Here is a 72,089-nt window from a genome sequence, read left to right as displayed (position 1 = left end):
TAGCCCCGAGTTGGGTCTGGGGCCGAGGTCACTTTTAATTCGTTTTAATTTGTTATGTACATCTCGACTCCAGGATCGTTCCCATTCCTTTCGGACATGTTTTTTAATATTGATCTTTAAATCCGCGTGTGGGATTTTACTGCCCTCTTGTAATTCTTGGCTCACCGCCTCTTTTGCCAGTCGATCCGCTTCTTCGTTCCCCTGGATACCCACATGACTAGGTACCCAGAGAAAACAAACTTTCTTTTTTTTTAATAAATAATTTTATTTCACCTTCCAAGATACTTATGAGTCTTGGATCGGTGCAATAAAAATTTGAGATCCCCTTTAGTACGGACAGCGAGTCAGACAAGATCAAGAATTTATTTTTATTCGATCTCTCAGCCAAACGGAGAGCATTTAGGATTGCTCTCGATTCCGCTGTAAAGATCGAAACATTTCTATCCAGGCGAAGTGATCCTGTGCCTTCCGATGAGTGATAGGCACATCCTACTGCATCTGCGCTCTTTGAACCATCCGTAAATATGTGAGTATGGTTTTTGTATGTTTGTAATATTGCTTTTAGTGTCTGTTTGTAAATATGTGGGTCTGTTTGTGATTTTTCCAGTTTTGTTAGGTCCAAATTTATGTTTGGTCTATGTATGGACCATGGTGGTGTCTTTGCCTGGACGTATGGGTGTATCCTGTCTAGACTGATGTTCATGTCTGCGATGTCTTTTTTTATTCTGTAACCTAATGGTGGTGTCATTTTTGGGTGCTTGCGAAATTTTTCTTCTAGTGTCCTATCCGTGTAGTGTACATGTTTGTGTGCTGGGTTGTCGTGCAGCGATGTGACCTTAGTAACATACTGGAGAGCCAGTTTTTTTCACCTGAGATGGAGAGGTGGCTCATCTGCCTCAGCATAAAGGCTTGCCACTGGAGAAGTGCGGAAAGCCCCGAGTGCCAAGCGCAGTCCCTGATGATGAATTGGGTCCAGCATGCCTAAGTAGGATGGTTTTGCAGAGCCGTATACAAAAGATGCGTAGTCCAGTTTTGATCGAATAAGGGTTCGGTATATCTTTAGAAGAGTGTTTGTGTCCGAACCCCATTCCATGCTCGACAGAACTCTCATTATTCTCATTGCTTTCATGCATCGCAGTCTGAGATCTTTGATATGGGCGAGGAAATTTAGTTTCCTATCAAAGATCAAACCCAGGAATCGGGCTTCCTCCTTTACCTCAATTCTGGAATTGTTGAGATAAAGGTCAGGCTGTCTAATGCAGGTGCGTTTTCGGCAGAAGTGGACAGCTACTGTTTTTGATGGGGAGAAGGAGAAACCATTGAGATTTGCCCACTCCGACAGTTTGTTTAGTTGGAGTTGTAACTGTCTCTCAATGGTGTCCATACTCGATTTACTTCGATAGCATACAAGAAAGTCATCAACATATAAGGAACAGTCAACATTCTGTCTCATTGCATTCACTATTGAGTTTATTTTAATCTCAAACAGAATGGGAGACAGAATGCTACCCTGTGGAACTCCCTCTTCCTGATCAAATGGATCAGAAAAGGTGGATCCTGCTTTGACCTGAAAGGATCTGTTGTTTAAAAATGCTCTGACAAATATTGGAAGGTTTCCTCGTAGACCAAGATTGTGCAGATCTTTGAGGATTCCGAATTTCCAAGTTGTGTCAAAGGCCTTCTCAAGGTCAAAGAAGATTGCTACCAAGTGCTCACCTTTGGCAAAGGCCTCACGAATGAAGCTCTCTAGTCGAACAAGGTGATCAACAGTTGATCTGTTCTTTCGAAAGCCACATTGGAGGTCGGAGAGGGAGTTGTTGTGTTCAAAGTAGAACATCAGACGCTTGTTGACCATTTTCTCCATCAGCTTGCATAGGCAGCTGGTGAGGGAGATTGGTCGGTAGTTTGAAGCGTCCGAATGGTCTTTCCCAGGTTTTGGGATTGGAATCACGGTGGCCAGATTCCAACTAGGTGGGAAAGTCTGTGTTGTCCATATCTTGTTATAGATATTCAAAAGGACAACCAGACTATCTTGTGGAAGATGTCGGAGTATTTCATAACTGATGTTGTCAGGACCCGGTGCTGTGACATTTGTGTCACGGAGGCAGGCACCCAACTCCTCAAGTGTAAATGGTTTGTTGTAGTCTTCAGTGTTTGTAGATGTAAAGTTTATTGGTGTGTTTTCTGCGTTTTGTTTATGGCGCAGAAATTGTGGTGTGTGGTGTGCAGACGAGGAGTTGTGCGCCAGCCTCTCGGCCAGAGTGTTGGCAATTTCTTGTTCTGTTTCAGCCACGGATCCATCGGGACGTGTCAAGTGATTTAGTGAATCACTATCGGATCCTTTCAGTTTCCGTAACATCTTCCACACCCTATTCAGGGGTGTCTGGCTATTTATTTTTGAGACAAAGTTTTGGAAGGATCTCCATTTGTTTTCTCGGAAGATCTTCCTACACTTTGCTCGTAGTTTCCTAAATGTTGCGAAATTCTCAGGGATTGGGAATCTCATCGCTTTCCTGTATGCTTTTTTCTTCTCCCGTAGGGCCGCTCGACATTCCTCTGAAAACCAGGGATTGTGTTTTCTCGGTCTACCAGAGGTTGTTGGTATTGTCGAGCTGCAGATATTTGTTAAAATATTTTTGAATTTGTCATAGCTGTCCACCTCTGTAGTAAGGAGTCTGCGACACTCCTGTGAGAAAGTTTCCCAATCTGCTCGCCGAACACTCCAACGTTTGGGCTGTGGGGCCCTTGAAGTCGGGGTGATGTCGAGGCAGACTGGAAAATGGTCAGAACCGTGATCGTCATCGATCACAGTCCAGGAGAGCTCTGGAGCTAGTGTAGGATCACAGAAAGTGAGATCAATGGCAGACGTGGTAAGATTGTGAATATTTACCCGTGTTGCCTCGAGACCGTTTGCCAAGTATACATCCATTTTCATTATGAAAGCCTCCACTGCCTTTCCCTCTGGTTTGTGTCTGTGTTTCCCCAGAGAGGACTGTGAGCATTGAAATCTCCCATTATCACATAGGGAGGGGGAGTTGGTTTAGAACTCCCTCTAGCTCGGCAGACTGGAGGCGATGATCTGGTGGGATGTACACAGAGCAGATGGTGATTGGTCTGTGCAATGTCACTCTCACTGCTATTGCCTGTAGATTTGTTTTCATTGGTATCAAGCGGTGGGGGGTGCTCTTCTTCGTGAGAATTGAAACTCCCCCACACGCTATCTGGCCATCAGAGTTCAGATGATTGGCCGTATATCCTTTTACTGTGTAGTCGTCTGCTGGTAATTTTGTTTCCTGCAGACAGACTACATCAGGATTCCTCTGGAGGAGGAGGTCCAATTCTGTTCTATTTGATCTGATCCCTCTGATGTTCCAGGAAATTAATCTTGTCTGACTAGGTATCCTAATTTTTTGTGGGGAGGTTAGGCAGTATGCCTGCCTTCAACCCTTTTACTTTTATTCTCCTAGGAGGAGAGACTTCCATAGGAGAAGGAGGCCCTGTGGAGGGCCTCTCGTTTTTTTAGGGCTGAGTTTTTTTGAACCCTTGGGATTTTTAGGTCCCTCTGGGTTCTTAGATTTTTTGGGGCTTTGAGGCCCCTCAGGGGGATTTGTGGATCCCCCGACTGGTGTTGGTGGCTCCATATTCTGGGAAGGGGTGGAGTTTTGTTTTTGGGGGGATAGAGAGGGCTCAAGGGAGTGGAGATGGGGGGTGGGTCCAACATCCACGCCCATGAGGGGGAGAATTTTTTTGTTTGGGGAAGGAGGGGGGGTGGAGGTCGCCTTGGAGGTGGATGTGGAGGGGGCTGCAGGTTCCACATCTTGAACCTCCAATGTGTCAAAAAGATTTTTTGACACATTTGCGACCTTGTTTTTAGGTCTTGATGGCTTTTTCTTTTGAGGACTGTCTTTTCTAGTCTGTGCGATTTTGCCATGGCTGTTTTGGTTATTACCAGCAGCCCTGGCAACTTCTGCATAACTCTTGGCAGAAGCAGCGACCTACCGAGGGGGGCAGATCACTGCTTTTGCTTGAGCAAACGTGCCGCCGTAAGTGGCTCTGTATGTCAAGATTGCCTTTTCTTCTTGCCACTTAGGACAATCTTTCGAATGTGCTGCATGCTTGCCTTGGCAGTTCAGACAACAAGGGTCCACTTTGCAGTTTTCCTCATTGTGGTCTTCTTTGCCGCAGCGGGGGCATGTAGCTTTACGGCGGCAGTTTGTTTTAGTATGGCCGTACCGGTGGCAGTTAAAACATCTCATGGGGTTCGGGACGTAAGGCCGAACCTCTAAGTCGAGGTATTCAATTCTTATTCTCGACGGGGGTCTCGGGCTGTCAAAAGTCAGGATCCAGGTGTTGGTCTGGATTGTGCCGTCGCCGCGGCGGATGCTAACCCGCCGAGCTTCGACAACACCCTCCAGTTCCTCAACCATCTCCTGCTCCGAACAGCCTACCAGATTTCTGCTTCTTATGACACCTTTTGACCTATTGAGGCTCCTGTGAGCCTCAACGGTGACTGGGATGTCAGAGAATCTGGTACATTTCAAGAGGTTCTCACTCTCTTGTCGACCCTGCACTTGTATCATTAAAGTGCCAGAGTTGTTCCTGTTCACTGCCTTTGGTGTACCGGCGCCATTTGCTTTGAGTGCCTTGCTGATGGTGAAGATACTCAAAGTGTTCAGTTTGGTGTTTTCCTCATTCGGTTGAATTACCAGGAACGGCGAGAATTTTGGGGTTGTCATTCCTGGTAAGTCATCAAGAGTCATCGGGGCAGTTATCTTTCTTTTTTTACCTGTCTGGGGTGGGGCTTTAAGGGGAGAGTTTTTCATATTTTTGGCCATGATATATATAAATTTTTATTCAACCCGGCTATATTGTGCCCACTAGCACGGCTCAGTCCCACACTTGGGGGTAAGGCACTCACCGAAGCTATACTCCTCAAGTCTGGCCTCCTCTTGTCCTTCCATGGTCCTTGGGAAAAAAAAAACAAAAACAAAAAAAAAACAAGGACTCGAGGGGTGGAGTTGGGGGACGTCCCGCCTCCAGGCCTTTCTCTCGGATTGACCCTAATCTTTGCGTTGCACAAAGACTGACTGCTGATTCAGAGATGACAAACCATGATTAAAAAGAAATTTCATGGGGACAGGAACTAGATATGGTTTTAAATGTAGTCCTTCCAATCTCTTTGCCTAAATGGAGGGGAGTGCCAAAAAATAGATTTGGCATCTCTGCGTTGGGTAGCTCGGGCCATCTACAAGGTAGGCTACCCACCCGTCTTTAGAGAAGCGTCAAGCCAAAGAGGAGTGTTGGGGTAGAAACACCTCGCAAGGTGAACCCCCCTCAACCTCCAGGATCAATAGCTCCTCCTTATCGGGTCCTCTCGGAACTGCGCACCCTCAGCAGAAAGGTGCCTGCTGTGCAGGATTTGGAAAGGAATATCTCCTCGTTGAACCTATTTCAACGGTACAGGGTATAGAGATACTGGGGGATAGAAGACAGTTAAGAAGGCTTGTTTTCCTCCGTTCTTTTTCTCTCTCTGTCCTGGCAACTCAATTTTGGTAAGGAAGGGAAATTTGGAATCATTGGGGAAATGGGGTATGGAATGGAAATCATAGCTCAAATATGGTAAAAGGGGTGGGATTTGTGCTATGCCATCGCCTTCCCTTGCTCTCTTTAAACTGAAACCGTCATTCCTCAAAACATCTTTTATATACTACGTTCTTGGGATTTGGGGGAGAAAAAGTTTGGGGATGATTGCCAGGACAAGAAAAATAGCAAAATGGGTGAATGAAGCCATTCTCATAAAAAGGGCTGGGGTGTGGGGGTCTGTGGAGCCACTGTGTCTCTCCATTTTTCTCTCACCAGTCGGGTGGTTTTTCGTTGGTTACCACCAAACCAGAATGGTTCTTTTAGTCGCCTTCTACGACACGCATGAGCTTACGGTGGCTCAATTCTTTTCCCTCTCAGTTGAGGGACCCCGGAGACCACACGGGGATTGACCGTTTCATTCTGACCTTTAAAAATGGCGTGAATCAAGACCGTTTCATTCTGTCTGCCTTTAAATATGAAGTGAATCAAGAGTTCCTTGGACTGTTTCATTCGTCTTTAAAAGGAGACGTAAATCAAAAGATTAAAATGCGTGAATCAAAAGTTCCTTAGACCGTTTCACTCTGTCCTTTAAAATGGCGTGAATCAATAAATGTTTCTTGGACTTATCCATTCGTTCTTTAAAATTACGTTAATCATGAGCCCATGGGACCGTTTCATTCTGGCCTTTAAAATGGCGTAAACCAGGAGTTCTTTGAACTGTAACGTTTCATTAAATCCTTAAAACCAGGAATTCCCCGGACCGTTTCATTCCGGCCTTAAAAGAGGCGTGAATCAGGATTTTCTTGGACCGTTTCATTCTGCTCTTTAAAATGGCCTTAATCAAGAGTTCCTTGGACCATTTCTCGCATTCCTTTAAAAATCAAGAGACCTTTGGATGTATGTTCAAACAACAGGCAGAGAATTACTGGGCTCTGTCGGCCCTTTGGTTCTTTGTACTGAGAGAACCCTGTAATTTTCGGCCTGTACTGTTTTCCCTGTCACGACCGGATGCTGTGTCCGAAACGGATGGAATATCATTGTAAGAAATTTCTCTCTCTCTCTCTCTCTCTCTCTCTCTCTCTCTCTCTCTCTCTCTCTCTCTCTATCTCTATCTATCTATCTATCTATCTATCTATCTATCTATCTATCTATCTATCTATCTATCTATCTATATCTTTTTTTTTTTGTTTGGTCATTTTTTTTGGAAAGTTTGTAAACAATCACTGAGACTGACACAATTTAATATTATTTATCAATATTATTCAACTTATCCATGATCCGTTTAACTGAGTTTCATTGTTGCGCTTTTATTGAGAATGAATTCAATTTACCATAAAATATAGTTAGCGAGACTTTGTAGTCTGTTGGTTTTGTATTCGGATTGTGACATGGGGGTCCCGGGTTCGTGTCCCGCTATGGGCGGTGCTAAGTTGAGTCCTTGGAAAAAACAAGTGTTTACTCACGAGTTCTCTCCATTCTCAAGTCCTAAAATGAGTATGTAATATAACAACAACTTGGGCTTTTATATAGCGCAATATCCAATGAATTTGCTCAAAGCGCTTTACAAAGGTTCCCTGACCAACAGCAACACGTAATATGTAGAACGAAACATGACGCCTGCTGTTGACGGCCAGGTACATATTTTACACCTGAGTACGGTGAGAGACTGTGAGTAAAGAGTCTTTTCCAAGGACTCAATTATGCACCGAGCGAGGTTCGAACCCAGGACCTTCCGATCCGAAAGCACGCGTCATACCACTAGACCACATAGCCGCACAAATGTAATATAAATTATATAAAGTGGGTTGAGAATTGCCAGAAGACAATAGAGAATAAAAACATTTTGCAGTGGTGGGAATTAATGTACACTCGCAAAGACTTGGAGTGGAGGATTATCATCTCTAAAGATGTTGCTGAGCGGAGGATGACGTTGACTGCAGGGCATTCCATCCTCTCAGAGCAAGCGGAGGGTGCATGCTGCGTGGTTTACAATGACTGTTGTTAGACCATAGGCTGAGGTCACCGTGCCCTCCATGTTGGGCCTAGCTTGGTCAAGCAACTTTGAAATAATTTTCTTTCTTGCGTTGGATCGTAGCCATCGTTAACATAATAATATAGCCTGACACTAAAATCCTCTAAGACATAGTTTGACGTCATTTTAAAAAGGTTTTTGCATCGTCTCGTGAAATGTCGTTAGTAGAGCTCAGGAAAACGAGTGATTCCATTGATTGAACTATTGAATACAACTCACGATTTGTTTTCATTTGTGGCCATGGCCAAAGACTTGTCTTTTGACGTAATTTTTTGTTTCAGTGTCAGGCTATAAGTGAACGATGGTTACGGTTGGATTAATATGTATCAATGAAGAAGCTGGTTTCTGTAGATGCACGAAAGACAGTGCCAGCCACGACCCACAATTGCCCGTTGCCGGTCTACATACCGGCTTCTCACAAAGCTGTGATGTTTTTTCACAAGGGCAGGCTATGAGTGTGGCCTCCATGCCACTATTCGTTTTACAACATGGCTTGTTGATTCAGCATTATTGTTCATCCAGTTTCCTTATAGAAAGCCTTTCCATTTTAACTCAATGACATAGTGGAGGATCTGCTCTCTGGAACTTTGTCTTCTAAAGCTTGGTGTTGGAGTGACATGTTAAATTAAATTACGCCAAGAACAGTTCTTCCTGTGCAGCAGAACCGTTTCGTGTCAGAGATCTGTTCTTGCATGTGGAGGATGGCAAAGAATGACACGGACATGCCTGTAGCTTTAAGATTGATGTCCCTTACAAATGTCCCTAAAGATTTATGCCATTGCATTCACATCACGGGCTAAATTTCCTGACCCAAAAGAATGTCTATCTGCAACTCGCTGTTCCTTTTTCTTCTTCTTCTCAAATGTCGTTCTGTGTCTTGGTACCGATCCATGCTGCCTGGTACCTCAAAAAGGAGTTAGTTGTATACCTACTGCCATAAGTTGCTAATGACGGTGCTCCACCATCTTTCTTTTAATTATTGATATTGTTGTGTTCTATGTTGTCACTAGCAATGGTCCTCTCAGCTGATCGGAATTAATAATTAATAATTAAAAGTGTTAAATTGTGTTTGCATCCCTTGTTTACTGTTGGTTGATACTTGACATGGCGTGGTCATAGTCCGACCCAGTTAAGGTCGTAGACGGAGAGCTCAGTTTTGTGAACTGTACTCCCCCCCCCCCCCCCCCCCCTCTACGGCAGTCACCCACTTTGTGACTTGCCTAAATTAATGAGCTTATAGGAAGGAGAGAAAAATAAAGTAAGTGAATTCACTGACAACTTCATCGATGACATGCGTTAAGTTAAATACTGACGAGTTCACGGAAAACTATGTGTAACATTTAACGTTTATAGTCTAATTGAACAAATCTAATGAGAACTAATCGCATAACTAGCTGTCTAAAAACTATAACAAAGAGCAGAATGATGTCAACTTCCTTCATTCTATTGATGCTGTGAACTTAGCTAAAAAAATATAACACCCGCCAGCCGGTTATAATTTACAAACACACAAAATAATGTAGAACATCTAACGTTTATAGTCTGAATAATATAATTCACTGACTACTCATAAATACAATAACAGATTGAGAAACTAGGAGGCAGGCACCGGTGTAAGATAAAGATCTGAACAGGTGTGTACGAAAGGTGCCAGACAAAGCAAGAAAAAAAAATCCTCCCAAAAAATCAATCGACCTCGACTGGGCAGGTTGACTGATTTTTTTCGGATGTTTTTTTTTTTTTTCTTGTATTTTTCTTTCTTGCTTTGTCTGGTACCTTTCAAACACAGTTGTTCAGATCTTTATAAAAATAGCAACAAAGAGTTGCGTGCCGTCAATTTCGTTCTATCTATTATTTGTAAACAACCAGCGATTTTGATCCGAGAGGCTTTGGCGTGTGACAAATCCCGCGTTTTGATTGGTTAATCCTCTAGTTAATTAATAGCGGGACACGAATAGCGTCGGAACTGGACGAGATTAGCTTGGTAGGCATCATCAGAGTGTCCGATTGGGTCCGATTTTGGGTGTTCTTACCGACCGATATGGAACATAATATGTAGATTCCAAGAGCATATTAATGATTATATCAATGTGTTTAGTTTGAGATCACCTAAAAGTCTAACCCAGACACAAGTACAGGATCCCACTGAGACAAACACACTCAAATGCGTACATTATACATTTTAAGAACAACAAATATAACAATACATAACAAAAAGATGATTTACAGGGGAAAAATATCCCCTCCCAAAATCAACACTGACTGTCTAAGCCAATGACTCAGACAAGGGCCATGACAAAACCGTGTAATCCAATTCCACGACAAAGACAGATGAAAGAATCAGAAAACATATAGGGGGATATAGGGAAACAATGCCTACCATGAGAGATCAAAGGAGAGGGCTCTTTAATCGCATTCTCTGACGTGACTCAACTCTATAATGACCTATCTCGCCGGCGGGGAAATGAGATTAAAGAGCCCTCTCCGTGGATTCAACTTGCACCACCACATACTTAGATATTCAGTTCAAGGACAGAAGCCGAAGTGGGATAAGTCACAAGAGTACTAACCCCCCCCCCCCCCACACACACACACACCCCTAAACAAAACAAAACAAAACAAACAAACAAAAAATCAAAACAAAAACGCTCACACACGACTGTCTTTCTCAAGATGGTTGATTCAGCCAGGGTCTGGTCAAAACTGAGCCGTTTCCAACAAGATATACGGGTCAACGGATGTAGATGGATAAATAAGACTTGCCAGTAGACCTAAGAAATATCCTCAGGAAAACTGAGATTTATATCTTATTATTGCCCTCAACTATCTTGGGTCATATGCGTCTCCACTCTGACACTGCTACAAGATCTCCACCAGCATGAAAAAAGCTGATATGAAAAAAGCATGACATTTATTTAAACAGAAAATCCACCATTACGGCCCTATTCTCACGAGGACAAATTATGAGAATATAAGTAAGTCAATAAATCTATCAATGGTGGGTGGAGTCTCCCATGGACGGCAGAGTTCACTTTTGCTGCGTGTTATAACCTCGATATAAACATATGTTTCATGTTGTATTGCCTTTTTCTTGTCTTGGTTCTGATGGGGGAACTAACAGTCAACCGTATTAGAGTATCTTTGGGAGGTGATGTTTCTTGGTTTTTTTTTCACGTACCGTTATGTTTTTTTTGTTTTGAGTATATTTATAAAAATTTGAGTATTCCTTTGAGTGGGATCCTGTGCTTGTGTCTGCTTTCATGTAATCTCAAACTATGTACACTGATAGTATGCTCTTTGAATCTTTTTCTGTTCCTTTTGTCTTACTTTTCCTTGGGAGTTTTTAAAATTAATTTAGAATTCTTTTACCATCCAAATTTCTTCCTTTTTACTGGCGCTGATATAACCAAAATGTATTGTAAGTGCCGCAAAAGCCTTAAAAACAAGCCTATCAACGGCATAATCTTTCATAAGGTGATAATTTTAAGGGGAAAATATTCTCCCCCAGCAAAAGATAAATTGTTCCGTTTCCCTCAACAAAGTCAAAGTGAAGCTCTGGCAGAATCAATACTGCCGTCCTCTAAAAAACACGTAGGCCTACATATTTAAATTTTTTGGCCAGAAAACTCGTGTCCTTCATATATCGATCGATTAACATTAAATGACACTCATTTGGCAAAAACTTTCAAACCTGAGACTCGCAACGTCCAAGGTCCCAGGCAAAACCCGTCGGATGTTGGAAAAATTCGAATCCCGTATTATATTATTTCATATTTCAATTGAGGCACTATTTCTGGACAAGATGCATGGCCGAAGTTATTCATATTCATATCTGAAGGGAGGGGGTCAAAAAGAAATTTAAAACGGAGAAAATCGCTTTTTAAAAAAGACATTCATGATTATTACGCTTCGATAGAGCTCAGAAAAAAATTAATTAAATTATCTATAAGTTTCAAATTGTAAAATCCTTTCGAGAGAAAGATATCATCTCCCAAAAATTAACTACACATTGGCCTTTTCCCTCTCAGCCAAGGTTTCCGACAAGGGCCATAATAAAACCCAAGTACAGTAACACCATTCCAAGACGTAAGACAGAAAGCAGCTCAGATAAAAGATATAAGGGGAAAGAAGACGCATCAAGAGGCCTCCTACCCACTATGGGAGGATACCAATGTGTTTGTTTTTAAGGGTTTTACGGCGCTTGCAACACATTAAGGTCATATCAGCGCCAGTAAAAAGGAAGAAAATGGGATAGTAAAAAGTTGTAGAACTACAATTAAAGCAACCAAGAAAAGGAGAATTGGTTCAAATAAGAAAACAGGTGTAGATTCCAAGAGTACACTATCAAAGCACTTAATTTGAGATCACTAAAAGTCTCCTCTAGAAACAAGCACTAAGAGGAATGCACTCAAATGTTTTACAAATCATATATAAATATAATAGAAAGAAAACATAATACAGTGCAAAACGGAGAAATGATTTACAAGGGAAAAAATATCATCTCCCAAAACTAACTATACATTTGATTGTTTCCCTCTCAGCCAGGGCATCTGGCCAGGACCAGGACAAAACCAAGTAATCTCATTCCAAGACAAAGACAGAAAGCAAGTTGGAAAACAGATATAGGGGGATAGAAGCCGAGTAAGTACCTCCCTGCTCACTATGGGAGGTCAGGAACCCCACCCTGTAAGATTGTGTATGATAGAAAGTATAAACATGCAATGCAACAAATCAGACATGTCTACATTCATTTTTTAAAAGCATTTATTTACTTTCAAATTTTAACATAAACTGAAATCTAATTTCCTTCCAAATTCAAAAGCTTTCCATGCAATACTTTGATAATAGTCCAAACAAATAAAATCTGTGTAGATGACTTGAAACATTTCATTCACAGGTGAGGTAGTAGGCATGAAAAGAAAAAAAATGCAATGTTATCTGGTGATCATTAAAAAAAAAAAGAAAGGGGTAATTGTAACAACAAAGTGTCACAATGACTTGAACAATAATTATTTTTTTTTTTTTAAACATTAGTTTTAGGCGCTTATGAAACTTAAAGCCCATTTTTAGTTTCAGGAAAAGATCTAGCTAATAATGTGAGCTAACAAGAGTCAAGTTATATATTTTAAAAAAAATATATTCTGGAAAAAAAAGAGAGAGAGAGAGAGCGGGGGGGGGGGGGGGGGGGGGGGTTACGGCACTTTCGATACTTTTAGGTCATCTCAGCGCCAGTAAAAAGGAAGAGGAAGGGAGAGTTAAGAAAATTCTAGATTTACAATTGAACGTAGACAAGAAAAAGTAAGTGAAAAGGGACTGGTTCAAATAGGGTACATGTAGATTCCAAGAGCAAACTATCAGTGTTCTCAGTTTGAAATCACCTAAAAGTATCATCCAGACACAAGCAGAGGGTCCCACTAAAAGGAAACACTACCATGTTTGCAAAGTATAATATTAATTCAAACCCACAAATATAGCAGTACATAAAAGAGAGGTGATTCACAAGAATAAAAATCATCTCCCTAAAAAAATATACATTTGACTGTTTCCCTCTCAGCCAAGGACTCCTGCAAGATCCAGGACAAAACCGAGTGATCCTATTCCAAGACAAAGACAGAGCAACTCGAAAAACGGATATAGGGTGATAAAAGAATTTGCCAGTTTTTTGTTTTTTTTTTTGTTTGTTTTGTTTTTACGGGTTTTACGGAGCTTACAACACATTTATTTTGTTTGTTTTTTGTTTGTTTGTTGTTTTAGGTCTCTTCCAACACAATTGAGGTTATATGAGAGACCGCTGAAACAAAAAACAAGCAATCTAACAAAAATAGTACAAATGTAAATCAAAATCATAACCTAAAGATATCATAAGCTAAATTATAAATAACCAAGAACAAACAGGCAGAAGATTTACAGAAAAAAAAAATATCCCTGTCAAAAATACAATCACAAACCAAAGAAGCAGGATAGGCTAGTAAAGAGAAGAAGAAACGACATCACTATCAGATCGTACACCCATGCGGACATCATAGGTATATGATTCAAGGGTGATGCTCCCATCCAACCACCCGCTACAACACATTTAGGTCATATCAGCGCCAGTAAAAAGGAAGAAAATGGGATAGTAAAAAGTTCTGGTATTACAATTAAAGCATCCGAGAATAAGTAAGCGAACGGGAATTAGTTTAAATAGGGAACAGATGTAGATTCCAAGAGCACATCATCAGTATACTTAATTTGAGATCATGCTAAATGTCTCATTTAGACACAAGCAGAGGTCACCGCCAAGCGAAACATACTCAAATGTTTACAAATCATATATATGTAGAACAAAAATATAATACAGTACATAACAGAGAAATGATTTACAAGACAAAAAATATCATCTCCCAAAACTCATAAATATACACTTGACTGTTTCATTGCTGGGTATTCGGCCAGGGCCAAGACAAAACCAAGTAATCTCATACCAAGACAAAGACAGACAGCAAGTTGGAAAACAGATATAGGGGTCCTGAATTGAAGACACAGCAAGTGCCTTCTCCTGCCCACTATGGGAAGTCAGGAACCCCACCCGAATACAACGTGACCTCCAGCTCACCATGGGAGGTCAAAAGACCCAACCCAGGAGAGAGAGAGAGAAAGAGAGAGAGAGAGAGAGAGAGAGAGAGAGAGAGAGAGAGAGAGAGAGAGAGAGAGAGAGAGAGAGAGAGAGAGATGGGGAAGATTTATAAAACAAGAAAAAAAAAAATTTTCTATAGTTTATCAGTAACTAAATTAATGTATGATCAATTGGAAATGTCGTATCATCACTTACAACTTACAATGATAAAGATGGGTACAAATTTCCTTTTATGCAAAGTAAAAGAAAAATAAACAAAGGAGTCTTTTTTTTTTAAACATTATATACAGACTGATACAAGAGACAGAGCAAGGTCCAACACTACATTCTGCTTGAAATTATGAAATATTATGAAAAACTAATTTTGCATGGCATTAATTTCTTTTCCTATGGCAAAATCAAAACACGTGAACTGCATCTTCAAAGCTATGAAGTTTTAGTAAAAGGAAAATATTTTACATTTTTATTAACATAGAATGCGTGCTTTAATTAATATCTATTGTAAAAAACAGAGGTAACAAAAAAATAATTAAAAAAGAAGTAAAAATGTTTTTTTTTTTTTTTCTTATCCGTAGTAAACAATTAAGTCTACTCAATTTAATAACTGCACCAACTCAAAAATACAATGTTCAATATTCGATTAGGCCTTGTGTAACATCAACATAATTCAATAACAATAGCTTTGTATATATGAGAAAGACTTAGAGACAGTGGAAGATTGTCGACTTCAAACAAAAACAAATCTGTAAAACTCTGACTTGCATGTTGTTTTCATTCTGGCCAGAAAATTTTCACTTCAAATAATGATCTATTTTAACCAGTTGACTGCCGTAATCTGGAAAGCCTTGTATTTAAAAATGTGGTCAGAAAACTCGTCCTTCAAATATTGACCGATTTAAATGGAACTCATTTTGGCAAATAATCTCAAATCTGGGACCTCACCTGGACCCAGGTTTGAGAGTTTTTTGCCAAGACGAGGATCATTTAAATGGATCAATATTTGAAGGACGAATTTTCTGGCCAAATTTTTAGATACATGACTTTGCAGAGTATGACAGTTAACTGGCTAAAAGACTGTGAAAAAGGTATTATTGTCTTAAACTCGAGTTTTCTTTGCAAACATATCAGGTTTTAAGCTTTTTAACAAACTAAGGGTCATTTTCAAATGATCAGATAGTTGAAGGAAGAGTTTCATAGGCCAAATTTAAAAAGTATTTGCTTTTTTTTTTTTTTGTCGTAGAGCACCAGAAACTGAAAAGGAGGGTTTGAACTTCCAGGTTGAACATCTGTTTCAATACATTTATACAGAATTATTATTAGACCAAAGGTCGTAACCTTGGTCTATCTCTGAGGTCAACAGAAAAAAAAAATAATTTCAGTGATTTGATTCCAGATCTGTCTATTGAAAAGGCGAGTGACTAACCACCAATGTCATCAGTTTGCCCGAAAAGAAAAAAAGAATGGAAACCACCATATCCCCTTCTGAGAAAAGATTGTCATTTTTTTTAGATTTACAATTCAGAGGCCTTTCAATTTATAGTAGAGGTCGTCTCCTTCTAGCAATGAAATTCACAAATAAAGATATTATATGTGGGGATAAAAGTAGCCCTTCAAGAATCTCCAGCAATTTCTCTTAAGAAAAATTCAGATGACAATACAGATTGTGATCAATCGCTTCAAAACGGTTTATGTCAGGGTAATTGAGCAAAATGTGAGACTTGGGTTAAATTTAGATATTTTGATTTTGTTGAGGAAAAAGAATAGTTTCTTTTAAAAAAAACAACAAAAGCAAACATTACATATTTCAGATCATTTAGTCTTTAAAACTTAGTTTTCTTCATCTAGTTGAGTCCGATATACCTGATAGATGCGGTGGGTAACATATTAAATCTTAGAGATATTGTTCTTCTGTATCATATCTGTGATTAAAAAAAAAAAAATTCTCCACAGCACCTTAATCTGTTTGTATTACAGTCTTACACTACACGGTAACAAACACAAATCACACATGGGAGGGAGGAGATCAGATGAGAGATCTTGTCTATGAATTATCATTACCCTCATTATTAGAATTGGACGTGTTCATGTTGTCTGTTACCGTTACTCCTGCAGAATTACCTTGGCTTTGAGAGGTAATCTGTGCTGCCTGCCTGATTCCTTGAACGAGTGGCATAGGAATGAACTGATATCGTGGAACAGCCAGTGTATTCAAATTTTTACCATCTTTCAAGTTTAATAATACCTGATTATTACTTGGGCTAGTAGCACCCTTTATTGTAGAGATTGGCACGACCACTTGATTGGACAGAGGTGTGGTTTGAACATAATACACCGGCTTTGAGGCAGATGCCGGTGATGTGACACCTTGTAAAGCTGATTTTGGTGGTTCCACAACGATCCCCATCCCCATTCCTTTTCTTATCATTGGCCTGGGAAGATTTGGTAAAAATTGTTGTGCTGGTGGAGAGATGCTAGTGATTGGGTTAATGGTACTGATTTTCTTAACTACTGTAGGTCCATGTTGAACTACTGTATTTGGGGCAATGCCACTGGCAGGGAGCATTGGATTACCCAATGCAACAACTTTGCCAGTGGAAAGGATGACAGTTGATGGTGAGACGTGTCTAGTCAATGTTGTAGCAATGGGTACAGGTACAGGAAGTCTTTGTCTGGGGTTTGGTGTGACTATCCGTGGTGCAGAGTGAATAACATACCGAGGGCCTGCTACGGCTTGATGAATTGCCTCAGGGGGGATGAGAATATTTTGATTTGAGATAGGAAGGATGTGTCTAACTGGAAAGGTTTGGGAAGGCAAAATAGGGTTATTACTATTACTGACTTGAGGCATATTTTGAATAGGGGTATTTGGTGACTTTGCAGTAGCTGTGCAAGTTGTAGTTGTCATTGAAGACAGTAAAGAAGTATTTGCTACTCTAGGGGATAGTGGTGATTTATCTGTGGGAAGTAATTTGGGACTCTGAGGGATAGCCAATTTCAACAAGGGAGATGTCACTACAGTTGAAATTGGTGACAGTGGTTGTATAGGCATTGGAGAGGAGGAGGATGGGGAGAGAATCTTATTTGAGGGTACAGTGGGAGCCAGAGGGGATAAAGGCAAGGCGATGACGCGGACAGCGACAGGAGTTTGAACTACATCACCATTTGGAGCAGAAGATGCAGTGGTAACAGCGGCATGTCCATCTTGTGAAGCTGGTAAAGAAGTATGAGTAGGACTGTCATGTGACGATGTCACAACAATGGGGTGTTGTTGATTTGAAGGAGATTTTGAGAGTTCTTTTTTCTTTGAAATAATTTTCTTTTCTGGTTCTTGCAGTTCAGAAGTTTTTGTTTTCTTCATGCTGAAATCTTCAATGGGGGACCCTGGATGACCACTTTTCTTCTGATCTGACTTACTGTGATTACTTGGTGAATTCTGTTCCTGAGAACTGGAGAAGTTTGAAGATTCTGTTGGTACTACAGATGCACTAACAGAGACATCACTAATCCCTTTACTTGCTGTGGGTTCTAGAGATTTTTTTATTTCCTCTGTAGAATTTAAATTTATTGGAGATATTTCACTGTGGTCTGACTTCATTTTGGAGGTAAGGTTCTTTTTTGAATTTAAAATGTTTTGTTCTGAATCACTAGCTTCTATCTTGTTTCCTGATTTCTGTGCATCATCTTTAAATATCTCAATACCCTGACTGGATTCATCTTCCATGTTCCCATCCACCTTCGACATTTTATCAGAATGTGCCTGAGTATTTGAATCCTCAACATCTGTCTGCGAATCATTACTTGTGCTTTCTTTGTTGGCTCTTTTAATCAATGGGACATATCCTGGGTCTGTCTTTTTCCTTTTCTTGTAACTGGACTCTAGATCACTGGGATCAAATTTCTTGGGGCGACCTCTGACCCTGGCTGGTGGTTTTACAACTGTCTCCTTTACTGTTTTGATATGTTCAATTTTTCTTTTTCCTGACACAGTTGGTATGTTTTTCTCTGCTTTGAAAGCTTTCCTTACGGTCAAAGGAGCCTCTCCCTTACTAGTTGAATCACTTTGTTTCACACAAACATTTTTGCTCTCTCCAAACTCTGAAGATTTGTTTGCTTTGGAATTCGACTCTACACTAAGTGGAGCTGACTTTTCTATCTTCACATCAATTAAATTTTCTTTTGTCAGTTCACCTCTTTTGAAATTTATACTATCCTTCAAGGTCATTATTGTTTTAACAGAGTCTTGTTGAAGTGTCTCTGCTTGTTTATCTTTTCTTGAGGGTCTTCCTCTCTTTCTTTTTGGTTGTTCAATAGAACTATCTAACTGACGATTTTTAAAGGGCCTTCCTCTTTTTCGTGGAATTTCCTTTGGTATTTCTTGTGGAATTTCCCTTGGTATATCTAAAATAGAGAAGACACATGAAGGTTTCTCTTCTTTTTCATCTCTGGCTTTGACAGGAGTATTTGGTTTATCTAAAATAGAAAAGACATATGCCATTTTCTCTTCTGTTTTATCTCTATCTTTGACAGGATTTTTTTTCACTGGACTCTGAGACAATTCAAGTGGCTTTGTTTCAAGAGAATCATTTGACAAACTTTCTCCAACACTAGAAATCGGTTCATTACTGGTAATTGAATTTTCATCATCTGCCTTATGGTATTTTAATGTTGTCCATCTGAATCCTTTCCTTCTTATCCTCTTGCCTCTTCCAAATGGTCGTCCTCGTTTTTTCACAACCCTTGTCAGAGTTCCATCTTCTTCAACCTTTACACGGCCCTGAATAATATCAGTACTGTCTTGATTAAGAGATTTACTCCATTTGAGATGTTCAATTATTCTTTGGAGTTCTGCCTCATGAGCTAAATCCTCTTCCGTCAATTTGTTTTCTTCTTCGCGTACTTTTCTCACAGCACATATTCTCTTGTAATGCAGATCTACGCCTTTAATAAAAGTAAACCTTTTGTTGCAATATCTACAAGTGTGTTGCTTCCTAACCATCATCTCGTCTGTCACTCCACTCAATAGTGGTTTCTGATTCTTTAGCTTGTCTTTTCCACTGCACTTCTTGACATGTCTCTCCAACATGGACATAGACTTGAATTTAAGATTGCAGCCATGGCACTGATGCTGATCCAATACGTGTACCATTTCCCTCCGTCGTGTGTGATTTGATGGGTTGTACAGCAAACCATTTTGATTTTTTTTCCTTCTCTGAATGGCTGGAGAGAAACTCATGAAGCTTTGGGGTTTTACACTCGGTTTTTCAGGGATGAAAGATGCACTACTTGGGTACGCCTTATTCTCTGTATTTACATTTGGATTGTTGTGGGATACTGTTTTCATAGAGTTGTAAAATATTTGATAGCTTTTATATTTACTATTCAGTGACCGTTGACGTTGGGGTTTCGTGACACTTGTAACAGGAGGTGATGGGGTATGTGTATGAATGACAGTTTTTGTCACAAGTCTCTCTTTTACAGGCTCTACAACAGATAAATTCCTTGCTACAGGGACAGGTTGATTTTTAGTGACAACTGGTTGGTCGACATTATTTGGATCACAAGCAACTATATGAGAGTACAGCTTGTTGATGTTCTTAAATGGAAACCTGCATCTGGTACATACATACAACTCAGGAGGAGGCATTTTCTCTGGAATGAGACGAGTCTGGGCTAGTATCCCATAAGGCATTGGATAGTAATAATACATGTCTTCAACGTAGTTATCCTTCTCCATTTCCAAAGAGCTTGGTTCTATGTGTGGATGTTTCTTCAGCTGATGACGTAGGCATAATTCAAAGCAACTAAAATGCCGATGACATATTGAACACACCACAGTGATTGTTCCTTTTTTGCCAAACCAGATGCGATCATATCGTTCCCAAATCTCAGGGGGTTTGATACAATGCTCCTTTTTCTTCTGAGCATGGTATGAGCGTTCATATTCTCTCCTACTCAAAAGTCCCATAATTGAAGCAAATTCTTCTTTCCTTTTCTCTCTGGGTTTTATATCAATCACTTCTTTCTGGTTTCTCTCTTCAATTTCTTTCCGTTTCTTTGACATCTCCTGCTGTCTCACTGTCTCAACAACTGGACAACAGAATTTGTCTGAATATTCTGCATCAACTTTATTGCAATTTGGAGCTTGCCACATTGAGTATCGTCTGGGTTCTTTCACTTCAGGAGAGCTAAACATAGGAAATGACAGTTGATCTCTACGACAAAGCATTTTAGAGGGAAGCAGCTGACTACAAGAAGACACAGATGAAAAACGTTCTCTTTTTCTTCTTTTGAGGCCTCTATGATTCCACAGTTCATTGCCATCCTTTGAGAAAAGATTTAAAGAGTCCAAGACAGAAATGGTGTTTTGGTTAAAGTGTCTAGGAGCATATTTTGAACCAATTTCAAGGTCAAGTGCTTTTAATGGCATGGTATTCAACCTAGCAATCATATCTTCAATCTCAGCTCTTGTTTTTCTCTGTGTCCTCTTTAATCCTTTACTTTTATCTCCAAGAATGGCATCAGATTTACTTTCAGAATGTGGGGGTACATTTGAATCTTGTTCTTTATCCTTCTCAGAGTCAAGAAGAGTGGCCTCTTTAATGCTGACATCCAAATCCTTATGAGTTTTTGTTGATACAGATTTGTTTTGTTCATCAACTGATTTGTCAATGTTAGAAATATCAGAATCTGCATTAGAATTTGTCTCATTACAATCTTTGGCCACTGTTTCACATTCTGAAACAGATATTTTCTCTTTATCCATGATTTTTTTAACATCATCGATAACATTATCTTCACACAACCCACTTTTCTCATCACAATGAGAGTTAGAATCAGCTATTTTATCTTTACTCTCTCCATTTTCATCAATTTTTACAATTGATAAATCTATGTTTATTTCCTTATCTCCTTCGACACCTTGGGCATGATTATCTACCTCCTGAGCATGCTCACAATTCTCTACTTTTGGCTTAACTTTATCATGTGCTACATTGTGATAAAAAATGGTATTATCACGCATATATTTAAAACATGGTGGAAAGTTGTAGTGAGTCCATTCTAACCGTCGAGATGATAATGAATGAACAGGAGATTCAATTTCAAAACTCAATTTCTTGCGACTTTTTAACATTTCTTCACCTCCTTCGATATACTTTGTCATATTTTCAGTACCTCGCTGATTAACATTAGAGAAAAATGTCTTTGGAGACGGTGGTGGGGACATTTGTAAAGTTTCCTCCACCACTTTACTACTATCTTCCTCTCTATCTCTTGCCATTTCAAATAGAAATTCTTGCACCGACTGCCCAGCTCTATGTCTCTTAGAACGATGTTTTAATAGAAAGAGGTGGGACTTGAAAGATGCATTACACAGTTTACATGGAAACTTCCGTAGAGATGATGATCGAGAGCCATGATTATTCTCATCTGTTGAAATTTTAAAGAAAGAACTTCCCTTTTGCCAGGTTTTTTCAATTGGGTAATATTTCTTCACAGGTGGATACATTTCTGTTGGTGTTGGTTTCTCAAATCCAGGTGGACATTCTGTTATTTCCATTTGTTGCTCTTTTACAGAACTAACTGTTGTGCTACTTTTGCGCATTTTTAGTGCCTTCAACTCTTTTGGAATATTTTTAGAGCCCTTGGGCCGTCCTCGTTTAGCCTGAAACCCAACACCAGGATTGGTGATACTGTATTCAGACACATTTGATTTAGCAGGCACACTAGATGGGATCGACGGAGTAGGCAAAGTCGATGAAGTGAATGGTAGTTTCATTCTTTCCATTCTCTTTTTCTCCTTCAGATATTCTTTCAGATTGAGTCCTGGGTGGACAGCTCGCAGATGCTTGACCAGAGATCCAGCATTTGGAAAGAAAGCATCCACACACCCATATTTGCATGGGAAACTTTTGCCTGTGTGGAATCTTGCATGCATTTTGAGGTAAGTCTCTGATGTGAAACCTTTGCCACAAGTGGAACATCGGAATTTACGATCTGCAAATAGAACAAATGAAACTATTTAAATAGAATTCAAGTCTTCACTTTAAAAACATACACTAATTATTCTATACTTATGAAAAATAACGATAACTCCTTTGAACTTGGTTAAATAAATAAAGGAATTCTATCTATTTCCTCTTAATTCTTTCAATGGTTCTTAACATTAAATCATTAACTGATCATAAGATTAACAGAAAATGACATTTATGCCCAGATTTTAAAAAAGCACACCAATATAAACCTAATGCACTATTGATGCTACATAACATATTACAAATGCTCAACATCTAAAACACTGGGTTCTTAGACTATCTACATAGTCACAAGGGATGAAAATTTTAAAAACTCCCCAGCCTTGATTCTGCATTATAAATAAATAGTTGCAGAATTACCTAATACTGATCGGAATGATCTCTTAATATATGATGAGATTGAAGAGATAATAGATTGGTAAGATATATGCAGAAAAGAAATTACAGAAATGAAGGCCATATATATTTGGTTCAGAGGGTGCAATCAAAAGGTAAATTGAATACGAGCTCTGTTTTTTTTTTTTACTTTATTTAAATTTTGTTTGGTGTTTTTTAAAACTTTTTATTTCTTTATTTCCTTTTCTTCTTTTTTTTTTCTTTTTTGGGGGGGGGGGGGGGGGGGAGGTGAGGTTGTGTCATTTCAAAATCTTTTTCCTATTTTTCTTTTCTTTTTGGCTTTCTTTATTTCTATTAGTTTAGCTTCTTGCTTAATTTGAAAAAAAATGATAATTGCATTGTCGATTCAAAATAAAGAATGAAAAATAAATAATAGCTCCTTTATAAAAGTTGTGATATCTGTCTGTTTTGTCATGCAGCCATCATCTGACAGGTGCATTCTATTTATTTATTTTAGGATAAAACTTTACTACAAACCTGTCGCAAGCAACTACAACAACTACAAGAATTTGTATTTCTCTCTTATAAGTGATTCATTTTTAAAGAAAAATAATCTATCCTTGTTTATATTAACTATTACTATTCAATACTTGGAAATGGAGGAAGTATAATTCAATCAAATCACACATCCATTTTTGAGTAAAACGAATGTTGCTCATCAATTTCCTTTAAAATTTTAACTAACTAATTTAAATATAGAAGCTAAATTTTGTCTTCCCCCCCACCCTTTCCCGAAAAAATGTGACCTTTGTGTCTCAAAGCTGTATTATGCCAGGGGGGGACTAGAAAAAGAAAACTGATTTGAAAGTAAAAATGATCTGAATTGGGTAATGTAATTTCCCAGAAGTTTTCAAAACAAAACTTATTCTCTTCAACAACAGCGTTCAACTGATATAAGTTAAGCTTAAAATTTAATTTCAAACACCTCAACATAATACCGTTTTGAGACAATAGGCCATAAATCAAATGAAAATAGGTAAATACTGATTACATCAGAATTAATGGCAGATCTAAATTATGATGTGCAGGGTTGCCAATCCAGGAGGCCTAAATTTACTGAACTTTTACACAAACTTATTCGCCGACCCCTTTCTGAACACTGAATTCCAGTAAAAAGATATAACATACTTGCTTTTTTCCATTTAGCAGGTGATTGGAAAATATACTGAGGGTTTTTAACATATTGAATTCCGTAAATATACGGAAAATTGGCAACCCTGATTTTGACAGGTTAAATCTTACCTTTCTCATCACTGACTTGATGATGCATCAGGGTGTGCCTTGCAAGGTTGGCCTTGTTACGAAATCGGACGCTACATTTGGGACAGGCGTACTGCTTGATTCCACCTTTGAATCTATGAGGGTCATTCTTGATGTGATGTTTGAGTTCCCCGACAGTTTTGTAGACCAATACACACATGTGACATCGGTACAGGTCGCCAGGCTGGTCAGCCTCTTGCACTTTCAATGTAGGTTTTAAATTATCTCCATTTGGTGTAGAATCAGCGAGCGGCTTTGAAATACTTTGATTTGACATAGAATTGGACATGCTAGACAGCTGTTTTGTGTTTTGATTTTGGATTGTGCATTTTGGAGGTGCAACTGGAACACCTAATGTCCTAGGTGGCAAATTATTATTTGCTATAGATGTGAGCTGAACATTGTTGTTGATGAGGGTTTGAGGATTTTGTGGAATCAAAGCAAATCTTTGTCCAAGATTTGATGAAGATGGGGATACAGTGGTGAGACTTTGACAAGGTTTGGCCAGAATCTGAGGACAAAGCTGAGGATTGAACGTAGGCGACTGTAGATGCATAGTGGTTGTTGTCGATGAAACTTGTGATGAGAGGACGACTAAAGGTAGACTTCCCTGGGAAGTTGGTAGATTTAACGAACTTGACGGGATTGTACCAGATGTGATTTTATTAGATGCGGCACCAATGGGGACTAAAAGTAAAAATTGTTGTTGGGTTTGCGGGCTCTTTATGTTATTTGTTTGAATCATATTTGTTGTCTGTATTGGAAGAAGAGATGAAGATATGGAAAGTTTTTGAACGTTTGGTTTTTCATCCACACCTTTGGGAATAATTGACACATATTTTTGCTGAGTCTTGACTTCTGTGACTGTTTTGTCAACATTACTGGCTTGGCTTGTTTCAACATGTAGCTGACTATTTTCTCTACAACTTTCATTTCCTTCAACAGGCCTACTCATTTTTATTTGAGCACTTTCTTCACCACCTAATATGTTTGTCTGACATTCATCTGCTCCACACTTTTCATTTTCATGACTTTTATCCTTCTTCGCCACAAAGTTTGTTTCAGAATTGTGATCTTTATTTGACAAAAAGTTTGTTTCAGAATTGTGATCTTCATTTTTGTCTTCGTTTGGCAAAAAGTTTGTTTCAGAATTGATATCTCCACTTTTGTCTTCATTTGGCAAAAAGTTTGTTTCAGAATTGTTATTTCCACTTTTGTCTTCATTTGGCAAAAAGTTTGTTTCAGAATTGTTATTTCCACTTTTGTCTTCATTTGGCAAAAAATTTGTTTCAGAAGTGGTATCTCCACTTTTGTCTTCATTTGGCAAAAAGCTTGTTTCAGGATTGTTATTTCCACTTTTGCCTTCATTTGGCAAAAAGCTTGTTTCAGAATTGTTATTTCCATTTTTGTCTTCATTTGGAAAAAACATTGTTTCAGAATTGTTATCTTGTTTTCTTACCACCTCTTCCTCATGAGTCTTTTCATCAGTAGAAGCCAAATTTATTATTTCATCAGATGTTTCTTCACCCTTTACTTCATCTATTTCATCTACCTTTTCTTTCTTATTTATTTTACTACTCTCCTGATTCTTAGGTAATTCGTCACCTTTGTCACTGACATTTTCATCAATAACCTTTTCCTCATACTGAGGATGCTTCATTTGAATATCATTATTTTCTGAGAAATCCTTACTTGCTTGCGCGTCATTTGGAACAGATACAATATCCCTCACATTTTTATCATTGTTTTCACATCTAGAAGAGGTCAACTCATCCTTTTCATTACAAATACTCATTGATTCAGTAGACATATTACCCTTATCTTCAATTATGTTCGGACTAGATGCACACCCAACAGATTCCTTCACCTGAGCTGTACCATAACCAGAGTTCTTTTTCTCATCATTCTCTTGCTCCGACTCAATTTCACCACATACTCCACTTTCAGATAAATTCTGAGACATTTCAAGTCTTGAAGAATCACTTTCTGAACACTTTTGAATTGACTGCTGATGACTTTCATGAAGTTTATCTCTGACTAGATTTTGATTTTCAACTGACAAAGAGGAAGTTGAAACCATCATCTTGTCACACTGAGCACGAGCTAAAGATGATAATTTTGGGACCTCTCCTCTCCCCTCATCAGTACTAGAGTCGAGGGTTACCTCATTACACAATAAACTGCATGTACTACCCTGAAGTGACGATACATTTTCTTTGGGGTCAAATTCTTCACAAGCAGATGTACTAGATTTGTAATCTTTCACAAAATCAAGTTCTTTTTTTCCCATATGAAGCTGATTCACCGAGTGCTTGCTGTCTTTAGAAAATTCATCATTAAGACCACTGTGAACTGTCTCCAATTGACAATAATCAGCATCAGCTTTAGAAATGTAGCGATGATTGATATGAACACCCAAGTAATGACGTTTTAAACTGAATGCATGGTTATAGGAACACTCACAAATATCACATTTGTAAATCACTTTATTATTGCTTAACACAGTTTGATGTTCTGGGAGAAGAGTAAATTGAACAATTAAATCCTGACTTCCCTTATGGACGGATGAAGAGGAGTCACCATCCTGCTTCAAAATCCCATGCTTATCCATGCATGTGCACAAGTCATCACAATCTTGTCTAATGGGAGTCCAAGGAATATTGTATGTTTCATCATGATCTTCCATCTCGAAAATGCCATTGTCTTTGGTTCTAATGACGACGGGTTTTAAACAATTTGGATCAAAAGGATCATACTCAATCAGTGAGTTTTCTGAATTCCTTGAACCTGACATAAAACTGTCAACGCGTTTTTTTCCATTTTCCCCCATAATCATTTTTACACCTCGACATCGACCTCGTCTCCTCCTTTTTCTCAATTGCTCAGGTTCTTTTCTCTCATATTTTTGTGGTGACTTTAAACTTGCTCCATTTACATTTGATAATACACTCACTCCTTTTTCTTTTAATTTTTCATGTGGAATGCTTAATTTAGATACTGTTCTTTCTTGAGTAGTTCTGAATTGTGGATTTATCATTGTAGTTTGATTCAAGCCCTTTGAATCATCCTTTATCTCTAGTTTTCTTTTCTTTTCTGTACTAAGCTCATTTGATGATGTTTTAATAATTTCTTTTTCAGGCACTACTGTACTGTTACTGTTTATTGTGAAAGAACTAGGGGAAAACACATTATCTTTTCTAGGCTGTGTATTGGTTTCCACTTTACGAGGATTTCGAAACATACTGTTCATACTCTTTTGCATTAAGGCTGCATCTTCTTCAAAACAGAGCATGTCATCACCCAAAACTTTTTTCTTCCGAGCTCTCTTTGTTTCAATGATTTCAGGAACAAATTTCTTCTCATCTGTCCATGGCACAAGCTCTGGAGGAAGAATAAAAAAGAGTTGATGATGTCAAAACAAATAATTTGTAAAAAATTCAAAGCTGTTTGTTTGTTTGTACTTAAGGACATTTCAGTGTCAGCGAAAATGGAAAATGACAGATTCTGAAAAGATTTTTAGACAAGTAACTAGCACTCAGTAAAAAGTAAAAAGCTAAGAAAAGTGGGACAAAGGGGATTTGTTTATCAAGAGAACAGAAATTGATTCTAGACAAGCTTATTATGTCTGAGACCAGCCAAAATCCTATCAAGGCACAGGCAAGGGGAACACTATCAAATGCTCACAAAATATGCTTTGTGACAGTTTTACTGCGGAATTTTAGGCATTTGCACTATATTTGGAATGTTTGTCAATAGGTGAAACGAACTACTCATAAAATTTACCCCCCAAAAAACAAAAAAAAAAACACATGTAAAAGTTTTCAGGTCTTGTGGTTTAGCATTTTGCTAGGCACCTGTCAGAGCCAACTTTGAATATCACTGAGGGGAATGCAAACTTGAGTCTTTGAAAAAAGCTTTTTTACACCATACTCACATCTAAATCATATACACGGCCAAAAGCAAATCTTTTATAAAATTGATCGTCAATTAACTATATTTAGAAATATTCTCACACACCACACAATCTTTCTCACCTCCACCCCCTTAAAAAAAAAAAAAAAAAAAAAAAAAAAAAAATTAACGTTGAAACTGAATAGACAAGAACTTTCATTTGCTCAGAGGGATGTGTGAATATAATTCTTACCAATAGTATAGCCAATTTTTTTCTTTTCCCCTCTTGGCGTTCTTCGTTGACTACGTTTCAAGAGCTGTGGATCAAACCATGTCAGGAGCTCTTCTCCTGGCCTGATGTCCTAATGGATATAAAAAGGAAGATTGAATCAAATTTGTATAGATAGTCCTTTACTACAATGTAGTTTCATATTGTTAAAACTATTATTATTATTATTATTGTTATTATTATTATTATTATTATTATTATTATTATTATTATTATTATATTATTATTATTATTATTATTATTATTATCATTCTTCTTCTTCTTATCATCATCATCATTATTATTATTACTATTATCATTATCATGATTATTATTGTCCTTATTGTTATTATTATTGTCCTTATAGTTATTATTATCATTATTATTTTTTATAATTATTATTATATATTATTATTATTATTATTATTATTATTATTATATTATTATTATTATTATTATTATTATTATTATTATTATTATCATTCTTCTTCTTCTTCTTTGATCCCAGAATGTCCAGATAAGTAAACAGCATTTCATAACTCTGGGTCTTATTGAACAAGTTAGCAGATATATATGTCAGACATGAACAATATTTTAATTTGATTCATTCTGTCAGATGCTAAAGCCGACTCACTTTTTTTTTTTTTTAAATCTTTTCCAATTTTCAAAATTACAACCTTACCTTCATTGCAACATAGAATATGCTGAAGCCTTCCTGAGTTGAGACAATATTTTGTTCTTCATAGAATCTTGCACAGTTGACATTTCGCATCCAGTTACTGGCTTTGGGATCAGATGCACTGATAGTATATTTGAGGACATTACGTCTCTTTTCAAAAATCTGAAAATATACCAAATAGGTTAGAATTGAGATCAGAGAGTAAGACAAATAGCAACATTTCTAACGAATCAATAGGTGAACTAATTAGAAGACAGAGAGGTTTTAAATAATGATTTGATATCCTTTAAATGCATTTAAGGTTATTTAAAAGAGTCCTGCTAAATATTATGAATGATTTGTAGAACTACTAATATTTGGCTCCATCTATAGACCTTATACAAGAATTTCTTTAAATTAATTACTGAAAAAATAGTGCAAGGACATATTTATTAAGGTCATTAAAGCATTACTCAATCCTCCAGGATTATAGTAGAGACAAATACAGGTCCTGATAGATCAGTTGATAGAGCACTCACTTCAGATGCAAAAGAACTGGTATCAAGATTTTTTGATTTTTTTTATGACCACCCTGTCCACCAAGCACTGATTGGGAAGCTGGGTATGTTAGGACTGGTGAAAAGTACTTTGTGATAGACTAGCATCCTATCCAAAGGGTAGCAAGCAATTTCTATGGTCCATTTAACGATATGAAAACTGAAATAAAATCCAACCCCAAGGGACTTTTGGCTCTGATTGACTACTACTTTTTATAGTGGCAAATCTGTGAAACGACTTTATGGGATAGACTCTTGAAGGAGAACATTAACTCTACTGGGTCACAAGATAAAGCTCAAGCCTCCACTAGAATGTGAATACAGACCTCATCCAAAATGGGGATGCTTAGTTTTACAAATACTTCATAAACTTACAAAGAAAGTAAATTTTTCTTCGCAAAAAAATAGAAACACGACCATTCCTAATAGAGCAAGGTGCAGAGAAGAGCCCCCCCCCCCCCCCCCCCCCCCCCCAAAAAAAAAAAAACAAAACAAAACAAACAACAACACATCAGACTCCCCCCCTCCCCCCCCTCCCCTCTCTCTCTCTCTCTCTCTCTCTCTCTCTCTCTCTCTCTCTCTCTCTCTCTCTCTCTCTCTCTCTCTCTCTCTCTCTCTCTCTCTCTCTCTCTCTCTCTCTCTCTCTCTCTCTCTCTCTCTCTCTCTCTCTCTCTCTCTCTCTCTTTTCTCTCTCTCTCTCTCTTCTCTCTCTCTCTCTCTCTCTCTCTCTCTCTCTCTCTCTCTCTCTCTCTCTCTCTCTCTCTCTCTCTCTCTCTCTCTCTCTCTCTCTCTCTCTCTCTCCTCTCTCTCTCTCTCTCTCTCTCTCTCTCTCTCTCTCTCCTCTCTCCTCTCTCTCTCTCTCTCTCTCTCTCTCTCTCTCTCTCTCTCTCTCTCTCTCTCTCTCTCTCTCCTCTCTCTCTCTCTCTCTCTCTCCTCTCTCTCTCTCTCCTCTCTCTCTCTCTCTCTCTCTCTCTCTCTCTCTTCCTCTCTCTCTCTCTCTCTCTCTCTCTCTCTCTCTCTCTCTCTCTCTCTCCCCTCTCTCTCTCCTCTCTCTCTCTCTCTCTCTCTCTCTCTCTCTCTCTCCTCTCTCTCTCTCTCTCTCTCTCTCTCTCTCTCTCTCTTTCCTTCTCTGGCACAGGCAAAATGAGCAGTATTAATCCATTTTGTTGACCAAATATATATATATATATATATATATTTTTTTTTCATTCTTTATGTTCTCTTATAATCATCCCCAACACATATGAAAAAAATGCAAACACAATCACATACTTCCCAAGCATATCTGTAGTCAATATCGGCTTTCTGACCAGGTTTGATGATTTCCCCTTTATAAGGTCCAAATCGTGTGTTCTTTTTTATCAATATTTTACTGAATGCCCCTGTTGAAATAATAGATTGATCTCATTAACATGTCAAAATGAAAGATTTAAAAATCTGAACATATATTGACAACAACAACATAAATGATGATGATGATGATGATGATGATGATGATGATGATGGAAGCGCCAGTAGTAAAAATATTTTTCCCACAAATCTTAAAAATCTGTACATTTAAATGCAGGTACAGCTTGGAGCAATGATGTACTTGAACCTATGAAGATGGAAGATCACGCAACCCTAAAACTATGAATGTTCAAAGTATATTTTAAAGGACATTGAACAATTCAAACAAGTTTTGAAATAGTTATAGTTATAGATACTTATAAACGGTTTTCATGGGCATATTTTGTGCTGTTAAAATATTTTACATTTAAAACATTTACGTTGACAGAGATTACAAAATAACTAGTAGTAACATGCAAACTTTTTGTTAAGTAAGGGTAATTCGATCGCCCTTTGACTCAAATGATTATTTAGGCTACCTGCTAGGGCATAATGATCGGTCCTTAATTTAACCTTGGCTTTGTAATCACCATCTTGCCACCCTGTTGCCAGATTCAAATGTAAACACCTGCAGACTTTATTACTGGACCAATTTTATCGTTGATGTTTCAAAACGATTCGTCTTGGTCTATACTGATTGAGTCACTTGTGCTGTTATGGAACCCACAATTACAACAAGCTCTATACGATGGTTAGTTTTATACTGGCCATAACGAACTTGCCCCCTAAACTCAAAATCTCTTTCACTCATTTAGCAGTGTAACGATCAGGTACCTGCAGAGCTGCCAAACCCAACTGAAGAAAAGGTGTAATTTTGACAGAAAAAAGATGGAATTGTGAAAAAAAACCCACAAAAAAACCCCATTATTTTCAAAAACACATATCACTCAGGTCTGTAACTTGTCTTTCCCAAAATTGTCTTAAATTTTCTTTTAACCATCGGTTAGCACAGCAGACATGGATAATAGTATTACATGTCAAACATCCTGTTAGATATACTGATATCAATCTAATATGATTTTAATCGTCAGCCCCTTGGAACTGTTATTCATTCTGGCTTTGCAGTATAGACCTTGATGACCACAAAAAGGCATAATGTGGAACAAAAAAGCATTAGCGTATAGTTGGTAGCTCTGTATGTGGCGCTATAATCTTTGCTGTCTATCAGCAAACGGAAGTTTAAACTTTTTTTCGTCAGAAAAAAAAAAAAGCACACTGTCCATTGGGGTTGGAACCAGCTGTCTTGAGCAACAGCACATTCAAGCCTTATAATCATGTGGTGTCCCTTGAGCAAAATAAGATTCTTTTCAGATCAAAATGTGTTCTTGTGTATTGTCATTACCTTTTATGCATTACGTCATGTTTCTTTTCAATAGGGACGGACAGTGCACAATGGAATACACGTTGTGTCTGATGCCTTTACGAACCATGCATATATTTTGAGTGGTCGAATATTTTTGCTCTGTTTTCTAGCGTTGATAAATGTACAAAATAGTTGGTAAATCCTGCATATTTATGGACAATTTGTGTAGAATTGCTAGGCTTTCAACCTATTGTAGACATTTTAAAAAGTGACACGTCATAATGACGCTATAGGTGGTTAAGCTCTGGCCGGTTTATATTGATGATCAGTATAGATGAGTACCTGTTTGTAATCGCCTTTACTTCTCCACAAATAATGTGAGCTCTCCACTAGTAGCAATAAAAAATAATATCTGTATGTCCTCTCATGGTGAACACAATATAGTTGCAGTATAAGCAGTTTCACTGTCAAAGGGATTATATGACACTTCTCCACTATACTTTATACAAATATACAGGGACTGTCAAACTGTTTTTAAAAAATCAGTTGAAATTTTTCTGTAAATGAAAATCCCAAAACACTGAACAACATACTTCAAAAAATAAGTTTAAATTCTTTTCTTTTTAAAAAAAATACATACCAGCTTGTCCAGCAGCGACCGATGATTCTCGGATTTCAATGGATGATGGCAATTCCACCTCATTGTACGGATGCTCGCCAACATCAGTGTGTGATGGTGGTCCAGGCATATTGTGTGCCTGTTATCATCCGAGAACAAATTTCAGTCTTTTTCTAGAAATGAGTAAAAAAATTTGATATTATTTTAAATTACAATAACAATAAAAAAGGGTCAACTAACTTCTTTGAAGACCCAGTTTTAAGACTTTTAGAAAAGTTGTGAGTCATCTACATATATTGATAAATTAAAGTAAAAGTTTTCTGGGGAAATGAGGAAAAGGTGTTTTATGAGTTCACAGCAGTTTTATTGTTAAAATTTGTTGTTGATTTTTACAATACATTTGTAACCCCTCACCTCAAACAGATATTATGTCTGGTCTATTCAATTGAAATTTGCTATCATTAAGTAGAGTGAAAGTTCTTTTCAAACTGTAAAAAAAACAAACAAAACAGTTTAATCTTATAAGTGTGTAACTTGGGAATTAACAATTTAATTTTCTGCTTCAGCCAGACATAGCACCAAATTGAACATACCATTTTGTTAACTGTAATTCATGGTAAGATTCAAATAATGAGTAAATATTACAAAATCTGTTAATACCTCCAAAGACCTGATTTGCTAGACTGCTGTACACTGACAAAATGTCCCCATTTCTCTCATAAAACTTATAATTTATAATATCAATTAAGACGATCCTCAATATGTCAAAAAGTCTTGAACCTGAGAATGCTAAAATCTTTCTTCACCGTCTTCTTCTTATAAACTGACTGACTCATGATTTGATAATAATAATTATTACTGTCGATTATACATATCCAAAGGAAAATTAAAAAAAAAAAAATGGTACATGGTCACCGTCTGATTATTCACCCTGCACTTCAAGTTATAACCTCCTTATCTCGTGAAACAGTTTCTTTATATCCAAAAAAAAAAACATCTCTCTAAATAAATATATTTTTTTTCCAATAGCCAATATTCTTTCATCAAATACATATCAAAGCATCATAATTTTTTAATTAAATTTTCATACCATACATAGACCATCTGAATCCGAAATTTTGTTCAATGACAGGCATCTCATTGCAAATTTTAAACCTGGAAATCGTGCCCATGGGAAAGGGACTTTAAATATTATCCTTGATTTAAATGCAAATGTTAACCGGCTAAATGTAGGGACCGATATTTCTATTAAATTCAGAGGTCAGACGATATCACCATCCATAACTTTGATGATCAGCTCTGATATTGATAACAAACTTCAGCATGCACTTTGAAAAAGTGTACTTTAATTCATCATTTTACGAGTAATTTGACAAAATCACCTTCAGTTTGATATCCAAAAAATTTTTTTAAAAAGTGTTGGATAGCAATTTCTTATAATGCTATTTTTATGATGAATAAAAAAATAAGTCACAATCTGATTCTCTTCTAAGAGAAAGAATTAACAAAACAAAACAAAACAAACAAAAATTAAAATTTAAAAAAACAACAACCCCCCCCCCCCCCCTAACAAAAGGTCACTTGTAAAAGAAATGTTTACAAATTCACTATTAAAACAGACAATAAAACTTTTCTTTTCTTTGCAATTTCATTGTTTGGCAATGAGGTAAGAATATCTTATTTCAAACTTTTAAAAAAGTAATGTGAATGAAATGAATACTGCAGTAACCGCTTAACTTTAAAGTTTACATTTAAACAGCTCACAATATTCATGGGTATTCTCACTAATTAAGCCAGCTTGTTCTGTCAAGTAAGACTTTTTTAAAAAAGACATGAGCTGATAGTAATATAGGTAAAACAGAAATGCATGAAAAGTCAAAATTCAAAATAAATTCTTTTACCAAATATTTGTTTTAAAAAAGAGAAAATAATCACAAAAACAAAAATAAATATAAAATTGTTTAGAGGCATTAGAATGGACTTTCCATCTCTGGTTATACCTATGAAGCTTCTTAATTTGCATTTTTACACAAAGAACCTTTAAATATTACTACTATTTGTTATTTGATTCTTTCCCCCCCCCCCCCCCCCCTTCTTATACTTTTCTATTATACCGAATACTTAAAATACAAAATTAAAATATCTTTTTCCATTTTTAAAAATCAAAAGGGTCTGAACATTATTCTTCAAAGCATAATTTTCTTTTAACTAACAATAATGTGAAAATAAAATACCAGTGACGTATTGATAAATTGGTGTATAGAATACAGGCAAGGAAATATTTTGAGAATAATAATAAATAATATTTACATAATGTTGTGCCTTTTCCTTAAACATTGATGAAGTAACAAAATGTACATTGAAGAAGGCAACAAAATATTTCTACAGTCTTATGCTTTAGGTCATTGGGGCACCTAATATAGCCTAATTCAAATTTATTATATTTTTTTAAAATGATTTTGTATTTTGATCTCATCGGCTTGATCTGTAACCATATAAATATATATTTCAAAATAAAGGCACCATTATTTTTGAGTTTATACTGTATTGCTTTGAACACATTACCATGAATACTTGGTACTTTGATGACTAATATAAATACAATAAATTAAAAAGTCTCTGTAAACACACGTACACAGCCATTTTGTCAAGTAAAGGTACGTATGTGAATTGATTTCTTAATTAAATATCGTAACATCACTACTGGACTGCCAAATAATATCATAGTCAGAGACATTAAAAATGAAATAGCAATCCTTTCAAATGTAATTTTAAAATAAAACTTCCAGTCTATTTTAAAAGGAATAATTTTAAAAAGTCAATGCCTAACCTTTACTTATTTTGCTACTTGGAACACAATGCACGTTAGCATGGATGTATGCGCATCGAGTCTGCGCACTCTCGGCAACTCAGTTGAAAATCCAGCAATAAAATGTAATTTAATTGAACATATTAATTAAAAGTTGACGATTGTCATTTCTTTGTTGCATTTTTATAATGTTATTTGATATTCAACAATTATACACAACATTACATGGCATCAGTCGGTTGTAAATTACATAGTACAAAAGTAAACGGTTCATCACACCTCCATCGCAAATCATGACGCGGTCTCGAGCTTCAACAAAGTCATGAAAAGACTTTTCTTGTAAACCAAAAATCTATTTTCACTTTACAATTTATATGAAAATAAACAATTATCATGAGTAGATACACTATATCAAACATATGAACAAATCCATTCGGTCTTAGATTATTAAATCAATCACAAAGTCTAAAATAGTAAGTAACTCACATTTTTATCACCTCTGTCGTTCAAGCAACCAGAACAAACTCCCTCTCTATTGGACACTTCCAGTTGGGATGGGTGGGATTCAAATTGTTTAAATTTATTAAATAATATACTGATTATTGATAATATTTTGACACTGTTTTTATTATATATTTTTAAATCAAGTAATTTCAATGCTAATCACAAGCAAATGAGAGCATACTGTTCAACAGGGGAATGCGATTATGCTTCCACCCCTTAGACGGCTGAGTTGAAATGGACTCGTCGTACGGACATTTTCCATCTCTCCCAGTAAAATCTCAATATTATTATTTTGATACATTCTATAGAGGTGTAAAAAGTAAATATTATCTGGAATTTTAAAATGTAATGATATCTTGATGGATTTAAGAAATAGACCGATTCTCATTGTTCCAATCACAAATCAGAAAAATCACATTGTAACCTCCAAATTCCATTCATCGGTAGCCTTTCTAGATTGTCACCGAGCTTCTTCTCTCCCGTCATCTTTACGCTACGTGCACACTTGACCGTTGCCGGTTTCTTGCGCAGTCAAAACAGAGCATGCGTCCTTTTTCACTTACCTACAATCTTCATATTTTTTTTACTGTGCAAATGAGATCAGAATCTCAATCAGGGTGTTTATGATCGACTGTTTTGTTACTGTAAAGGTCAAATTAAATGTAAACAATTTCGGTGGGTTAATCTCTCTCTCTCTCTCTCTCTCTCTCTCTCTCTCTCTCTCTCTCTCTCTCTCTCTCTCTCTCTCTCTCTCTCTCTCTCTCTCTCATCTTTCACATTCCCTCACTCTCTAAAAAACATCATCCTCGTCATTATCATCATTATCATCATCATCATCATCACCATCATCATCATCATCATCATCATCATCATCATCATCATCATCATCATCATCATCATTATATTACTAGAATCGTCGTCGTCATCCCCACCTTCACCACCACCACCACCACCACCACCACCACCACCATCATCATTATCGTTGTCGTCGTCATCATCATCATCATCATCATCATCATCATCATCAACATCAACGACAATAATGACATCATCATAAGCACCATCGTCGTCGTAATCATCATCATCATCATCATCATCATCGTCGTCGTCGTCCGTTGTGACATCATTTGTTGGTCTGGTAAGAGTTGTAACCGAACACAAATAATCGCCATTTCCATACAATGATAAACGTGTCAAGACTATAATTGGTCGGGATGAACCTTTCAGATGGATGAAACAGGTGTCAAAAAAGCAACGTGTACTCGCAAAAAGGGATTCAAAGTCAAAACTACAAAAAAAAAAAATCGTGGTGCTGAGGATCAATTAATTGGTTCTATCTTCATGTTTCTTCATATTGAGAAAAAATGATTTAAATTGTTTACCCTGATTTGAACCTTATTTTTAACGGATGAAACCGTTGTTTACTAAAATCATTTAAAATCTAATTATTGCAATGCATGCAACCTCTCAGTTTTTTTTTTCCAAAAAAGTGGAGATAGAACCAGTTAATAATTACGTCGTTTGAAAAAAATAAATCAAACAAACAACAAACAAAACAATATCCAAAATCTCAATAACACATAGACTTCACTCCAGTCTTGTGTTTATTTATTTAGCTAATTTATATATCTATTTATTCATTTATCTATTCGTTTATTTATTTATTATTTACTATCTATAATATCTTAATTTCCACCATTTAGACCTAAATCAATCCGACACTACTCGACATCATGAAGTTTAGAAACGATGGGTCAAAAAATTATTTCAAAATTGAGATCTCTCGTACTAGTTTATGTTGGTTAAAAAAAAACCAAACTAACCCATAGTTTGTGTTCAGCTGTTAGAGTAGTCCACAGACTGTCCTGTGTTATCTATGGAGTAGTCTCATGGCGTACTAAAAGAGTCATAGTAGGGCTATGAGTAGTCTGCATCGTAGCCTGCAGTGCAACTAACATTTCTTATCGCTGTTGCATATATCGGCATCATAACACATCATTCCCATCCCCTTCGCCCCTTGTGCGGTATGATGTGGTCTTGTGGTATGACACTCGCCTCCGGATCGGAAGACCCAGGGTTGGAGTCCCGCTCTGAGCAGCGCATAGTTGAGTTTTTTTTTGCACGTAACCTTCGTTATCTCATAGCCTGACCAACCAAAAAAATTACGTCGTGGCCGAGTGGTTAAAGCATTGCAGATCATTGCACTGTGACCCGGAAGGTCCCGGGTTCGACCCCCGCTTCAGGCACTTTCGTTTTTTCCCTTGGGCAAGATTATTAACACCCAATTTGCTCACTTTGACAACATGAGTGATTCCTGTTGACATCAGACATCTTGTTTGATGGATTATATAGCATATATATTCCTTCGTGGAATGCCTAGGCGACGATATCTTACGATGTCGTGGCGGAAGGGCATAAAAATGTATAAATTCCTAACTATAAGTTTACGAGGGATTTGCACGTCCCATTGGTCTCATGGACAGTAGGAGTAGGAGATTTGATAGTGGACTTGTGGTATGGCCCTCTGTCTCGGCCTACTCGTCGTTAAATTTGGACTTGTGTATGGTGGTGGATGCAAATCAATGACTAGTTTAGCAAAGGATATTAGATGAGTGTACAATATATCATCCAATTTCCCATTGAATGAACTACTATAGCCATCATTTCTTCCCACAAAGAAAATTAAAAGTTTTGATATTTTCTAGCAATTCCACAAAAATGTTCTACAAAAGCTTTGTCCAGTTAATGTCTAATGTGGTCACGATTTAAAAACAAAACAAAACTCGAAGCTGGCTGGCACCTGAAGTGGTCTCTCTCTCTCTCTCTCTCTCTCTCTCTCTCTCTCTCTCTCTCTCTCTCTTGGCCGATGTGTGTATTCTTTGATCTCCTCTCATTTATAGCTTATCAACAAAAAAAAATAATATTCTTGTTAAAGGAATGCTTCCTAAGACTACCTTGGTTGATATCAGTCCAGTTCTATATATCCAGTCAATTTTCCTTTTAATATTTAAAATGTATTTGTTTCAGTAACATCAAAAGAGCTTTATTTTATAACTCATGTTTTGCCCCCATCATACTCTTGACGACTGTCATTATTTTTACCATCTAAAGAATTAAAGACAATGTTGATAATGATCATACCTTTCCGGGTAAGGACTGACACTTTTACTAATAACTCTAAAATCTATGATCCAAAAACTCAAAGAATAGGAACTGAGATTATCTACGTTGCAAGCTATTAATTTCTTTTAAAATTATATTTCTTTATCTTTAATATTCTTTTTAGAAAAGCTAATCATATTTTTTATTCCATTAGTGGGCAACTTCGCAAATTGCCCTCCGAACTCGGAATAACAAGACAACATATTAGGTTTTGCAGTAAAACAAACACATAGGTAGGTAGGAAAATTTCGGTTAATTATGTGATGTTTAAAATCACAGATACATGGATTTATTCTTTTTTTTTTTTTTCGTTGTAGTCAGAGCCAAAATAAATATGGGGATAACTACTGTAAATTTTTATGGCAGAAAAAAAAAAAAAAAAGAAAAGAAAAAAAAAGTGAGATTCCTGACTGCCGACTCTATTACAGTCGCAGCAGTTTAGACGAACGACAGCATAACAAACAATGAGATAAGAGAGCTGGGAGGACAAGGAACTGGAGACAAAATAGGTATCTCGGATCGAAAGATTTATACAATCTCACCCTTAAAACTTAATCACCTATTCTGATTATTTAACACATTCACTTGTATTACCAAATTAAATTAATTATACTGTAACAAAACATCACGTTCACACTCTATCATTATCGTAATCATCATACTGACTCATGTCTGATCTCTCACTCCCACTTCCTATCCTATTCCTAGATAGATACCTATATTCTTTCTCTGTCTCTATCCAACTCTAGCACTGATCACAGCATACTAGAGTAGAATAGATTCAGTTAGGGTCAACATATAATTCTTTAATAGATACTATATATTATGCAGAGGAAAAGAGTTAATATTATGCATTATAATCAAATAAGTAAGTAATACAATAGTCTAGTTAAAGGTTGGACACTCATCATATGTGTCAGTGCATGTCATAATTATAATCAGTCGGAAGGTGAACATTTTGGATTTTCATTTTTTTTTTCATTTTCTGAAAGAATATGCTCCCCAGAGCATTTTAATCTTTATTTGAAGAAAATCGGGTGATTTTTCATGAAGTTATGGTCAGATGTACAGGAGTGGTATCCAGCAACTTTTCTCCAAATTTCATACTTTTTCAATTTGACTAGCTGTAAAAAAATATTTAGAAGTGAAGATAAGCTTTGACATTTTTCGAAGATGTACAAAAAGGGTTGATTTAATTATTTATGATAACTAATTTTTGATAAAAATTAACCTTCTAACTAAACTTGGCAATATCTCAGTTCAATCCTTTTCACCATCGGACTGATTATGTCATTCACTGTAACTTATTTTAACGCCTGTTTCCCACTCCCGCTTAGTCACTTAGCCAAATTTGCTCATTATTAAAGGAAGCAACTTTAGACTTCAGATTTCCGTCAACCTTTATTTATATTAATATTAGCAATCTGTTTGAAATAAGCTAATAATCCAACGTGCACTTATTTGCAGGTGCTGTGATTATTGCCAGACAATGAACAGATATTGCCAGACTTCTGTCTTGCAATAACGATGGACGATTATAAACAGACACTTTCTTGAAACTCCACTCTTTTAAACATTTATCCACATTCCAGAATATGGAAATTTTTGTTATGCACAGGGAAATAAGTAAAGTTATTATTAATGAAAACATAACATTAACCAATAATAAATCAGTTGATGGATGGTAGGTTACTATATCTATACAATATGCCTGGACATTCACACGAGTGTTATGGCCGAATGATTAAGTTGTCTGTCTTAGAAGACTTGTCAGAATTGATGCGGTGTGTTCGAATCCTGGTTCCGCCACTTTTTTTTTTTTTTGGTCTTCTTTCTACAGAGCAAATGATAAATGTTCCATCCAACCCCAACCCCTTTTTTTTCTTTTACATCTTTTTCTCTCTCTTTTGGTTCTTTTCTATAGAATATTGCAAATTGTCATATCCCACTCTGATCTCAAAAAGGATATACTAAAAGAATAAATAATTAAAAAGCAGACAAACAAAAAAGTTCTGGGGGCGATCAAAGGGTAAGATAGAAAGAAAAATAAAACAAAACAATTTTAAGAAATCATGCTCAGAAATGGAAATGGGCCGAACAAAAAAGGAGAAAAGAATAGACTCGCTCAAAAAAAACAAAACAAAAACAAACAGAAAGAGAGGTTTTTTTGTTATTGTTGTTTGTTTGTTTTTTTTGGTCAAATTTAAAATCTCTTTTTCTTAAACAGGTATGTAAATACATAGTAGCCAATGAAAAGATGAATAATAGTAATAATAATATAATAATAATAATAATAATAATAATAATAATAATAATAATAATAATAATAATAATAATAATAATAATAATAATAATAGTAATAATAATAATAATAGTTATAACTATTTGAGAAAAAAACAAAACAGAACAGAGTAAATTATTAGTGCAAAATATATAATGAATTAAAATTGAATGATTTTCAGAGAAATACACATTTCAATTAATTAAAAAACTCCTGCTCAGAACAAGAGGGAAAACAATTAACATCATTTGGGAAGAAAAAAGAAAATAAAGGTAGCGAGTGGATTCGAACCAGTGCATCAAAGAGGAACAAAATGAAAGGTGGTCTAACCGATTGCGCTATCTATCCACACCAACATCTGTGTAACTTAAAATTCATTGTGCTAGATCATTTTCCACCAATTTTGCTTCATTGTTTTGATAGTTATTTGCATCTCTGATTAGGATATGTTGGATATAGTTTTGTGGAAGTGTGATTATAATTGTATTATTTTTTATGAAGTCAGGAAATTAGTAGGTGTGGCTGGTTTTGGGGTGAACAACACCTAGGCAGAGTGATTTGTCCGCAAAATAAAAAAATCCCCGACTACCATCAATATCCCCAAAATTGTGATCAGAATGACCGAATTATTTAAGCAAAAGAAGGTCAATAAAGTTAACAGGTAGGTAGGTAGTGAATTTTTTAATGGTTGGTGGACTATTAACCGATTTGCTGATTAACAAGTTTCTTACAGATTGGAAAAAAAATAAATGGCGGAATTGCCAGTTTGACATTTTAGCTCAAAGTGTCAAAAACTTAAATTCCATTGATGCCATTTGCTTTTAAAAAATGCTGGATTTGGCGCTTGAGCACTATTTACTTTCATTTTGTGTTAAATATCATTTGATATTAACTAATTTGGGACACAAATTACCACTGGCATTTTTTCAGATTGTATTTGGTACTGGCAGTGTCTGGCAATAATTGTTTATCGCTATTGGTGAGGTGGGGATGGTGAAGTTTTACGATATATTTATATACTGGCAAGTCGATTCGATGTTATTTTTGTTTTTCTTTTCTTTTGTCTTTGACTTTGACAGAGAATGAAGACCAAGGCCAAGATGAGCATCAGCCAGAAAACCTTCAAGTCTATGGCAGCTTTTGAGCAAGGGTTGAAAAACAGATGTGTCTTTGTGGCTCTCATTCTGACTTCAGCTGTGCTTTTTGCCACTCAAATGATATTTAATGCTATGGCTGGGAATCCGAAACTTGTAAAATATGGTAGGCTGTCCTCTGTTTTTTGTTGTTGTTTAAAATTGTTTCATTTTAATTATTTTTTTCTTTGTATGGTAAGCCCTTCCATTGAGTTTATCCAATTATTTTTCTAACATTTTGAAAGGTGACAACAATAAATAATCCTGATTTTGTGGAAACCATTGACAATTAGCTTTTTAAAAAAGAATAATAATAATAATGATAATAGTAATAATAATAATAATAATAATAATAATAATAATAATAATAATAATAATAATAAGAATAAATCTTTATTGTCCTAAAAAAAGTGGCAATTTGTCATTTGGTTACACATTTATAACAATACAATATAGACATAGACACACTCACACGGATGCACATTAGTAACATCATAGTCATCGAAAAAAAATAAAATAAACAAGGAAACTTTAACATGATAAATGTCTCATATTTTCACAAGCTTGGCTGATATAAAGTTACACTCTAAAGAAAAATAAATTAATAACAGGAAATAAATTGCTTCTTCTTTACAAATATTTTACCTCAAGGTCTGTAAAAAAATTATGGGTGTGAATAAGTAAACTGACATAAAAGGCTGAATTACACGTTTGAAATCAAAGAATAGAAATAAACCTTGTGTATGCTTGTGTCCCTGTTCCATAGTGCATTCAAAAATGATCAAACCGAAAATGACTGAACAAAAGTCTGTTGATAAATAGAGAACGTTTTGAAATACTCTAGTCTTTAATTTTTTTTTTTTTTTTTTTTTTTTTTTTTGCTATGTCAACTTTTTAAATTATGTTATTTTTATGTCTTTGCTATCATTACTTCTACTTCTACTCAGAATCATAAAATGTTGCACTATTCAAGACCTGTAATTAGTACTGTGTGACACTCTTCCACTGGTAAAACTATATTCTATTCTATTATCTTTTCTTTGTGTGACATAAGGGAAGCAACCCTGAAATAAAAGACAACAAATTGAAATATTTATGGACAAAAAAGATCTATTATTTTTATAATGATTATCCATTGAATTTATTGTTCTAATCATAATGTTAAGCTAATAGAAGAGATAATCTTTTCAATTTAAATTATTTTTCATCTGTACAATAATATACAGATCTTCACAATAAGATATTTATTTTTTTAGAAAGTATTTTATCATTGCGCATTGGATTCTGGAAAACCTTGGGGGATTAAATTGTTCGTAGAGCACATTTGGAAGTAAAATCAATTTAAAAACTATTCTCAAGTAAGATAACAATAATCTTAAACTGATAAAAAGAAAACCATGAATTTTGATAATGCAGACTAAATCAGACTGAGGGGATCATAATCAAGGAAATTTTTGTTGAAAATTTGTGCTTTTTAACTGAACTTATGATGAGTGAAAACAAAAGACATGAGAGATTGATAAATGTGCTTGGCTTTAATAAATTAAATGGTAACTTGCATTGTAAGATGAATGATTTTCTTAACATTTCTCTTTATCAAATCAATTTTTTATTCATGCTAAAAACAAAGCAGGGGCATATGGATTATGTATAGAAAAAAAGTAAAGAAAGACTCAAGGTCATGGTATTTATTAAAGCTTCACATATTTTCATTTTGGTTCACAATTTGATTTAATACTTCGGACAGATTATTTGAATTATTCACATTTGGTTTAAGGCTTCATGAATCAGTCAGAAACATTCTTTACAAAAACATAGTACTATTGCTCTTACCTTCATTTTATTCTTTACTATTTCAGATCCATTCCATCACAGCATCGGCAATGTGTCAGACATGTATCCACTGAATTTCACACCAGATGGATGGGCCTTCTCTATCTGGGGCATCATTTACCTTCTCCAGTTTGGATCCACCTTGTACAGCCTTGCTCTCCTGTGTCGTGTAACAGAGGATGGTCAACCCACCTATACAAGTCCTGCTGTCCTGTCCCCCTTGTATTTCATATTGTTCTCTCTAAGCTGTATCTTGAATGTGGGATGGCTATTTCAGTGGGATCGTCTGATGTTCAATGCCTCTCTGTTATTTTTAGCCAGTACTGCTCTGTCACTGTTCTGTGCTCTTTCTATCGTGTCAACTAGGTTGGTTTTCTACAAGTCTGAACTGATTGACAATGGTAGGAAGTCTGATGTCAATGTTATCAATATCGTGGTCATCAATGGCCTCGGGATGTACGCCACTTGGACCACCATTGCAACACTCATTAACTTCGGAGTCACTGCCTTTTACAGATGGCATTTGGGTTGGACAAATGAATTAGTTTCTATTATCTGCCTCAGCATCTTGTTTGGACTTGTGGTTTTGTATTCTTTGCTTGACTTGATCGTTCTTGACCGATATACCAGATACACCCTCACTCCGTACCCTACCATTATTTGGGCTGTAGCAGCCAGTATTTCCAAAAACTGGAATCCTGCCAATAATTCGGCCATTCTTTCTGCTGTACTCCTGGGAGTGGCATCTGTGCTTTTCATTGTGAAAATTGCTTTTGTTGTTTACAGATCCTCTAAGGTTGTGAATCCTTATCGCCGTCTCAAAGTGAATGGCTCCATCAATTTGTTAAAACGAGAAAGTCCTAAATAATTTTCTTCGTATATCTGTTAATACAGGATATGAATATCTTTATGGAATGTAATGCCATAATCCCCCACCCCTTCCCCTGAAATAAAAAGAAAAAATATAATTTTCTAATCATAAGTTTGATATGATTTGTTTATATTTTGATCCTTTAGATCCTTGGGGTGCCAAATTTATTTCTCTGTGATTTGGGGTCAAACCACAAATGGATGACTCAGACAGATTATAATGCACCCTCCTCTCTTTTGACCGTCTGTCTGTCTGTCTGTCATTTCTCTACTCCCTTTTATAAATCTTATCGTCATCAATACAAAGTGCCTGCTCTGTCTGCCTTTTTGAATAGGTATTCAAATAGTCACTTAAGTTCAGATGATGGGACGTTATCATCTGCCATAATATAAATATATTCACAGAGCCCCTGTTTTTAAAAAATTTATAGCTTTACATTATGCGGTCTTTAAGAATACATTCCAACTATTCTAATTCTATTCCAGTTTTTTTCTTTGATATAAGTTGATGTTAAAGAATAATACTGAAAGACAGGTCACCTCTGGTCATATGTACTATCGCTAAATCAAGTTTGCTCTCAACTGCATCAAAACTACAATTTTTAAAAAGTAATAAATCAAATTGACTGTTTTTATTGTTTTCTCGTAGATTTCTTTTCCTTTGTGAGAGAAATCTGTTTTTGTTGTGGACCGGTCATTGGGTCAGTGTCCCTCAGTGACATTCATTTTGTTCCTCAAAAAACGAATCTACAACAATTTCTCTGAATCAAGGCTGTCGACTAAGTTTGTCAGATATTAATGTTTGCTGAGCCTAGTGAAATTAAAAGTTAAAAGTTAAGCAGAAATAATCCAGGCCTTTATAAGATAAGAGGCTGATAGTCTTGAATTTGCAGTTTGGTCTGATTTTCACCGTTCACCAAGATGATTTTCACTCAGACTTTCTGTATCATATCACCATGGCACCTACATTTGAACCCCGATTTTTTTTTAGTATTCAAGTTGTCAATTTTGATTATTTATAATCATGTATTTTAAATTATTTTATACATATCAGAAATGTGAAATTTAAATTGTTGATCATCTACATTAATCTATTTATTTTGTTTTCAATGAAAATTAACTGTATGTTACATCAAATATAAAATGGTTACTACCTGATGGCATTGAAATATGTGTATATGTTATTCAGACCTGCCATCTTTCTGAGTTCATCACCTAATTCTATTTCAAAATTTTTTTTTATTATTGTTTTTATTTTCTGTTTTCCTACTTATCTGATATTTTTGTAATGTTATGCTTTTGTATTAAAAGGTTGAGATCTTTAATTCAATCTGGCCTTGTTAGATGTTCCTGACCTCCCATAATGGGCAGGGAGGTACTTGCTGTGTCTTCTATCCCCTAGATCTGTTTTCCAACATGCTTTCTGTCTTTGTCTTGGAATGAGATTACTTGGTTTTGTCCTCGCCCTGGCCGGAGTCTGGCTGGGAGGGAAACAGTCAAATGCATAGTTATTGTTTTGGGAGATGATATTTTTTTCCTTGTAAATCATCTCTTTGTTATGTATTATTAAATTTGTTATTTTGAATGTATAATGTAAGCATTTGAGTGTATTCCTCTTTGTGTTGGATTTTGTGCTTGTGTCCGGATGAGACTTATAAGTGATCTCAAACTAAGTACTTTGGTGGTATGCTCTTGGAATCTACATCTGATCCCTATTTGTTCCCAGTTACCCTATGTCTTACTTTTTCTTGGGTGCTTTAATTGTAATTCTAGAACTTTTTACTATCCCATTTTCTTCCTTTTTACTGGCGCTGATATGAGCTTAATGTGTTGCAAGCGCCGTAAAACCCTTAAAAAACCAAGAAGCCTTGCTAGATGGAGTTCCTGGCCTCCCATATTGGGCAGGGATGTCACTTATTTACCACTATATCTGTTTTTCAACTTGCTTTTTGTTATTGTCTTGGGATGAGATTACTTGGTTTGTTCTGGCCCTGGCTGGAGTCCTTGTCTGAGGGAAATAATTTTGCCTTTGTTTGCATTTATTATGCTTTGTTTTCACTCCATTAAACAAAATGTTACAAACACATTACTGTCGTTTTCTGATAAAACGCCATTCACATAGCTGCCAACTGTTCTGATAAAAGTGGGACTGTCCCGATTTGAAATCTGGAGAAAAATTTTAAAGTTTACAAACAAAATACCGGACTGTTTATATATATGGAATAACCCCTACACCTCCCAGGATTATTATTTTTTTGTCTAGCAGATGAAAACAAGGAACAGATAAGGCTCTCAATCTAGATTATATTACATAATAGTGCAAACATACTTCTGTTTTGGTCATGACGGTATCGTGTGTTAGGGTGTCCTGTTTTAACTCTTTGAAAAGTTGGTCGGTTTGCATTCGTCTAACCTTTCCTAACCTAACCTGAGATAAATATGTTCCTATATACTATATGAATTGTGACTGATTACATTCCAATTGTTTTATCTGAAATTTCAATCTTACTCTTTAAAGTTAATGCTTTGCATATTTATGATCAAGATTATAATATTTTTCAATTTTTCTACTTGGAATGCCCCCCCCCCCCCCCCCCCCCCACCACAAAAAAAAAAAAAAAATTAATAAAAATTATAAGGGATGAGAGAGCCATATTGTATGATCAATTAAAATGAGTTTTTGTATTGTAACCATGTGGCAAGGGGGCAGTCCTGAGAAGTCAAATCGCTCTTTGAATTTTGATTTCGGGACTTGAAGCGCCATAAAAGTGTAATTCACTTTTAATATAAATAATTGCTATCGTTTGACCCCTTTCTCTGGCTTTTAGTGAGCAGGTTTTAAAATGAGTACTTCAAAGCTATATGCCCACTGATGCCGAAGTTTACCCCATTTTCTATAGCATTTAATGGACAGTAATAATTGCTTGCTATCCATTGGACAGGATGCCAATCTATAATAAAGTGTTGTCAGCTGAATCATATAGACCTGGCTACCCAATCACTGCTTGTCAGACAATTGGGGTCAGAAAAAAAATCTCAACTGGTCCCTTTGCCGGTGAGGCATGTGTTCTACCATTGAGTCGATGGAAACTTCCAAGGACCCTGTTGTTTCTGAGTTTGAGCCAAGATTACACTGGTCCTTACTATTTGGTTTTATGAGCACTGGTTATAGATGGCTTCAGAGTTTATAAATTATAAGCTGGCATCACTATATCAAGCCCTTGATTGGAAGCATGTGGAAGTATGATAATTAAGATGACTTATGTATTCTAATGGGTACTGGCATCCCATTTAATATTCGACACTGTATACAATTAAAACCGCCTGTTAAACTCTCTTCAAAGATTCTCATTTCTGATCCATTTCCCCCACCCCTTCTCCTTCTCATAGAGCTGACTCTTGCTTGCTGTCTTTTCAATGCCATGTCTTTGTTCTCAATTGTAGATAAAGTTGTGATGTTATCCATTCCACGAAATGTGTGATTAGATTTGATAAAAATTATTATTATTACTGCTTCGTTAATCATTCAGTTGGTCCCTTTTCGTGTTGTGAAATTCAGAGTTCAGAATTTTGTGGGTTTTTTTTTTTTTCCTTTTCTAATAAACCGACCACTATAAAAAAAGAAGTATATAACCATCAACAATATCTTTCTGTATTGAAAAGTGAAATTTATTATTGTTATTATTATTGTTATTATTATTATTATTATTATTATTATTATTATTATTATTATTATTATTATTATTATTATTATTATTATTATTACAACAATTAGCAGTATTTTCATTTTAAGATGGTAATTTGTATTCTCTGCACCGAATTATGTATATATGTTATGTCATATATATGTCCCCAAAACGGTATTATGTCAGGATGGGTGATCTTGAAGTTAAGAATTGATTTTATAGTCAATAATTATAATGTAACATTTTGGTTAGCTTATAATTATAATGTCTTATCGAAGAAAAGATGTGTAGATTCTTAAAATGACTAAAATAAAATCTCACAGTTTAGGTCACTATTGCTTTAAACTTAATTTTTGGCACCTAGTTTGGCGCAACCCAATACCGTTTTGAGGTGAGAGGCCTATTTTAGTATTGTATTCCAATATTTATCTTTCGTATGTTTTGCCTTTGAACAAAACTACCCTTTTTTATGTTTTTATATGAAAAATTTAATGTGCTTATCATGAAGGGGTCTCTCTTTCCCTTTTTCATTCTTATTTTTAATTTTCTTTTCTTGATGGTAAAATCAACATTCAAGAAATTATGATTTCAAAAAAATCAGTGATGTATTTTGAAATAAATTTGATTAGTCAGCAGATCACTGGAAAGCCTTAATCACTTTATTTTAATATTATACGTATGAAATTTCATAAATCACATTTACACGGGTTTACCATGTTCAGTCCTTCCCAATGCTTCGTTTTTCTCTTACTCTTAGCCTATAGAACCATAATTCCATTTCCTGCTAAGCATCCTTTTTCTATAGACAGTTACCCATTCATGGCTGAGTTGAGTAGGGTAATGTATGTGAAGAGCCTTATTCGGGAACACAACACCGGGGCCAGAATTTTGTATTATCACTCACTGTCACCCATAATATGACAACTGACCGAGCTAAATATAACCTGGCTTTTGTGAAAATAGTGTCCACTCTTACCTTGTTTGATTCAGGTGAGCACTTGGCCAACAATGCAACACAACTGTCTTACATTGCAGGTGACTTGCATATTTTGTACTGTGTGAAATGGAAATTTGATTCTATATTCTGCCAAGGTTATTAATTATGCAAAGATTTCTGAAACAAACACATTGAGTTTCATGGAACTGTAGATAAGCATTGTGGTTGGTGTCGTGCGGCTATGTGGTCTAGTGGTATGGCACTCGTTTTCGGATCGGAAGATCCTGGGTTTGAGCGCATAGTTGAGTCCTTGGAAAAGACTCTTTACTCACATTTCTCTCATCGTACTGGGTGGGTTCCCTACCTCCACAGTGGGCAGGGAGGTACTTACCGTGTCTTCTATCCCCGTATATCTGTTTTCCAACTTGCTTTCTGTCTTTGTCTTGGTGTGATATCTGGGTTTTGTCCCGACCCTGGCCGGAGTCCTTGACTGGGAGGGAAACAGTCAAATGCATAGTTATTGTTTTGGGAGATGATATTTTTTTCCTTGTAAATCATCTCTCTGTTATGTGTTATTATATTTGTTATTTTTAATGTATAATGCAAGCATTTGAGTGTATTCCTCTTTGTTGGATTTTGTGCTTGTGTCTTGATGAGACTTATAAGTGATCTCAAACTAAGTGCATTGGTGGTATGCTCTTGGAATCTACATCTGATCCCTATTTGTTCCCAGTTCCTCTATGTCTTACCTTTTCTTGGGTGCTTTAATTGTAATTCTAGAACTTTTTACCATCCCATTTTTTTTCCTTTTTACTGGCGCTGATATGAGCTTAATGTGTTGCAAGCGCCGTAAAACCCTTAAAAACAAAACAATCTCTCATCGTACTCAGGTGTAAAATACCTGCGTTAACAGCGTTGTCTCTGTTGTAAAAAATTGTGATATTGCCTAACGGGCGTCATGTCTCATTCTACATGTTAAGTGTTGCTGTTGTCTAGGGACCCCTTGTAAAGCGCTTTGAGCATGTTTAGTGAATATTGCGCTATATAAAAGCTCAATTTTTTATTTTTATTTTTTATTTTGTGGAATTCCGCTTTGGACAGATACATGCTGGCCCAGGGACCGATTTATTCTTCACCAGTCCTCAGCCTTGCTATCTATTCAATACTTTATTTATTGCCCTTTTCATCCAGGTGGGGTCTTCTGACCTCCCATGGTGGGTAGGAGGTCACTTGCTATGTCTTCTACCCCCAATATCTGATTACCCTTTTCGTGTTGGTCTCTGGCTTTGTTTTAGATTGAGGTTTCTTGGATATTTATTATTCCTGGTCCTGGCGGAGATCCTTAATGGAGAGAGAGAGAGAGAGAGAGAGAGAGAGAGAGAGAGAGAGAGAGAGAGAGAGAGAGAGAGAGAGAGAGAGAGAGAGAGGAGAACGGCAGAATTGTGCTCAGAGATGTCAAGACTTGTAAATATGCACTCGTGTACATGGAAATTGAAATGTATCACCGAGTCCCTTTCGGTTTAACCGTTTTTTAATGTAAAATATACACTGTCTCTAGGCCCAGCATTCAAAACTAGATGAAAGGCTATTAACGCCAAACGGTACTGACAGTAAATATATTTTATCCCTTTAATGTTATAACTGAATTTCTTTAGAATCATTAATTCTCTCATAATAATAAGAGTATTTATTATTTTGTTACAACTATACTAACCTTAAAATTTTCACAATAAAAGCAACGGTAACAGTAGCTATTGCAAAAAGACGTATACTTCGCTTACGATACCTCTACTTTCTTTGTGAAAACTGTAAGCGCTGTATGAGATGATATTATTAGTTTCGAGTCGTGTTATTTTAGTAAACCTTGAAGTTGAGGCAAACCTTAGCAACTTTTTCTTACCACGATTATAATAATAGAGACGGCAATGTTTGTGTGTAGTTGTATTGAGGGACATTTCTTATGAGGTTGTGTTATTTACGTGCTACGTATATATATTACACAGTGTAGGTAGACTGTATTTTATTTTTCATCATCGTCATCATCATCGGAGTAGTCGTCATCATCATCATCATCATCATCATCATCATCATCATCATCATCATCATCATCATCATCATCATCATCAACCTAAGCCATTGCGTAAAATAGGTGAACAGTCTTTTCAATTTTCGGCCCCCCATTTTTGGAACTCTCTCCCGTCACACGTGAGATGCTCGGATTCGTTGACAACGTTCAAATCTCGCTTAAAGTTTTATCTTTTTACGTCATAATGTTGCAATATTATTTTCATATTTTGTTGTTGTTAAATTGAATTCGTATCACGTTTCCTTCACACTTGTCTCACTGTAATATGTTTTGTTTTATATCACTGTAAAGCGCTTAGAGCCTGTGACAACGGGGTAAAGCGCTATATAAATGCCATTTATTATTATTATTATTATCATCATCATCTCCACCATCATTGTCATCGTCATCAGTAGCAGCATCATTATCATCGTCGTCATCATCATTATAATCATCGTCGTTGTCATCATCATCATCGTCATCATCATCAACATCATCATCATCATCATCACTATCGTCGTCACCATCATCATCATCATCATCATCATCATCATCATCATCATCATCCTCATCATCACCATCGCCACCATCATCACTACCACCACCACTAGAATATCCTGGGGTTATTGGGCGGGTTATTGACCTCCCATGGTGGGCAGGAGGTCAGATGCTGTGTGTTCTATCCTCCATCTATGTTTTCTGATTTGCTTTCTATCTTTGTCTTGGAATGGGATTACTTGGTTCGTCCGGACCCTTTCCCTAGTCTTTGGCCGAGAGGGAAACAGCCACGTGTATATTGTTAGTTTTGGGAGGTGATATTTTTTCCCTTGTAATTGTAAATCATCTCTCATTGTCATTATTATTTTTTTTTTAATCCTCTCGTGGGATCCTGTGCTTGTGTCTGGATGAAAATTTTAGGTGATCTCAAACTAAGTGCACTGATGGTGTGTTCTTGGAATTAACATCTGTTCCCTATTTTGAACTATCCCCCCTTGTCTTACTTTCTCTTGTGTGCTTTCAATTGTAAATCGATAACTTGTTTTTTGGGGTTTTTTTACCTTCCCATTTTCTTCCTTTTTACTGGCGCTGAAATGACCTAAATGTGTCGCAAGCGCGCGGTAAAACTAAAACCCTGAAAAACAAAGTTCGGTTTTCTTCCAATTATGTAAATACGGGACCAATCGTCTCTAACCGGTCATGTGGCCGGGTAAGCCTAATGTTGAAAATTGAATTTAACATCCTAGTTATAGATAGAATGCGCTTGGCCAAGGAGTTCACAACATTGCCATCCGGAAGTATAACGGACCAACACAAAAATTCTGTGTAACCATGAACTTTTATAGTCTGGTTAATACAGTTTAGTGAGAACAACTCACAAACGCGGATGGCAAAAACAATAACAAAGGCCTGAGTGACGTCATCTGCATACTATCTATAGATAGTATGCGCTTGGCTAAGAAGCTCATAACATTGCCATCCGGAAGTATAACGGACCAACACACAAAACTGTGTGTATCCATGGACATTTATAGTCAGGTTAATACAGTTTAGTGATCATTACTCATAAACGCGGATGGCAAAAAAAAAAAAAAAAAAAAAAAAATAACAAAGACCAGAGTGATGTCATCTTCATACTATCTATAGAATCTTACAGGGTTTGGTCTTCTGGCTTCCCATGGTGGACATCAGGAGGTTTGAGGTTCCGATCCCCAGTCGAAGGAGACTGATTTTTTTGGATGTTTTTTTGTTTTGTTTTGCTCTTGATTTCTTTCTCGTATTATTTTTCTTTCTTCGTCTGGCATTGTTTCGTGCGCATCTTTTCAAATCTTTAGGTAGACCTAAATCGACGTGCTCGTATTTTCAGGTCTGATAACCGAATGCAACCATGGGCTTAACAATATTTCGCTTTGGTTTGAAAATGAACCCATGGACGTTCGGTTTTTCAGATATGTAAATGAGGAGGTCTGAATGTCTTCTTCTTCTTCTTCTTAAAATTAGAAAAAAGTGTGCTCTTATATAGCGCAATATCCACCAATAGAGCTCAAAGCGCTTTACTAAGGCTCCCTGACCAACAGCAACATGTAGCATGTAGAACGAGACACGACGCCTTTCAGGCGATATTACAATTTTCCCCCCGACAAAGACAACGCTGTTAACGCCCAGGTACTCAGTTTACACCTGAGTACGGTGAGCTAATGTGAATAAAGAGCCTTTTTCAAAGACTCAACTATGCTCCGAGCGAGGTTCGGACCCAGGACCATCCGATCCGAAAACGAGTGTCATACCACAAGACCACATAACCGCACGAAATCAGTCTTCTTCTTCTTCTTCTTCTTCTTCTTCTTCTTCTTCTTCTTCTTCTTCTTCTTCTTCTTCTTCTTCTTCTTCTTTCTTCTCTTCTTCTCTTCTTCTTTCTTTCTTCTCTTCCTTCTTCTCTTCTTCTTCTTCTTTCTTCTTTCTTCTTCTTCTTTCTTCTTCTCTTCTTCTTCTTCTTCTTCTTTTCTTCTCTTTCTTTCTTCTTCTTCTTCTTTCTTTCTTCTTTCTTCTTTTCTTCTTCTTCTTTCTCTTTCTTCTTCTTCTTCTTCTTCTTCTTCTTCTTCTTCTTCTTTCTTCTTCTCTTCTTCTTCTTCTTCTCTTCTTCTTTCTTCTTCTTCTTCTCTTTCTTCTTCTTCTTCTTCTTCTCTTCTTCTTCTTTCTTCTTCTTCTCTTCTTCTCTCTTCTTCTTCTTCTTCTTCTTCTTCTTTCTTTCTTCTTCTTCTCTCTTCTTCTTCTTCTTCTTCTTCTTCTTCTTCTTTCTTCTTCTTCTTCTTTCTTCTTCTCTCTTCTTCTTTCTTCTTCTTCTTCTCTTCTCTTCTTCTTCTTCTTCTTCTTCCTTCTTTCTCTTCTTCTTTTCTTCTTTCTTCTTCTTCTTCTTCTTCTTCTTCTTCTTCTTCTTCTCTTCTTCTTCTTCTTCTTCTTCTTCTTCTTCTTCTTCTTCTTCTTCTTCTTCTTCTTCTTCTTCTCTTCTTCTTTTTCTTCTTCTTCTTCTTCTTCTTTCTTCTTCTCTCTTCTTCCTTCTTCTTCTCTTCTTCTTCTTCTTCTTCTTTTCTCTTCTTCTTCTTCTTCTTCTTCTTCTTCTTCTTCTTTCTTCTTCTTCTTCTTTCTTCTCTTCTTCTTCTTCTTCTTCTTCCTTCTTCTTCTTCTTCTTCTTCTTCTTTCTTCTTCTTCTTCTTCTTTCTTCTTTCTTCTCTCTTCTTCTTCTTCTTCTTCTCTCTTCTTCTTCTTCTTCTTCTTCTTCTTCTTCTTCTTCTTTCTTCTTCTCTTCTTCTTCTTCTTCTTCTCTTCTTCTTTTCTTCTTTCTTCTTTCTTCTTCTTCTTCTTCTTCTTCTTCTTCTTCTTTCTTCTTCTTCTTCTTCTTCTTCTTCTTCTTCTTCTTCTTCTTCTTCTTCTTCTTCTTCTTCTCTTCTTCTTCTTCTTCTTCTTCTTCTTCTTCTTCCTTCTTTCTTCTTCTTCTTCTCTTCTTCTTCTTCTTCTTCTCTTCTTCTTTCTCTTCTTCTTCCTTCTTCTTCTTCTTCTTCTTCTTCTTCTTCTTTCTTCTTCTTCTTTCTTCTTTCTTCTTCTTCTCTCTTCTTCTTTCTTCTTCTTCTTCTTCTTCTTCTTCTTCTCTTTCTTCTTCTCTTCTTCTTCTTCTTCTCTCTTCTTTCTCTTTTCTTCTTCTCTCTTCTTCTTCTCTTCTTCTTTCTTTCTTCTTCTCTTCTTCTTCTTCTCTCTTTCTTTCTTCTTCTTTTCTCTTCTTCTCTTCTTCTTCTTCTTCTTTCTTCTTCTTCTTTTCTTCTTTCTTCTTCTTCTTCTTCTTCTTCTTCTTCTGCCTGTAACTTAAATTTTATAGATTCCACAGACCACAGTATTTTTCTTTCATAGGAGAACGAGACTTTTCCATTAATGCGTTGCATGCTCGATCCCCATTCGATGATGGACCTTCGCGGATGATGAATTTTTTTGGATTTTTTCCCTGGTATTTTTGTTTTTTGATTTATCTGGTACTGCTTCATACACACTTTTTCAGATCTTTGTCTTACACCAGTGTCTGCTCCCTAATATTATATTATGTCATATATCACTTTATATCTACCTACTTATTATTTATAACAACCATTGGCCTCGATAAATTATTACACAAGTAGTACATTACTTTTCTCTACTGGCACTGGTAGCAACAAAAATGTGATTTTAAATCTTTTTATATTCAAAATTTATTTCCTTTTTCTTTCATACCTACATCATCAGTTTTTGATATTGCTACTTTTGCGAAAGTATTGTCCGAATAGCTGCACATGGATTTCCGATGGTTTACTATTTATAGAAAAAATGTAATGAGCTAAAAATAAAAGATCCTTGCCAATGACGACCAAAAAGTTGACGAGAGTTCCACATCGTCGAACGAAACATAAACAAATTAAATGACAAAACACATCGGTCAATGAGAGTGAGCCAGAATATTAATTGACGTCGTTACGTTTACATCGCAAATTAAGTCATTTCGTGACTGAAATTTTAAGGTAAAGCGATACCGTGACGAAATGCTCTGAAAGAGGGAATCACCATGTTATTATTGGATATTTTTCAACTAAAAATTAGTTTTCTTCTTTACTTTTTATGGACGACATCGCCGGTCAACCTCATCATTCATCTCGTCCTCTTCCAAAATATCACATTGATAAGTCACATGCTGGTTGACCAAAATGCGTTATTTTTATTGGTTTCAGGTGGAAATTGGTACCCAGCCAGACCTTTTTCTTGTTGATTAAACAAAAAAAAAATCTTGTTCTCTTACTCGTGTCATTTTCAGATTGTGATCTTATCTATCTTGAACGTATTCCCCGGCGAATTAAAAAAAAGAAAAAGAAAAGAGGTTTTTCCTTCTGATAATCACGGATCAGGAGGTCAAAATGTGAAAACATATTTTCAGACATCTACCCACCCAATAGTCTGTAGTAGTAGAATAGAATGATTGTTAGTAGTTAAGCTTTCTGCTGAATCCAAATCTCTCCTGTGCAATAGACTAGATAGCAGCATCCTATCCAAATGGTAACAAAGACAAATAATAATTACTTTTTAAAAAAGTTTATGTATGTTTGTGTGTGCACGCGCGGGTTTGTGTATGTGTGAAAAGGAAAGTTCCTTTCTAATTTTTCCAGCACACAACACATCAAAAACTGCTCAAAATAATGTTGTCTATCAACAGATGGGGTTTCTGCATTCTGAGAGTAAATGAATAATAAGAAATTAAGAAAACCCCTAAGGAAAATAAAATATTTCATAAGATATATCTGTATCTATAATACTTTCAACCATGTGCGATCAAAACCAGTTCTCTACCCAATACTGAACTGAGCAGTTCTATATTGCTAGCTTGTACTATCTAGATAGTACTAAATGAGTAAGAGAATGAATGGATTTTGATTTTTTTTTCCAACAGAAATGAATGGGTTGTAATAATCTATTGAACTGAAAGTAGTCCTTTAGAGCCATAAGGTCTGTGGAGCCAGAGTTTATTCTGTTTTCTGTAGTGTAAAACGGGCAATCTGCTTGCTATCCCTAGGATGTGATCGCCAAAGATCTACCAGATCTATCAGGCCCAACTATCCAATCACCGTTTGGTAGACAGTGGAGTTTGAAAATATGTTGACTGCATCCAAGAATGACACCAGTCCTTTTGATTAGGAAGCGAGAACTCTTATCAACTGAGCTGATAATCGCAGACTTTGCTTGTTTACTCATACTCATACAAACAAAAACAGTTGTAATTTTTACTCTATGTTACGATACATAGTTTCTCCACTTAAATGACTCATTCATTCAAATTCCTAAAGATGAAGCGGAGAAAAAAAAAATGCAGTAATATAAGATCATGAGCAAGCAGTCTTTCTGGTGTTAGTATATGATAGGTATTTTTTTTAAAAAGGGCCACCAAGTGGGCTACTGGACTCTGATAAGATTGGTGAAAAGAGAAATGCATCCTACCCTTCCAAAGGAGTTACCCAAAATAATTCTTCCTTGAAAGGGAACAAGCGAGTGTTGTATACATTTTAAAAATCAAATTTTAATTACTGCACTGGTATGAAGATAATATAACAGATCTGTAAAACTTTGGAACAGTAACAGTAACAAGTATGAAATGGAAAATGCTGCTTCCATAGGTAGACACAAAATAGTGATTGATAAAGAAATATCAATTTCTGATATAATTATCATTACATTTAAGTGCACAGGGTATTCAAAGATCAGTTGGCGTTCACATGATATGGTATGATGTGATGATTGATGTATTACACACCATGGTCAATATGATGTCATGATTGATGGATTACACACCACAGTCAAATGACAAATCGCACAAATTAGAAATATTATAAACCTCACAAGAAACAATTTTTTCATCTGATTTAGATAAATCTGTTAAAGTTTCTGTTACACTCCTTTTTGTTGTTCTTTTATTTTTGCCAGCCAAAGTGGTGATCAGTTGTTACAACATTCACTCCGACAGGCTATAAGAGATAGGTTTGTGTGATGGTTACAGCTAGCTATTATTACTGTCTTGCCAGCCATATGTGGTGAGCATTCTGCTGAACTGCACTCTATCAATGGACTATGTATCTTGTCAATAGATTGACCTATTTGATAATAAACTCTTTAACGGTGAGACAATTTCTTTCAAATCACAGTTTTAAACCACTCATTATGTATGAAGTTACGACTGTATTCTGTATTGATGCTATTGTGTTTATCGAAAAATCTCATAACATCTGCCAGCCAGATTTAAGGGACCAACACACAAAACTAGATGTAACCTTGACCATTTATAGTCTGATTGATATAATTTAATGAGAAGTACTCATAAAAAAAGGCTGGCTAAAAGCAGTAACAAAGAACTGAATGACGTGAATTTCATTCCATCTATAGCTAATTGTTTTCACTTAACAAGAGTGAGGTAACATTGATTACTCAGGACCTCATTGAATGAAATATAGTTGCTTTGTGGTCTTGTGGAATGACACTTTTCTTTGGACCGGTAGTTTGCGTCCTGCTTTGGGCAGTCCAAAGTTGAGTCCTTAGAAAAGGCTCTATATAACTAAACTCAGGTGTAAAAAGAGTGCCTGGCCACTAAAATAGTGTTTTAACGCCTTTGAGATGTCACATCTCCAACGTTGTAAAAGACTTTGAACACATTATTGTTATTTTTTATTATTTTATTTTCTTTACAGATGCTCAATATGTAAAGCTTAGCAAATATAATAAGATGAAAGGAAATAGATTGTAAATAACTCAATGGCTCTGTTGATTGTGAACCTGCAATAATAATACCATTATTATTGTTTAAAAAAGCCATTTTGCTTAGGGCTACTTGAAAAAAATTTACTGGTTTATTGGAATGCAAGCCAGATAATTGAATCAATTATCTGGCTTGCATTCCAATAAACCAGTAAATTTTCTTTACAGAAGTTTTTTTCACGAACAGAACACTCCAATTAAGCAGTTGTCTGATTAAGTGGCATTCCAATTATAGGCCTTGACTGTACTATGTCAAGTGAAACGGGTAACAAATGAATTTAATCTTTAAATAAATAAATACATTAAAAAAATTTTTGCTGTTTCATTCACTCTCCTCAATGAATCATAAAAACTTATCTTGCTTTAAAAAATTTTTGACAATAGATTCCATTTTTTGTTTCTAGTTTATCCCGACTTGTGTTACAGATTGTGACAGAAAAACCTGGATGGCAACAGCGTTGTCTCTTCTAAAAAAATTATAATGCCTTATGAAAGTCAACATGTCCTACATGTTAAGTGTTGGATTGGGACCCCTTATAAAGCGCTTTGATCACATTGAGTTTCATATAATAATTTTCTCCTTAGACTCCATCTTCCAAGATGGCAGATGTCATCAACGGTACTGCCGATCAAGTTTTGAAGGGAATACAAGACAGAAGAAAAGCATTTAATGATACACCTCTGATCAACAGACATTTTGTGTCATGTCTGAAGGAAGGCGAGAAGAGATCATCAAATCCTAGCAATGTCATTCGAGTGATGACATGGAATCTTCTTGCTCAAGGTTAGTGGTCTCCTCTAATATATACAGTGGAACTCGATAAAGCCAACACCGCTGACCCAGAAAAATGTGTTGGCTTTAAGCAAGATTGAGTTTATCCATTATCAATAGAAATAGAACACACTTTGATAAAGAACAAAAAAATCTGGGACCAACAAGAGGTGTTGACTTAAACTTAAACAGAAGTTGACTTTATGAGGATTCCACTGTAGATCTTTTTCAGATAAACTTCATTTAGTAATACCACATAGGCATTCTGTATCCCAAGATTTGTAAACAAGTGGGTCTTGATACCTCAGTTGGTAGAATACTCGCATCACAAGCAAAGGAACCGAGATTGATCCCAGGAGATGTCGAGATTTTTTCCTGCAGTGATTGGGTTATTGGGTCTGTTAGATCTGGTGGAAAGTACTTTGTGATAGACTCGCTTCCTATCCAAAAGGTAACAAGCAATTGCTATGGTCTGTTTCACATTATAGAAACAGGGATAAACTCTGGGCCTAATGACTCTGAAGGACTATATTTGCAACCAGAAAGCGAATAATGTCCTGCCTTGCCAGATATTCATTAGTATCAGAGTTTCCATAAAATTAGTCTTGAAGAGAGTTAAATAATTCTTTCTTTGTGCAAAATATAATATCTTTGTACCAATTCAATGTGATAGGCAAGTGTACAATCAAATGTAACTGTCATGTGAAGGAATGGATGTTGGTTTTGGTGTGTTCTACTTACCAAATGTTGTGAATTGAAATTGAGACTAAAATGCGACCCACCCTTTCCAAATGGTATTATGTCGGGATAAACCAGAGCCGATGTGTACATATATGCAGGTCTGACTTCCGGACCCACTTATGAGACTGGTTTAAGATTGTTGTAATGGACAATATTTTGCGTCATTTTTTGAGATTTCCATTGCCCATAACCTTCTGTAGATTTGTAGTGTTAGACTAGGACAAATACGCCTTATTGTGACTTGTTCTGTATGACATAAAAAATTGTTTCTATATCCAAGAAATCCAGTTTCAGCTTTAGTACTGAAGAGAGACGCAACATTTGTGTGGTGTGGGATGGTGTTAGGTTATGGCTCTGTATATGGTCTACTGGGGGAATAAATCGGACAGTATAATGATTTGATAAATTTACATTTTTATGCTTTATTTATTTACCATATATGGTAAAGTTTAAGTCTTATATTTTCAACTGGTGGTTCATTTGTTTTCTTTGAACTTTCAGGACTTTGCAGATGTAACGACAGTTTTGTGAAGTGTCCAAAAGAGGCCTTGGACTGGTCTTTTAGACAAAATCTCATCCTTGAAGAACTCCTATCCTACTTGCCAGATATTTTCTGTTTACAGGAGGTAGACTACTTTAAATTTCTACAACAACAGCTGTTACGAATCGGGTACCAAGGTTCTTTTTTTCCTAAGCCAGATTCTCCGTGTTTGTACACGAGAGAGAGTAATGGACCGGATGGATGTGCAATATTCTGGAATGAAAAACGACTAGCATTATCCCACTTAGACAATTTTGTACTGAAACGAGACAATGGGAGAAATTCCAATCAAGTTGCTATTGTGTGTAGATTCAAAAATTTGTCAACTAAGGAAGGTTCAGGTCAGGAGTTTAGTGTGGCTACGACTCATCTAAAATCAAAAAAGGAAAATCACAAGCTTAGATTTGAGCAAGGCAGATTTTTTGAGAGGTGGTTGTCAGAATTTTGTAATGACACACCTTTGATATTAGGTGGTGATTTTAATGCAGATCCTGAAGAGAAAGTTATAGGAGTCTTTAAAGACAGTGGTTTAGATTTATTCAGTTCTTACACACTTCTTTCCGAGGATGGATCAGAACCTCCTTACACGACCTGGAAAATCAGGGGGAATGTCCTTGGACAAGAGGAATTTTGTCACACCATCGATTATCTGTTTTACACTCAAAAATACTTGACATGCTCCCAGCTACTGGCGCTTCCATCGGGAGAGGAGATTGGTGAAGGGCGACTTCCCTCATATTCCTATCCATCGGATCATTTATCACTTGTCGCTGATTTTGAATTTAAAAATAGACAACTGTCTGTTTGATAGATGATATTTTGCAGATAGTTCATCCAAAAAGATCTCAACTTGCTTGGACTCATAAGATGGCGATTTAGGTTTTTTTTTCTACTCTCTTCTTAAGTGTAATAAATTTCTGAGGAGAGGTTCGCGATTTGAGAGAGTTAGATAGATAGATAGATAGATAGATAGATAGAGAGAGAGAGAGAGAGAGAGAGAGAGAGAGAGAGAGAGAGAGAGAGAGAGAGAGAGAGAGAGAGAGAGAGAGAGGAGAGGAGAGAGGGAGAGAGAGGAGAGGGAGAGAGAGAGAGAGAGAGAGAGAGAGAGAGAGAGAGAGAGAGAGAGAGAGAGAGAGAGAGAGAGAGTGTGTTTAGATTTGGTTCCCAAGAAGCATAATGATACTCTCATACCCCCCACTAGGACTTCATTGTTACACAAGACACAATGTTGCCCATATATTGATAGCTAAAGGAACTATTGTTTTATGGTTTTAATGATGAGTCGATAAAAAGATCTTCATATTTTAACAACAAACCACGCCTGGCTGATATCTATTGAGTTATCATGAATTTAATCATCCATGATTTTCATTAAATTCACAAAGTTTAACCGGTAGTTTCCACCATAAAACGAAAACAGCAGAAACCCCTAAAAAACAACCACCTAAACAACATTTATTAAATAAATAGATGAATACATGAAAAAGTAAATAAATAGATAAATAGATAATTTAAAAAAAAAATAGATAAATAAACAATTCAGTAAACTGGGCTCCTGATACAGAATGTGACTCAAACTCATGAGTAAAGAACCGTTTCAATTTCAATTTGATGTTGTTAAGCATTTTTTTTTTACCCCTGTGACATTTCAGCAGTGATTGGGTAGCTAGGTATTTTAGATCTAGTGGAAAGTACTTCATTAACTGAATATCCAAAGGATAACAAGCAATTCATTCTTATTCTTATTTTAATGTGATACTGGATGGGGCATTATGTTACTGTCTTGTAGAATGGAACCATTTAGTTTCGCTTGTGTTCTGTCTAGGGTCTTTTGATAAGAGGGAAACATTCAGATGGATTTATACTTTTGTGAGAAATTATTTTCATAAATCATCTCTCCATAATAATAATAATAATAATAATAATAATAATTTATTAGTTACGCCAAATGTTGGGTTTTTAATAAAATATAATGCTTATTTTTTAAACTATTTAAGCTTGCCCTCTTTGTTCTGTAGCAATGCCAGCGTTGGACTTAAAAGTGGAACTCGAGAAACAGTGATATATTGCTCATGAATGTTCTTTTAGTATCCGTTGAACTTGTCCCTATTTACTTCTGTATCATCCTATTTATTGGTGTTGAAATGAACACAAAATGTTATGTGCGCTGTAAAACTCTTTAAAATCGAAAAATTCGATGCATATATTATAATATCTTTTTCATATTACCTGTAATATTTAATTTGCTTAGGAATAAACTGCGGAGAATGTGACTCGGAACTGTTGAACAGAGCTTAAAATGTGATATATTATTTATGATATTATTTCCAAATACACACGTTTACAAGATTTTAATAAGTATTGAGTATTTACAGTAGAGCACAAATATAAAGAACAGCCTAAGACAAAGAATAAGAAAAGTGTATATATATGTTGTTTTTTTTAGGGTTATAAGGTGCTTGCAACACATTGAGATCTTGTCAGCACCAGTAAAAAGGAGGAAAATGGGATAGTAAAAAGTTCCAGAATCAAAATTTAAGCACCCAAGAAAAGGTAAGACAAAGGGGAATTGGTTCAAATAGGAAACAGATATATATTCCAAGAGCACACTATCAAAGTATTTAGTTTGAGATCACCTAAAAGTCTCATCCAGACACAAGCACATGTCCCCACCAAGAGGAATACACTCAAATGTTTACAAATCATAATTAATATGTAAACAAAACATAATACAGTGCATAACAGAGAGATGATTTACAAGGAAAAAAAATATCATCTCCCAAAACTAACTATACATTTGAATGTTTCCTTCTCAGTCAGGGTATCCGGCCAGGACAAAACTAAGTAATCTCATTCCATGACAAAGACAGAAAACAAGTTGGAAAACAGATATATGGCAATAGAAGACACAGTACCTCCCTGCCCACTATGGGAGGTCATGAACCCCACCCAGATAATATATATATATATATATATATATATATATATATATATATATATATATATATATATATAATATATATATATATATCATGTGTTTTGGTTGGGGTCTTTTGAATTCCCATAGTCGGCAGGGAAGTCACCTGCTGTGTCTTCTCCCCCTACATCTGTTTTCCAGGTTGCTTTCTGTCTTCGTCTTGGAATGGAAATGAATTGGTTTTGTCCTGGCCCTGGCCAGAGTCCTTGATTGAGAAGGAAACCGTCAAGTGTATGGTCATAGTTTTGGGAGATTACATTTATTTCTTTGCACATCATCTCTCTGCTATGTACTATTATAGTTTTTGTTTTGAATATATTATATTTTGTAAACATTTGAGTCTATTTGGGATCCTGTGCTCGAGTCTGGATGAGACTTTTAGGTGATCTCAAACAAAGCTCACTGATAATATGCTCTCGGAATCTACAACTTTTTCCTTATTTGAATTAGTCCTCTTTGTCATACTTTCCCTTGGGCGCTTTTAATTGGGAATCTAGAAATTTTGGACTCTCTCATTTTCTTCTTTTTACCTTTTGCTGATTTCACGTAAACGTATTGCGAATGCTGTAAAACCCTGTATAAGAAAAGCATAACAAACAGACATGTGTCCATTATTTCCATCAATTCGTTTCAAGCTGTTCATTATAAGTGTGATCTACTGTAGAAGTAGAAGTGATTAAAGGAAGTAGTACATGTGATGTGCTTGCTTGCTTGTGTGAATGTGTGTGTTCATAATTTAAATACGATTCATATGCATTTGAAAAATGCATGGATCTTAAATTATATTATTATAAGTCATATTTGGACAGTATCAAGGACAAATGGACTACTCCATAATTGTACTTTTTCTTTCAGTTTAAGAAAATGTCCAAGACAAGTTTTGGTCTGCACACAATACCATTGTTTCATCTAAATCATAAAAAAAGAAATATTTTAATAAAAATAAAAGATATTTTATAAAGGAAAATTGGTTTCATAAGTAACTTTTATAAAATCTTTTGTATAATATGGGCGATCTCACTTGTCTTAAAAAACACTCTGTTGTATTTGACATTGTTGATGTTGTTTGTTGTTAATCTAGTGAAATATTATGTTATTTGCACATATATATATAATTGTACCTGGAATCTTTTTGTTGAAATCATGACGTTATTTTATCACATTTTTGTTGATAAAGAATTGCAATACCTCAAAATCCAATGAAGTCAAATTTATGTATTATTATTATCATTCTTCTTCTTTTTATTTTTTTTTGCATAGCTTGCAGGATTTACAGTATGCCTCATATTTAACAGCATTTACATAGCGATACATTTATGTATACTTATTTTTCAACGATAGCTCAGTTTGTAGAGCGCTCACTTCACACACAAAGGGACCAAAATCGATCCCTGTGCGGTCGAGACTTTTCTCTGATCTCCCTGCCCACCCAGCTGGGTCTGTTAGATCTGGTGGAAAGTACTTTGCAATAGAATAGCATCCTATCCAAAGAATAACAAGCAATTACTATTGTCCTTTTCACGCTATAGAAACTGATAAACTCCAGTTCCGTGGGCCTTATGGCTTTGAAGGACTACTAACTATGTATGCCTTATTCGTTAATGAGAATCTTCAATTGCCATTATCCCCAGCATTTCCCTTTATCTGTTTATTTTCTCCAATATATCTGAAGATCAAGAAAGACCTTTGATAGGGAAAAACTTTCAATGATCCAGAACAATTCCAAAATCAACGAGGCACTGAACAAAGAATCTCTTGTTCTCACTTCACTCATTAAAAAAAAAATCATCATCCATCCTTTAACCCTTTTTCCGCAAGTTTCAACTTTTTCTTCTACTGTCCAAACCTGCACCCCCCCCCCCCCTCGCCCCCCCCAAAAAAAAATGTACACTCATTTCTTTCACTCACTGAAATCTCAACAATATATGTATATTTATTACGTGTATAAATAAACTTTTAAAAAATAATACCAACACATTATTTTATTCTATGTCTTAATCTTATTCCACAGGAATTAATTTTGTTAGTGGTTACCATCATCATCATAAGATTCATGAACTCCTGCATTGGTAATTTTGAACAAGTTCTTAATGCTGCTGTGCAATCATGGGAGCGTGCATTGGGAAATAGTTAGAAATTTTTAACGCAGAAGACCTAGAATATTAATATAGCCCTCCAGTGACCTCATCTATATTATTTCTCATCAAAATGTTGTTTCTTTTCTCTCACAATGATTGATTCTTGAATGAACCAATTTGACATTAAGTATTATCACTGTGGTTAGGATATCATTATCAATGAATCAAAATCTATTTTGAGTACAACCAGATTCTTGAACGGATACATTAAAATAAAACGAACGTGAGCTTGAGCTTTTTATATAGCGCAATATCTGCTAAACGTGCTTGAAGTGCTTTATACAGTGTCCCAACAGCAACATGTAACATGTACGATGAGACATGATGCCTGTTAGGCGATATTACAATTTTTTCAGACAGAGATAATGCTGTTAAAGACCAGGTACTCATTTTACACTTGACTGCGGTAAGAGAATGTGAGTAAAAGCCCTTTTCCAAGGACTCAACTACACACTGCTCAGAATGGGACTCAAAGCCAGGACCTTCTGATCCGAAGGAGAGTGTCATACCACAAGACCACATAGCCACAAAAAGTAATATAGGGATGCCTCATAATATTTTTGTTATCAGGTTATAATAAAATTGGATTTTCAACCAAAGAAGTGTAATAAAATACTTTGCTACAAATACATCTTGACACAGATGGGAATTGATTTTTAAAACCTCATATTTTCTTCTCAGGTGTCTCCTATCCGGAAATCCACAATCTGATGTCTCCCTTATTTGGCCAGGTCGCCTGGGGACGCCTGGGGATGTATTTGTCCTTTAGTTGTACACCGTAATCCAGAAATTCTTGTTTCCAGATCTGATTACCTATTTTGGGAACACACCATATGAAATGCTGGGGGAAGTAGATTGAGCTAGGTTGAGGTGACTTGCTCTAGGCCACGCCGCGCATGGCGGGTGATCAAATTCGTTACCTTTTGGGTATGAAGCAAAGACGGTACCGCTGAGCTATGCTGTCCCCATTTTAGTTCATTACATTTTACAGTCCACAACTTCTAGCATCTTGTAATTGCCTGCTGATTCCATAAAAACACAAATAGAGTTCAAGCTTTACAACAGCTCTGAGGAAGAAGACATTTTGGTCGCTTCTACTTAGTCATCTTCCTCCTCTTCCACCCCTAGTCAGGGTCACTTCCTTCCCAGACTATTTTGGACAATTTCACTATCAGTTAAACCACCGGTCCCTGAAAGAGATAGAATAACAATCAGAATCAGCAGATACGTTTTGTAATGAAGCGTGCTTGAAGCTGAAATTACCCTGCTTAAAGGTGTGTAGTTTATATTGCAAAAATTAGGTAAGGGACATTTAGCGTGCTTGAGTACGAAACATACTTAATGACAGCATGCTTAAAGATGGTATGGTCTGTATCACTTTGAATAATAATATGAAAGAGAAGGAGATAGCAATATTATTATTATTCTCTCACAAAAATGAGATGCCAAAGAGTGTCTAATTTGGAAACTATCACTTCAATAAAAAAAAACCCAGACGGTTGTGTATTTGATTGTGATATATTTATTAGTCATTGACTTGTCAAGTATGATTAATGATTACATCAACTTTGTCATACAATAGAATTCTGATGAAATTTTCAATTTGTGCATCTCAATCTTAATTCATATATTGAATTACCTGATTCTTTATGCTTTAAAATTAAAATGCTACATAAAGTTCCCAAGGGTGAGAAGACAGACCAGAGAATTCCCAGCGTGCCATGACATAAAGTTCCCCATAAGGACAAGAGACCCAATTATTTATATATAAGTACAAACATATAATCGGCACCCTCTATGTGTAGAACAGATGAAAATAACACCTTTAATTTCATCAACAATATGCAATAGTGTGCAAGTTCCCACTTTTATTTTTAATTTTTTTTTTAATGGCGCTTGCAACCCTTCATTTCAGCACCATTGAAAAGGAAGAAGATAGGAAAGTTTTAAGAATTCTAGATTTATGGTCTAATACACCCAAAAAAAAGTAAGACAAAGGGGATCAGTTCAAACAAGAAACAAAAGAGTCAATGCGTTAAGTTTACTGGTTCCACCTGGTCACAATCATAGGATCCCACCAAGAGGAATACTTTCAAATGCTTACAAAACATTATATTCTGATAAAAACCCCATAACATTACATACCAAGAGAGATGATTTACAAGGGAAAAAACCCATTTTCTCAAAGCCAATACTATATACTGTTTGACTTTTGACTGTTTCCCTCTCCTCAGCAAAGGACTTGGGCATTTCATGACGAAGACAGAGAGCAACACGGAAGAGGAGAACAGATATTGGCAGATAGAAAAATACCCCTCTAATATGTTTCAATGTTCAGTATAAATGGATATACAGTTCAAAATACTTATAAACATCCAGGATTTTTGATGAAGAAGAGGAAAAAGAAGATGAAATAATTGTTTAGGTACTTTGACATCGATTTGTTGTTTTTAAGGGTTTTACGGCGCTTGCAAAACATTAAGGTCATATCAGCGCCAGTAAAAAGGAAGAAAATGAGATAGTAAAAAGTTCTAGAATTACAATTAAAGCAGCCAAGAGAAAGTAAGACAAAGGGGAACTGGGAACAAATAGGGATCAGATGTAGAATCCAAGAGCATACCACCAATGAACTTAGTTTGAGATCACCTATGTCTCATCCGGTTACAAGCACAAAATCCAACAAAGAGGAATACACTCAAATACATTAACATTTAAAATAACAAATATAACAATACATAACAGAGAGATGATTTACAAGGAAAGAAATATCATCTCCCAAAACAATAACTATGCATTTGACTGTTTCCCTCCCAGCCAGGGCCAGAACAAAACCAAGTAATCTCATTCCAAGACAAAGACAGAAAGCATGTTGGAAAATAAATGTAAGGGGATGGAAGACACAGTATGTACCCCCCCCCCCCCCTGCCCACTATGGGAGGTCAGGAACCCCACCCAGAATAACAAATATAATAATACATAAAAGAGAGATGATTTACAAGGAAAAAAATATCATCTCCCAAAACAATAACTATGAATTTGACTGTCTCCCTCCCAGTCAGGACTCCGACCGGGGCCAGGAAAAAACCAAGTAATCTCATTCCAAGATGTTGTTTTGTTTTAGTTTTTAAGGGGCGGTTTGGGTCTTTTAAAAAAAAATTGTAATTACCAATATTGGGAGGTTTTAATCATTCTGTATCGTCATTATAGGTTAAAAAAAAACATTTATGGTGAAAAATTTTAATCGTATCTGTGTTGATACCCATTTTGCGACCTAATTTGGGGGTCTGACATAAAAAAATATAGCAATCTTGTGGCAAACGTTCCACAAAAACTAATAAAGGAATGACCTCCATATTCTTCCCTCTTGTCAACATTGTACTATAGTGTGTCACCATAGAGAGATTTTACGGCTTTAGCTTATGTTATTTTTATTAGAACATTACAAAGTTGAGAATCAAAATGTTATGACAAAATTGATGTTAAAAATTCAGAATTAGGATTATAATTCAAAATTCACATATCTTATCAAAAAAATCTCTCTATGGTGACACAATACATTATCTCTGTGATAACTGTGGAAATTTTCATTGAATAGATTCAGAGAAACGTTTGACACAGTATCCCATACCCTTAGAAATATGACATTTTGAGAAAATAGCAAAATAGCTTCCCATTTTTCACACTTGTCTTACTATCTGTACCATTTTCGACTGTGTTTTTCGTGCCTTTATAGTCTTCTTTAAGAATTTGGACTTCAATTATATTATTTCTAGGATAACAAAATATCAATTTCCACCAAAATCTCAAAATCAATTTTTCGAAGGATTTTCCTAATAATTAGACCCAAACCGCCCCTTAAGGTTTTTACGGCGCTTACAACACATTAAGGTCATATCAGCGCCAGTAAAAAGGAAGAAAATGGGATAGTAAAAAGTTCTAGAATTACAATAAAGCATCCAAGAAAAGGGAAGACAAAGGGGAATTGGTTCAAATCGGAAACAGACGTAGATTCCAAAAGCACTCTATCAAAGTACTTGAGATTACCTAAAAGTCTAATCCAGACGCAAGCACAGGTCTCCGCTAAGAGGAACACACTCAAATGTTTTACAAATCATAATATATAATATAAAGAAGGCATAATACAGTGCATAACAGAGAGATGATTTACAATGAAAAAAATATCATCTCCCAAAACTAACTATACATTCGACTGTTTTCCTCTCAGCCAGGGCATCTGGCCAGGACCAGGACAAAACCAAGTAATCTCATTCCAAGACAAAGACAGAAAGCATGTTGGAAAACAGATATAAGGGGATAGAAGACACAGTATGTACCTCCCTGCCCGCTATGTGAGGTCATGACATTGATTTAGTGACACATGAATATACATTCGCATCATACAATCACACAGCTTCCATTACAAAATAAGGTAATTATCATGCACAGGAAAAAAAAAACAAACAAAAAAAACCAGAAACAAAATAGTCAAGCTGAATTTCTTTTAAATTCAGCCATAATTTGGTTTAAGCATGGCAACGAGAAAACTTGAAAAATATTAACAAGGCAAGCTGCTATTTTGTATAATGCGGTAGATAATTATTACTGAGTAACCTCCCTTTCGTCATTAGGTGAAAACGTTACATTACGCAGTGAAACTGAAATTGTGTCACATTTTATTTGACACAAAGAAATTACAGACCTTACAACCATCACTGTAATGCAAGGTAGTAGCGGACCTGTCAAATTGAAAACTTCAAAATCAGTGATTTTTATGTGACTTTTTTAGTAATTTGACAAGGAAATGAGTAAATACAGTACTTGAAATACTTGAAAATCACTTTAATATAAAGCCTTTTTTTGTTTTGTTCAGCTGTGAAAATAATTTGAATCACTTTTGGTTTATCAATATTTGATATTTCTTTACCCTATATATTCACTTCATTTGGTTTTCAAGGTCAATAAAATAACCACTAAATGTGTTCAAGCGCTTTACAAAGGTATCCCAAGGTTTCAACAACACTTAACATCTAGAACGTGACATGAAACCTGAAAAAAGTTATACAATTCATTCTTTATGACAGAAAATGCTGTTATCAGCCAGGTACACTATTCATTTCACACCCAAACATGGTGAGAAAATGTGAGTGGAGAGCCTTTTCCAAGGACTCAACTTTTGCACAGCCCTCTGGGACCAACAGCTCACATGCCGATGAATCATAATAGTAATAATAATAATGCACATTTGTCAAGCGCAGCGTATCCTGCTATATCATGCAAGCTCTGGGCGTAATACAATGACAAAAAGTGAGAGTTAATGTATACTATAGCAATGACTTATAAATTTAATTTCATCCATACAAAACATAATTGTACTCGCGAACACTTAAACACACACACACACGAAAATCATTTATCATGGACACTGACCCCTCATGTAATAAAAATATAACCACTCAACCAGGACACAAAAATACATGTCATAATATTTATTTCAAAACACTAATACTTTTATAATTTTTCATGAATGTTTTTTTCTATTTTCTTTTTTACTTTTACTATCATCTTTATTTTCACTATTTTTTGAACTACTCGAAGCAAAATCATTGGTCTCCTCAACTGCGAACAAGTGATAAAATCGAATCCAGCAGTAAATGATGCCCAGTGAGCAGTAGATGGAGGTAAGCATGAGGGGCAGGAAGGGAAGGCGCTGGTCCAATTGGAAAA

The 72,089-nt window shown here is 36.0% G+C and overlaps 4 protein-coding genes across 7 annotated transcripts in view; 2 read left to right on the top strand and 2 right to left on the bottom strand.

The window, feature by feature from the left end:
• Positions 1-14,786: 14,786 nt before the first annotated feature.
• Positions 14,787-36,421, bottom strand: LOC144970092 (uncharacterized). 2 transcript variants are annotated; one of them, XM_078909312.1, is made up of 7 exons: positions 35,901-36,421; positions 32,627-32,778; positions 30,567-30,676; positions 28,762-28,920; positions 28,065-28,173; positions 23,903-27,301; positions 14,787-22,226 (listed from the first exon to the last, which is right to left on the bottom strand). In XM_078909312.1, the coding sequence occupies exons 2-7, from the start codon at positions 32,733-32,735 to the stop codon at positions 16,273-16,275; spliced, it is 9,840 nt and encodes a 3,279-aa protein (XP_078765438.1). In that variant the 5' UTR covers positions 32,736-32,778; positions 35,901-36,421; the 3' UTR covers positions 14,787-16,272. The 2 variants fall into 2 exon arrangements, with proteins under 2 accessions (XP_078765438.1, XP_078765439.1); XM_078909313.1 differs by having other exon boundaries at positions 35,436-35,921.
• Positions 36,422-39,501: 3,080 nt separating this feature from the next.
• Positions 39,502-47,829, top strand: LOC144970091 (uncharacterized). 2 transcript variants are annotated; one of them, XR_013644903.1, is made up of 4 exons: positions 39,502-39,589; positions 42,441-42,621; positions 44,354-46,543; positions 47,073-47,829. XR_013644903.1 is itself a non-coding variant. In XM_078909311.1 (3 exons), exons 2-3 carry the CDS (start codon positions 42,444-42,446, stop codon positions 45,193-45,195), a joined length of 1,020 nt encoding a protein of 339 aa, XP_078765437.1. In that variant the 5' UTR covers positions 39,505-39,589; positions 42,441-42,443; the 3' UTR covers positions 45,196-46,786. The 2 variants fall into 2 exon arrangements, 1 of the variants encoding a protein (XP_078765437.1); XM_078909311.1 differs by lacking the exon at positions 47,073-47,829 and having other exon boundaries at positions 39,505-39,589; positions 44,354-46,786.
• An 8,452-nt stretch (positions 47,830-56,281) lies between these two features.
• On the top strand, positions 56,282-62,267 carry LOC144970089 (nocturnin-like). Of its 2 annotated transcripts, XM_078909309.1 has the most exons (4): positions 56,282-56,423; positions 58,372-58,563; positions 59,782-59,980; positions 61,211-62,267. In XM_078909309.1, exons 2-4 carry the CDS (start codon positions 58,516-58,518, stop codon positions 62,056-62,058), a joined length of 1,095 nt encoding a protein of 364 aa, XP_078765435.1. In that variant the 5' UTR covers positions 56,282-56,423; positions 58,372-58,515; the 3' UTR covers positions 62,059-62,267. The 2 variants fall into 2 exon arrangements, with proteins under 2 accessions (XP_078765435.1, XP_078765436.1); XM_078909310.1 differs by lacking the exon at positions 58,372-58,563.
• Positions 62,268-67,867: 5,600 nt separating this feature from the next.
• The window catches only part of LOC144970088 (dolichyl pyrophosphate Glc1Man9GlcNAc2 alpha-1,3-glucosyltransferase-like), a 23,699-nt gene continuing 19,477 nt past the window's right edge, over positions 67,868-72,089 (bottom strand). The window contains exon 13 of the mRNA XM_078909308.1: positions 67,868-72,089. This exon is cut by the window's right edge and continues 107 nt beyond it. Coding sequence (XP_078765434.1) covers positions 71,884-72,089 — 206 coding nt within the window. The 3' untranslated portion in view covers positions 67,868-71,883.

This window comes from Berghia stephanieae, chromosome 4 (assembly GCF_034508935.2).
Source record: "Berghia stephanieae isolate SIO BIC M18660-M18661 chromosome 4, UCSD_Bste_1.3, whole genome shotgun sequence".
In the NCBI taxonomy this organism is placed as follows: domain Eukaryota; kingdom Metazoa; phylum Mollusca; class Gastropoda; order Nudibranchia; family Aeolidiidae; genus Berghia; species Berghia stephanieae.
Note: the sequence above shows the minus strand (reverse complement) of the source record. Positions and strands in the feature narration are given on the sequence as shown.

Coding starts and splice junctions, on each gene's coding strand:
- LOC144970092 (XM_078909312.1), bottom strand. CDS start 32,735: ATGCCTGGACCACCATCACACACTGATGTTGGCGAGCATCCGTACAAT. Junction 30,677..32,626: donor GGTCGCTGCTGGACAAGCTG/GTATGTATTTTT, acceptor TTATTTCAACAG/GGGCATTCAGTAAAATATTG. Junction 22,227..23,902: donor TCAAGTCAGTGATGAGAAAG/GTAAGATTTAAC, acceptor TTCTATTTGCAG/ATCGTAAATTCCGATGTTCC.
- LOC144970091 (XM_078909311.1), top strand. CDS start 42,444: ATGAAGACCAAGGCCAAGATGAGCATCAGCCAGAAAACCTTCAAGTCT. Junction 42,622..44,353: donor TCCGAAACTTGTAAAATATG/GTAGGCTGTCCT, acceptor TTACTATTTCAG/ATCCATTCCATCACAGCATC.
- LOC144970089 (XM_078909309.1), top strand. CDS start 58,516: ATGTATCTTGTCAATAGATTGACCTATTTGATAATAAACTCTTTAACG. Junction 58,564..59,781: donor TGATAATAAACTCTTTAACG/GTGAGACAATTT, acceptor TTTTCTCCTTAG/ACTCCATCTTCCAAGATGGC. Junction 59,981..61,210: donor ATGGAATCTTCTTGCTCAAG/GTTAGTGGTCTC, acceptor TTGAACTTTCAG/GACTTTGCAGATGTAACGAC.